Here is a 72,089-nt window from a genome sequence, read left to right as displayed (position 1 = left end):
GGAGCAGAGCAGTAGTCATTGGGGACTCCATACTTAGGTGACAGATAGAAAGTTCTGTGGGGATGGAAGAGACTCACGGTTGGTGTGTAGCCTCCCAGGTGCCAGGGTTCATAATATCTCTGATCGTGTTTTTGGGATTCTTCCGTGGGAACGGGAGCAGCCACAGGTCATGGTCCAGCGAGCACCAACGATATAGGTAGGAAGAGAGATGGGGATTTAAGGCAGAAATTCAGGGAGCTAGGATGGAAGCTTAGAGCTAGGACAAACAGAGTTGTTGTCTCTGTTTCGTTGCCCGTGCCACGTGCTAGTGAGGTGAGGAATAGGAAGAGATTGGAGTTCAACACGTGGCTACAGGGATGGTGGAGGCTGGTGGGTTTTGGATTCTTGGATAATTGGGGCTCTTTCTGGGGTAGGTGGGACCTGCACAAGCAGGATGGTCTTCGGCTGAATAAGAAGGGTACCAATATCCTGGGGAGGGGATATTCGCTAAGGCTATTGGGGGTGGGTTTAAACTAATCCCCAGCAAGGGGATGGGAACCAAAATTGTAGTTCGACTATACAAAAGGTTGAGAGTATGGAGATCCGAAATCAAGTATCAGGGATGCAAGATGGCACCAGCAAGCAAGGTGTTGGTTTGAAGTGTGTCTACTTCAACGCCAGGGGCATCCAAAATAACGTGGATGAACTTGCAGCATGGGTTGGTACCTGGGACGTCAATGTTGTGACCATTTCGGATACATGGATAGAGCAGGCACAGGAATGATTGTTGCAGGTCCCAGGATTTACATGTTTCAGTAAGAACAGTAGGCAGCACGGTAACACAGTGGTTAGCACTGCTGCCTCACAGCGCCAGACGCCCCAGGTTCAATTCCCACCTTGGGCGACTGTCTGTGTGAAGTTTGCACATTCTCCCCGTGTCTGCGTGGGTTTCCTCCAGGTGCTCCGGTTTCCTCCCACAGCCCAAAGGATGTGCAGGTTAGATGAATTGGCCATGCTAAATTGCCCCGAGTGTTAGGTGTAGGGGAATGGGTCTGGGTGGGTTGCTCTTCGGAGGGTCGGTGTGGACTTGTTGGGCATAAGGACCTGTTTCCACACTGTAAGTAATCTAATCTAATCTAAACAGAGAAGATGGTAAAAGTGGCATTATTGGTCAAGGGACAGCATTGCAGTTGCAGAGAGGATGTTTGGAGACTCATCAACTGGGGTAGTATGGGCTGAGGTTATAAACAGGAAAGGAGAGGTCACGCTGTTGGGAGTTTTCTATCGGCCTCCAAATACTACCAGCGATATTGGGGAAAGGATAGCAAAGATGATTGTCGATAGCAATGAGACAGAGAAGGTAGTTGTCACGGGGGACTTCAACTTTCCAAATATTGACTGGAAACACTATAGTACGAGTACTATAGTTGGATCCCCAGAGGATCATTAATAGAGGGATCGAGTTTCGGAACCATGAGGTTATGCGACAGCTGTATAAAACTCTGGTGCGGCCGCACTTGGAGTATCGTGTACAGTTCTGTTCACCACATTATAAGAAGGATGTGGAAACTTTGGAAAGCGTGCCGATTTCCTCGGATGTTGCCTGGTATGAAGGGACGATCTTACGAGGAAAGGCTGAGGGACTTGACGCTGTTTACATGGGCGCGAAGAAGGTTGAGAGGTGACTTAATAGAGACATATAAGATAATCATAGGGTTAGATAGGGTGGTAATTATTTCTGATGAAAAACTGTGAAGTAGTTTTCTCCAGGGCGAAGCTGTTTGAGTTTGAAATTCCACTTCTGTGTTTCTCCTTCTAGGGACATGTGGATAACAAGCAGCTGACGCAAAGGATGCTCCAGTTTGGCAGGAAGAGCAACGTGAGAGAGTAGAAGCCATAGAGTAACGGGGAAACAGTTGGGGAGGAGAAGTACGGGAAGCGGCTTAATGCTTCTCTTCCTATGTAACAACAACAAACTAGAGGAATCCAAAGTAAACAGGCAGGATGATGGGAGATTAGAGGAAGCCAGGCTGCCTCAGGAGGTATACGTTAGCGTGTATCAATTCTAAACGGCTTGGCCTGTCCTCGAATGGCAGCCTGCTGCCTGTTTACATCTTTGCTTACGTAAACAGGCTCTGGTTTTCAAGTCTAAAGTGAAGGAAGAAGTAGCCAAATGGTTAAATTCCTAATTTTCTGAAAGTCGGTCCCTACTGAGGCATTTGTCACTCTCGCAAGATGTGTCTGTGGTAATAGAAAGAACTAAAATTCCACCGAATCGTTCAAAAGAATTGACGTCTTCATTGGAAGCATCTTGCAAAGCAAGTTGTTTATCTTCTTAAACTCGGTTTTCCTAAATATCTCTCAAAAATGAGCTGTTTCTGAGTACTTTGTAGCCAGAACATTTGAAAGAATTTCATTCTGTTTGAATTATTTGTGGCACTTTTTAATATACCGATTAATGTCTCGGATCGATGAATGCAACCGAGAATATCAGAGTCAACCTCACAGCGCTGTCAGAGGAGGGGAAGATAGGAGCGTCTCGCACGCTGCTCTTGTGCACATTATCAATTTCAAACCTATCCAATACCTGCAACCCGTGGGAGTTTTAAGGAAACAATTCAAAAGAGCGCCGTTTCAACTCTGTGAATCTTTAGGGGAATGAAGGATGAACTGACCGAATGAGCAGAGACTTTGAAGGAGCAGGGACATGAACTCTGATGTTCTCGAGGCATGAACCGATCTGAGTTATTGAAGCATTCCCATCAGAGCTGCTCCACTGTCGTTGTTGTCACTCTCAGCAACAATATAACCTGATTCCCTGACCAGGCACCCAACCCTGGCCGCAGTGAACAAAACACCAACTGTTAACCAATACACCGCCAGTGCTTCCTTGCAAGCTGTTGAACTGCTTTTTAATGCCAAAGCATATGGCGTTTAATTTATCAGTACATAAGTTTGAGCAAGTCATCGACTGGTTACAGAATGGAAAGAGGCCCATCATCCAAGTTTTCAGCTCTTACCTCTCCCGTTGTGTTCTCAAATGTTTCAAGCACTCGTCGTAATGCTATCATCCAGGCACGTTTTGCAATGTATCCGACTGAAGTTTAAGATGGATAACCTGTGTTTAAACCCCCTCGGTGATCTAAACTCCATTTCACTTACAGAGGCAAACACACAGACACATTCTGGCGAAATGACTGTGGCCTCAGGAGAGATCAGCCAGAAAATAGGATTGCACTCAATTGGCTTATTTTGTCCCATTTCAAATTTCAACACCAGAGTTTGGTTGCAGCAAAGAAAGGAAGCATTCAGCCATTCCCCTGTCCGTGTTCCTCCCCAATCTAAACATTGAACTACGGAGGCAGTGTGCTCTGAGAGAAGGATCCTCACTCTTTGAAAAAAGCAACATAATAGATGATTGGATTGCCCGTGCATTAGAACCCAGTCGGAACAAAACCAAGACAGACCTGAAGGCATCATGAGCAGAAGGATGGGAGACTGTAATGCCGAATCAGACAGTTTCCATGTTGATAGAAACAGCGTCTGTCCCTGGAAATCCAGTCATTTGGATTCCGTGCTCTCACAACCATGGCCTGCGAATCGTTAGCATTTATTGTTACCAATATGAAATGCTGCCTTCCCCTTAAAAGTAGAATTATGACCTGGACATGCACAAATAAATTGCGAAATTGATATAAATTGATGTTTTTTTTTCTTCCATGTTTGGGCTAAAAGTGTAACCTGTAAATACTTAGATGATCATTAATATCCAATATTCAAGCCAGTTAGTGTTGTCACAAAACTACAAAACCAGAGGAAGAGCTGGGAGTTGCATGACTGAAGGACGTGACTGCTCCTGCTTCCGACCCACTTTTCATCCCTTTTGTCCCAAGTTCAAGTGCAGAATCCAAATACTGGCAATCTGATATATATTTTAAAAAAAAACAGAAAATGCTGGAAGTATTCAGCTTGTCTGGCAGCTTCTGAAAGTGTGGTAGAGGTTAACACCATCACAACCTGATTGTCATTACTTTGTATTCACGATAACTAATGTCCAAGTCACAACTCATTCAGACACATTTCCTCATCTTTAAAATGTATGCACGCTTTCAGTTTACCATGAGAAACGTGTTGTCAATTCAGTACTGACAGGATAACCATTTAAAGCTGTATGAAAGATGTTGCAAACGGTAATATCAGACAAGATGAGGTGCCCCGTGAAGAAATATGTGTTTCATTCAGGAAAGTTAAAATAGAATAGTTCATGGAAAATTGTGGTGAACGTTCTGTCGATTTTTTTGATGAGATAAGAAGAAGTCTTGATGATGCTAATCCAAAGCGATCAGATAAATGTAGATTGGCAAAACAAAAGACAAAAGTTCTGTGAGACCGCTGTGAATGAAACCTGGGGATGAAGGAATAGAAGGGATAGTAGCAATATTGATCATAAATTGGCTGCGTGAAAGGTTACTGATGAAGGGTGCCTGCCTGAAACTTCGATTTTCATGATCCTCGGATGCTGCGTGACCTGCTGTGCTTTCTGAGCACGACTCTAATGCTGACTCTGATCTCTAGCATTTGCAGTCCTCACTTTCGTCTGCGGGAAAGGGAACAGAGTCATCATTAACAATTGTGTTTTGAACTGGAAGAATTTTTCAAGCGAACTTTGATTGAGCATTTGTGTGTGGAAGTTCTGGTTAGATTATTTTAGACAAGCAGCATTCTCTGATTTATCAGACCGCCCAGCGAGCCCATGAGATTCTCTGATTGGTTGGAGGACCAGTGTCTCCAGCTTGGTCCTGTAGGACCGCCTCTTCTTCGCTGTTGAACATTATACGTCATCACTTGGGATGGATCCTGCAGGATGCATAGGGTTAACATGAACTGTGAGCATGCTCGCGGCGAGTGCTCAATGGAACGAAATGTTGTTGTCTCCGATCGACAATCGTTAATTAAGGCTAAAGTGGAGGGAAGCGCCAGATGCTATAGCCCAGTTAGAGGTTTCAGGTTTGGTCATGAAATGATTCTGGAACCAAACATAGTTTATCTGGGATCGCCAATTTAGCCACAGAGAGCATGAGTCTTCTTCTCAGAAACAGGCCCCCGTCAGCGACCGCTATTCCTGTTTCAGTTTTATTTTTTAAAATTTATCAGGTTACGGTGGGTAGATCTATCTTTAGTGTGAAGAGCTGAAAATAAGTGATATTGTTTGAAATGATTGCGGTAGTCCATGAGGATGTAATGTTGTTGGGAGACGCTTGGGAGTGTATTTGTGACTGGAATTGGTGGGAAAGTGTACCCCATGAACACCTCTATCACTGACCTTGCTGTAAATTTGTCAGAGACGGAAAGAATGGAGCAGGAAGTGGAGAGACAAGACTCCTGAGCAGGATAGCGGATCGCGGGAGTTTTGGAATTTGGGGTCATTCGTGGCCAATCCCTCAACAAAAACCCGACCCATTGTTTTTCTCACTGCTCCCCTTCCCCATACTTTCCTACCACTCCCTCCACCCAGCATTAGCAACATTTTAAAGACGTTTACTTATTTCATACATACTATCTCGCTTTTGTCAGAACATTCAGCAATTTGAGAACTGAATTGAAATTGAGATATAGAATAGCCAGTGTACGAATCTCAAAAGTTACTTTGCACCTCCTCAAATTGCTAAAGTTCGTATGCTAAAATTGCTCCCCGATTACTGTTTGATAAGTACTTACAGAATTATTTTTTAAATCTAGACAATATGTCACTGATATCCGTGTCAGTTAAAACAATTGGTTTTCATATCCCACCTTTAACAGAATGGAAATATGAAATATTAGAACTGGCCTGGTTTGTTGTGATGTTTGATCCTTCTCTATAATTCAGTATGATCTTACATGATCATTCCGCACAGTAACCTGCTCCTTCTTTGGGCCTACACCTTATGATCCCTCTTGCCTCAAAACTTTAGATATCTTCATCTTGTCATCATTCCACATTCTGGCTTCAATTACGTTCCGTGGCATCAAATTTCACTTAGTAACCAGTCTTTGATTAATGAAGAAACTCGTCATCTCAGTCTTAAATGGACTACCCATATTGTTAGAAATGACGCCACCTCCCAACCCTCTATGTTTTGGACGCCCTGGTCATTGAAAGCATCCTTCCTGCATTTACCTTGTACGTACCTTTTAGAATTTTACTCGTTTCGGTGACATCCTACTTCATCATTCTAAACTTGAATGATTTTCATCCAAACGAATCCTCATACGTCAGTCCTGTCATCCCATGAATTAGTCTGGTAAATGTTTATTGTGCCATCTCCGAATGCAGAACATCCTTTATTAGATAAGGATCACTAAACTGCACTGTCGGTTGTTCTGTCAACAAGACCCTGCACAATTTCAGCAAGTCTTCCCTGCTCCTGTGTTCAAATCCTCTCAGTACAAAGGCAAACACCCAGTTTGGCTTCCTCACCTGCTGCTGCTCCTGCATGCTTACGTTCAGCGATTTGTGTACAAGAAGACGAGATCGCCTTTCCTATTTTAGTTTTGTAAATTCATGCTGGCTCTGTCCAATGCAATTACTGTTTTCCAGTGTTAGGCTAACTTTTCTGTCATTCCATGTTTTCTCGCTACTTCCTTTTATAAATCGTGGCGTCATATTAACTGACCTCCAAGCCCTAGATATTGTTTCAGAGTCGATAGAATATTGAAATATGACAATTAATTTACTCTATGTAGACTCCACACTCTATTTACAGAACGCATTCACTGCATTTAGGGTGTCTTAATGTACACTGCTGTTTGATTCGCAGTTGGTGGAATTTGCTGTCTTTAATCTCATCAATTTCCACAACACTATCTCCCTGATAATACTGATTTCTTTCAGTTCCTCCCTCTCCTTTTCTTCCCAGCACTTTAGGAATATTACTTTTATCATCTGTGATGACAGAACCAATCTACATGTTTATTTGGTGTGCTATATATTTATCCCGCATTATAACATCCTCTGTTTCTCATTGTAAGGGATTTGTTTTCAATAATCGTTTTTTGTTTTCTCAATTCATATACCTTCAGGAGTTTAACAATTCATTATATGCTTACTGTTAAACGAAATTTTCGTTCTGTATTAATTCTTACTTCATCGTCTGCTGATGTCTGATGTTTGCTGCTATTTTCAGCCAATTTGTAAGGCTCCTTGAGTGCAATACTATGCCTAATATCGCTTGTTAGCCATGACATGGCCACGTTTCCCGGTTTCTTTGTGTCAGACAGGAGTAAGAAGCAGTTGCAGTTCCTGCAAATGTTTTTGAAGTGCTTCTCATCCCTTTAAGTTCTGTTCCCCAATTCGTTGTACCCTGCTCACGCTTCATATTAGTATCATTTCTTCTATTTAGATTTCGGCTCATAATCTGAGTCAGCTCTATCACTCTCCACCTTAATGAAGAGTTCTCTCACTGACTTATTCACTCTTCCTGAGGGACAGCATAGAGATAGATTGTCAATTATTCCTTGACATATATACAAATAAAGCTTTGAAATCAAAGTTGACATATTCCCAGGCCTGCTGACTCATTAGAGACAGAGAGAGAGAGAGAGAGAGATCGCGCGATTTGACTGTTGGTGCTTGAACCTGAGAGTCGTTGCGCCTCAGGCACAAGGTGAAAATGTGGGGACTTCATGAGACCAGTACGAGAAGTGTGCACGTGCTGTCATTCTTCATCGAAATCTCGACGACCAGCCAACTAAGCTAGCTCACCAATAGCCATTAAACAGTACGTAATCAAGGATGCTCTGTCCTCCATTTGTTTCCTTAATGTACCGACTCAGAAAACCATCTCATACATACACCACGTAAGTCTCCTCCATAGTATTGTTACTGATCTGACTTGCTCAGTCTATGGGCAGGTTGAAGTCACACGCAATAGCGAGAAGGCCACAAGATAAAGGAGCAGCATTCGGCCATTCAACCCACCGAGACCTCTCCAATATTTGGTCATGGTTGATATGATTCTCAACCTCATTTTTCGGCTTTCTGCCATCTCCTGTAACTGTTGATCCTCTTATCAATCATGGACCTATCTATGTCTGTCTTGAAAAATTGCAATGACGTGACCACTAAGCCCTCTACGGCAGAGTTCCAAAGGATGACTAGCCTCTTGCTGAAGACATTCCTCCGCATCTCACTACAAAATGGTCATCCTTTCTCTCTATACTGTGCAGTCGGCTCCTGGTCTCTCGTGCTAGTTAAAAAACTTCTCCACAGCCTCTTTAATTGCCCCTCTCTTTATTATTTAAGTTTCAATCAGATTCTCCTCAAACTTCTAAACTGCATCAAGTACAGCCCCCGAGTTTTCAACATTTTATGACAAGCATTTCTTCCCCCCAGGATCATTCTTTTAAACCTTCTTCGGACCCTATCCAATGTCATCATAACTTCTGGAGTATTGTGTACAGTTCTTGTTTCGTCGTTAGGAGAAGGATTTTATTATATTGGAGAGCGTTCAGAAAGTATTTACCAGAATGATGTCATGAATAGAAGTCTTCTGTTATAAAAATAAGCTGCGGTTTCTTTTTCACTGGAGCAGAGGACTTCGATGTTTGGCCTTCTAGAGATTTGTGAAATCGAGAGGAGCATAAATAAGATTACCATCAAAGGTGCAGGAGATCGCATCCAGGGGCATATGTTTAAAGTACGAGAAGGAACATTTATAAAGGACATGAGTGGCAGCTTTTGTTTTACACCCTTTGGTCACTGTGTGCAATAAACCGCTAGAGGAAGTGATGGATGCAACTATAGTTAAATTATTTAAAATTCATTTGGATAAATAACTGATTAAGAATGTTTTGGAAGTTTTTGGGTCAACGGCAGGCAGGCGGGTCTATTTTAATTTGGCAATGAGTTCTGCATGGTATATATGGAGTGAATGGTCTGCTAAACTGCTGTATGACTCTGAAATACCCTTAGATATCGAACCTAACTTCCTGCAATATTCCAAATGCAGTCTGACCACGACTATATAAATGCTCAACTGGACATCTCTGCTCTTGTATTTGAGGCCCCTTGATATAAATTATAAAATTGAATTTTCCTTCCTGAATTCCAGCTGAACCTGCCTGATCTCGGGCTCCCAAATCACATTGCGCTTCGGATTTCTAAAGTCTTTACGTGAACAGAAATTAGTCGAAGCCTGCCTTCTTCCTCTCATACTGCATAACCTGACACATCCCATTTTGTATTGCATTTGCCACTTATTTGCCCCCTCTCTGCGCCTGCCTAGCATCTTATGAAGTTTCCCAGCTTTCTTGACACGACCTGTCTCTCAAACTACGTTTGTGTCAAGTGCAACTGTAGCGAAAATGCACTCTGTTCCTTTGTCCAGATGTTTAACGTGTAACTTGAATAGTCATGCTCTCAACACCGATGGCTGTGCAAGTCTTAAAAAATCAGTAGATGCCATCCTGTAAAAATTTCCAGTCATCTGGGACCCACCCTGACGCCGATGACTCCTGACTGATCACGACCAACGCGTCCACAATCTCCTCAGCAATCTCCTTCAGAAATCAGGAATGCAGTCCATCTGGTCTCAGTGACTTAATCCCTTCAGACCTTGCAGCTTCCCTGGCATCTTCTGGTTATTGTTGGCATTTCATTCACTTCTTCCCTACGTGTCTATTAATTCACATATTTTGTTGTTGTCTTCCATTGTGAAAACTGATGCAAAGCACGTGTTCACCTGCACCATTTCGTTGTTCCCCATTACGTCTTCTCCAGTGCACCAATTTGCACTCTTCTCTCTGTTGTCTCTCCACCATTCAGGCGCTCTGCCTGTATTGCTGATGAAGGGCTTTTGCCCGAAACGTCGGATTTTCCTGCTCCTCGGAAGATGCCTGTGCTTTTCCAGCACCAATCTACTCGAAAATCTGGTTTCCAGCATCTGCAGTCATTGTTTTACCTTACTATTCTCTCTGTAACCTTTTAAATATGTGAATAAACTCTTGCACCATTCTTTATATTTCAAGTTCACAGGCTTACGTACTAAATCTTAATAACTCATCTTGCCATTTCGGTTGTTCTCTGCTCGTTATTGAACCCTTCCAAATGCTCTAAGTTTCACTAATCTAAACCAGATGGTGTTTTTCTTTTGTTTCTGTGCTCTCCCTGTCTTCTCTTGTCAGTCATGTTTGCTTTATCCTCTCTTAAGCATGTTCAGGTGGCGTGAGCAATGGATCTGGTGTTACGAGGCGCTGACGGCTTGCCATTTGGACTTGAGATAACGTCCGCCAACGTCTACAGTACAGCACAGTACATGGAACAAGACTGTGACCAGGACACAATGATTGTGAATTTCTCTCCTGGACTGGTAGAGAAGGGTATACGAAACTGCATTTACAGTGAGTTCAGAGGAGAGTATTTACACACACCAAACCCAAACCAAGGTATATTTGTGTCTTCTGAACTTCTTACCTGGATTGACAGTGATGAATTTTAGATATCCCTTTTTGTTATTTTACCATAACTCTTGCCGACTGTGTCTTTATGAGTTTTCCCACCAATTACCAACCCCAGAGCCTGTGACTGTCACAAATCTACTCCATTTTCCTTCTGCTTCTCAGATCATAAGGATGAAGAAAATCTGCTTCATTTTTATTTCCTGATGTCTGTCTGCGCACGCTAAAACATTCATCTACCTTCTTTCCCTGCACAAACCCGACCAGCTAAGTTATTACAGCATAGCCTGTTTTATTAAAATAATATTTCAGCTGCTGCAGTATTTTGCTATTATTTTCTTGCAGGTGTTTCTCACAGCACTGAGTCTAAAAGTACAGATGTTCCAACGATTAACTGCTTTCTTACTGAGTGGTGAATGCAGAAACAGATGCATGGCAGCCTGTGTGAGTCTTTTTTTCTTTAATTTTAGTCGCAATTACCGAATGATTGCAACACAAGATAATTTGGCGCATCGTGCCAATGCTGGTTCCCTGATCAGATTAGTTCACCCCACTCTCCAGCACTTCCATGAGCAAGACTGGCTGATATTGTCAATCTCCAATTGCCTGTGTAGACGTCGATAAATGATCTTCTTGAACTGCTGCAGTCCACATAGTGCACGTGGTCCCAGATTACTGGCAGGTGAGGAGTTACAGGTTAAACACCTAGAAATGATGAAGGAATTGCAATGGATATCCAAATCAACAACATAAGATTATAATTCTACCCCGTCTTCCATCTGTCAAAATGTCCAAAATGATTCACAGGAATGTGAAAAGGCAGCACTTGACACTAAGCCACATAAAGAGTTGTTTAGACACTTGACCGAGCATTTTTGAATGGGTTCTCTCTCAATTATATTCTTCAAATCAATTTTACAGGGTATTAGAAGGATTGTTTTGCACCCAGCAAATTTGGATCAAAGATCACAGCAGAGTCTGACGGAGTCACATCATTTATCCTAACCTGAATAGTATGGTGTTCTGAACAGGAAAGTTACAAACTTCGTTCAAAGTCGGGAGAAACAGAGCACGTGTGTGTGGGCGAGGCTTCAGCTGATCATCTGGCCTGGCAAGACGCAAAGCGAATCAGCACAGTGAGATACTATGCAAATGTCAAGATTGTGGAAAAGGAGAAAGTGAGGATCGCAAATGCTTGCAATCAGTGTCGAAGAATGTGGTACTGGAAAAACACAGGCCGTCAGTCAACATCCAATCAGAAGCCCTTCAGCGGGAGATTAAATGTCCCAAAAATATGAAACAAGGGGCAAAAAAATAAGAACAGGAAAGAGGTCGTACTTCAAAAGTTAACTGGACTAAAGTTTGAGTCAATTAGACCAGACAGGCTTCATCCCAAAATGTTGAAGAAAGAGGAAAACAATGAGAGAATGTGGATGCGCTGGGAGTCATCTTTCAAGTTATGTGATCTCTGCAAAGTCTCCTGTGGAGTGGAATTCACGTTGGAACCCCACTGTTTTGCTTGTTCGGGAAGCTTTTCATCCGGTCCCACACAACATCACAAAACACAATGGGGTTGGAGAAAACGTACCAGCATTCATTAAGGATTGTTTACCAGCTGGAAAGCATAGAGTAGGAATAAGCGCACTTTTCTCACGTTGGTGTTCTGTTACGGGTGGAGTAGCACAAGGATCAGTGACAGCATTGCTGCCTCACAGTGCTAGAGACCGGGGTTCAATTCCACCGTCACGCGATTGCCAACATGAAGTGTGCACATTCATAGTGTCTGCGTGGGATTCCTGCGGATGCTGTTGTTTCTGCACACAGTACAAATATTCACGGTTTAAGTGAATTGCCCATTATATCCAGGAATGTACAGGCTAGGTGGATTGGGCATGCGAAATGCAACATTATCGGGAGAGTGTAGGGCCTCATTGCAGTGACTGCATTGCAGAGATTCTATGGTTCAATGCTTGAACCAAATTGTTTCCAACCATTATACATGATTTGGACATTTGGATCTCTTGTAATTTTTCCAAACTTGTTGATGACACCAACTGGATCGGAATGTCCATTGTAAGGAGGAAGGTGGGAGCCTTCAAGTGAAGTTTGACAGCCTCAAGAATGAGTCAGTAAATGGCGGTTTATCCATAACACACGATAGCTCCACAAAAGAATATCAATAATCTGGTTAAATCTGACTGCCTTTTCGCAAAGTATCTTGAATTTTCATCATATCCTTGATTTTCTTTCTCCAAGTGCCTTGCTCAACAACTTTATTGAAAAAACATTGAGAAGCTTTCATGTGACAGATGTTAAGCTAACTACTTGTCATTTCCTCCTTGACTTCCCTTCTGTTCTGACTAAATAAAACTCACTGATCTGCATGGGTTGGAGAAATTGAGGACTGCAGATGCTGGAGATCAGACCTGAAAATGTGTTGCTGGAAAAGCGCAGCATTTCAGGCAGCATCCAGGGAACAGGAGAATCGACGTTTCGGGCATAAGCCCGAAGAAGGGCTTCCTGAAGAAGGGCTTATGCCCGAAACATCGATTCTCCTGTTCCCTGGATGCTGCCTGACCTGCTGCGCTTTTCCAGTAACACATGTTCAGATCTGCATTGGTTCCCACGATGACTCTCCACTGATTTTATAATTCTCATATTTGTTTTCAAATCCATCCATGGTCTTACGCCCCATTAATCCACCACTGCTGCCAGCCCAACATTCCTCTGTGCTCTTCCCACTCCTCTACTTCTGCTCTCTGTATTCGAAAGCTCCTTACTCCCCCACTGCCAAATATGAATTTTACACTGAATGAGAGAGTCTGAAGCAGTGTTGCATTGCACTAAACACTACAGGCTACTGCTCTCATGATATGATGTTTATTCCTGCAAAATACGTGACTATTTTCTGTGTGCTGGCAAGTACAGTATCTTTCTCTATCCCCTGTTTCACTTTGACTGTGACATGGCACATATTACTGCTGCTTTATCCACTTATAACTGTTCTTTGTTTGAGGTCTGTGTTTCTGGTTTTGTGTGCAGTGGGCCAGTGACAGCCTGATGTGCAATTCCAAATTGTTATGAAGGTGAAAATGTGTGCTGTACCTTTAAGAGAGGTAGAATGTTGTTCTGCACTGAGAGCTTACGAGAGCAGTCTCAGAGTTTACTGGAAAGTTGAAAATATATAACATTTGGCTGTGAAATCAGTACCTGAAGGTGGTTCCTGTTTTGACGACAATTCAAATTTAACCAACGGGATTCATTTACGTCTCTGTAAATTAAAGGCCAATCGATTTCGAATTTATTATTCTGCCAACATCGAACAAATGAGATAATCCGATTTGGGTGTATAAGAACGGTAGGCATTTTGATCGTCAGACAGAGTTACTGCCATCAAGGGAGAACTACAGGAGTAAAAGAAAAGCCAAAAACAAAAAGACCGATTGCGAAATGAAGGGAAATGACTCTGGCAATTTGTGCAGTTTACACCAAACAAATGTTTGCATGAAAACTGCTGGGTTGCGCTGTTGGATCTTATCATCACAACGATCACATGTGCCCCACACGCTGACAATTGATAACTCCGCCGAATCTCAGTTCATCTGCTGCTGAAACTCTCATTTGTTTGCCCCTTTGATATCATTAGAGGGGACTTTAAATGAAAAGGCTGGCAATTTTGCTCGATTGAAAAATTGCAGTTCTGAGGAATGATGTTTTAAATGAACATCAAATGCGACTGTAAAAATTCAGCGAAGGAACAAAAAATGCAGTGACACTGGTGGAAGAGTGCCACGGAGACCAGAAAAACTTAGTGGTATAGTGGAGCTAATGGCAGTTAATCTCTCAATAATGATCAAATAAAATGGTAGAAATAACAGTGGATTTTCACAACTCCAATGCAGGGTGTCATTGTAATGCGAAATGATTTTTGAAGTGATTTCAAGAGCACTGTTTTGATCAGTCATGGCAAGACAAACAAGAGAGGCACAATAGGAGGAATGGCGTCGAGAGAGCATCTTGGTGGTAGAGATCACACCCAGTCAGCTTAACGTCAGACTGAAAGCCACAGACCACAAGTATTAGAGTAGTATGGTTGACAAGGTGTGTGTTCATTTCACCATGGCAAACTGGTTAAAAGATAAACGTCTGTGGCATTAATGGAAACGTAGCAAGTAAGGTGCCATACTGGCTTAGTGGCAGGAAATCAAGACGAATTGTTAACAGGTAATCTCTGGTCCATGCCAGTAAAGGCTCCGACATGATGATTGATTTCACAACCACCGGGTTTGAAATGGATCGAATGGTTTCCTGTTCCCAATCATGGGATGGGACACGTTTACCCATCAAGACTGACAGCAGCAACACAGACAGAATGGTGCCGATGTGCACGTTAGATTATGGAATGCCTCAGTGAAATGGCAGGAGCGATGTAAAGAAGGGTTAGTGACCATGCAAGGGAGGGAAATCTCTGAAAGTGCGTGGGTTTGAATTCTGATTTATGAAATGGAGAAGTGTGATATTCCGCATAAGTAACCAGTGTTACGGAATATCATATAATCTCGTGTTCCCAGGGCTAAACTAAGAGAGACTGAGTGGCGCAGCAGTGAACATCAAACTGGAAATTGGCATGAGGATGAGCCCGCTGTGACGGTATAAAGGTGCATGAAACGCCGGGGCTGGGACTCCAACCTCACCTGTCGTACCTTCTCTTGACATGGAGCAAGGAGCATTGTGATATCAGATTGGGACCTCCAACTTATATGGAGCGGCTTCTGTTGGAATAAAACTGGGAGCATTGTGGCAGCAGGCTGGAAGTTCCAACCTCACCTGGAGCAGATTGTATTGATAAGGAGCACGGACCGATGAGAAGTAAAGTTGGAGAAAGGATACTCAGTTATTTTAATCTGAATTAAATTAGTATTTAGCAGGACCCATGTTTGTAGATTGAGTTAATATCTGTCCCAGGGAAATCTCGCAAAAAGATGGAAAAATGTGGCAAAGATTCAGCTCGTGGAGGAGAATCTGTGCAGAAAGAAACGCAGGTAATATTTTCTTTTTCTGCCTTTATCAGAAGACTGACTGCATATTTGGTGAAATTGCAGAAGTGATTTTCAGCTCGTGCCATGATATTATATTTCCTGAAAACCCATACAAGTCATTAAAGCGAACTAAACTTCCAAAAATTCACGGTTTTCTAACTAGATCAAAGGGAGAGGACCGAGTTTGGTGCTGGAGGGTTGTTTTTCAGACTGGAGTCTTGTGACCAGTGGAGTGCTACAAGGATCCGTGCTGGGTCCTCTACTTTTTGTCATTTAACTGGAGTTGTGGTGGACAGCGAAGAGAGTTACCACAGAACAGGATCTTGACCAGTTCGGCCAATCTGCTGAGAAATAGCAGATGGAGTTTAATTCAGATAAATGTGAGGTGCTGCATTTTGGGAAAGCAAATCATAACAGGACTTCAACACTTAATGGCAATGTCTGAGGGAGTGTTGCTGAACATACAGACCTTGGAGTGCAGGTTCATAGCATCCTGATGTTTGAAATTAAACTTGAAAGTGGAGTCGCAGGTAGATAGGATAGTGAAGAAGGCGTTTGGTATGCTTTCCTTTATTGTTCAGAGTATTGAGTACATGAGTTGAGATGTCATTTTGCAGCTGTACAAGACATTCGGTAGGCCACTGTTGGAATATTGCGTGCATATCTGGTCTCCTTCGTATCGGAAAGATGTTACGAAATTTGAAAGGGTTCAGAAAGAAATGAGGATTCTGTCAATGTTGGAGGATTTGCTAAAGAGGGAGTGGCTTAATTGGCTGGGACTGTTTTCCCTGGCGCGTCGGAGGCTGAGGCATGACTTGTTAGAGGTTTTCAAAATTATATGGTAAATAGAAAGAGTCTTTTCCCTGGGGTCTGTGGGTCCAAAATTAGAGGGCATAGTTTTACGGTGAAAGGGGAAGGATATACATGAGACCCACTGGGCAACGTTTTCACACAGAGAGTAATAAGTGTATGGAATGTGCTGCCAGAGGAACTGGTGGAGGCTGGTACAATTGCAACATTTAAGAGGCATTTGGATCGATATACGAATAGAAAGGTTTCGGATGGATATGGACGGGGTGATGGCATAAGGGACTTGATTAGGTTTGGATATCTAGTCAGCATGGACGAATAGGACCAAAGGGTCTGTTTCCATGCTGCGCATCTCTCTGACTCTATGACTCTATTTGATGTTGACATTATGCTCGAGTTTATCTTGATTTATGGAGGAAAAGCTGGAAAGTAATGTTGAAATTTACAGGATCAACGATGATCCCATTCAATGACTGAACAGACAAGAGGCTGAATAGAAGCTTCATCATGACAGATATGTTTTCATTATGAATCGCGCTGAAACACAACGTGGGGAGGATTGGACTGAAGCAGTGGTGGTGATTTTCTTTCCTGGTTAAATTTTTGAATATGACTGCTATTTCTCCTGTCCTTGTTAACATCAAAACTCTGAAGCATGAAAGCGTGAAGAACATATGGGGCAACCTCCGCTCTAGCTCGAGGTTAACACGGGTATTCATTACACTCACAACCTAATCTTCCTCATTGTTCTGAAGCCGAGATGAAGCTTGAGCTCCTGATATGCAGACACGAGAATCTCTTTGAGTACACATCCCGGAGAACATCACAGTCAATGTCGCAGCGTCATCACAAGTGAGGAAGACCAAATAGTCCCACACACTGCGAATCGGCACTTTTCAATTTCACAGAGCCATCGACCCAATCGCTGCGGCTCATAGTAATGACAAGGAAACAAAATATATATCTCAGTCTCATGTTGGTTCATGGAGTGCCGAGGCACCTTCTCCTTCTTTAAGAGGCTGGAACATTAACTCTGATGTTCGTGAAGACATTGATTGATTCGAAGCATTGAAAGGAATCCTATCACAGATGCCCACGCTGTTGATGCTGAACAAAACAGCCCTTACTGGGAATTGAACGAGGGCTGCAGTGGTAAAAGTGCCAATTCAGAACCACGACATGACCAGGGACGAGTATAGCGGTAAGAGGCACGTAGTGTGACAGCCCTCAAATGTGTTGGACGCGTTCTCTGCAGAAACAACCGCTTCACTATCCTCATTCCATTTTCCATCTCTTTGCCTTGTATGCCTTAACATCACAAATACAGATTGAATATCTCTGAAGGTTGTGTTGATTTCATCACAATGAGTTGCAGATTTATCCATCACCACTGGTGGATAAAGTTTTTACTGCTTATCTACTGAAAATGTTCTGCCTCGTACATTTATCGACTCCACTTGGCGTTTGTCCGAGAGGAAACATTTCTTTCAGCCGAACATGCCTTTATCTCTTATTGTTCTACACATTTCAATCATGTTTCCTCACAATCTCCTCTTCTCCATTGAAAGTAGAACAGAAATACTGATCGTTTCCAAAAAAAAATACCCTTTGCTAAATATGCATTGTGTCATTTTCCTGAGCCTGATGTTCCAGTGATCTCGGAACATGTCAGTAAAAATTGCTACATGAGCACTGATCTCACAACAGCAGTATGTAAATGGATCGATTGGTTTTAAGGTCCTAATTGTGGGATTGGGTCACGTTCGCCCAACAACATTGACTGCAGCTGCACAGACTGAACAATGTCAATGCGAGTGCTTGATAGCCAAATGCCTCAGGGAAATTGGAGAAGGAACCTAAAGCAGGGTTACTGATCGTGGGATGGGGAGAAATCTCCGAGAATTGGTGCGTTTAAATCCTGATACATAGACAGCAGAGATGTGAAAGGGCCAGGGTTTGAAGGAGTAAAATCATCACCTCGACGAATATTTTCATGTCAAAAAAGATTGATTCGCTCCTGCTTTTGTGAAGCTTGTCTTACTCTGCATAAAACGGGAACAAGTGACAATACTGGAAGTCAAATTGGAGATGATCTTTCTGCTGCCACTATGCAAAGCACTAACCACTGCACGATACCGGCACCGCATGGAATAGCATGATGCAAAAATCAGTAAAGATAGTGGCAGAGGATATGTTAAGAACAGGTCTACATGAACAGTAGGAATACTTGACAAACAGTGACTGAGAAATGCAAACTCATGGTTGGCTGAATGGTTAACTTCGGTATCTCTAGAGCCGATGGATATTTCATCACTTAGTTTGTTGAAGGCGAAGATTGATATAGTCCTCCAGAAAATGAAAGCATCAGGGAATAGCGCAGGGAATTGCTGGAAGGTATTTCTGCAAAAGAAATTTAGTTTACCATCGGTTGCTTTAGCAATTTCGTCATGCAAGGAAGAAACCATTGCTGTGGAATATCATATAGTGCCAGGTTTCAGACCTGGAATACGAGAAACTGTGTGATGCAGCAGCGAAGATCAAACTGAAAATGCGGATGGGGATGAGGCAGCGGATATGAGTTCAGAAATGAAATCATTGAGTGTGAAATATTTCACCGAAAGTACAGAGTGAATTGAAATGCCGGGGACTGGGAGTTCCAACATTGCGTGGAGCAGTTTCTATTGACGTAGTATACGTCGCATCAGGCTGGGAGCTCCAACCTGAACTGCAGCAGCTTCCATTGACACGAAGCAGGGAGCACTGGGATATCAAGCTGGAAGTTCCAACTGTATCTGGAGCAGATACTATTGACATCTGCACTGAGAGAAATGGAGGTAATGTTTTCGCTCTCTGAGCTATCTCATATGGCTAACTCTGCTCTGTGCAGAAAGGGAATTTTTTTGCTCATTTCATTTTATTGAATTTCTTGTAAACTCGCACAGGCCGTTAAAATACTCTCAGACTTCGAAAATTAGCTTGAATACGATGTTGTGATTAGGCATTAGTTGATCAAAAGTGATGGAGCAAAATCAGTACAGTGAATTTGAAATTCATCAGATGAGCGGAGATCCCATTGAATGGCTGAGTAGACACAAAGTGAATGGAAGTTTCATGATGATGAATGTCTTTTCGTTACAAAACCTCCCGCTGCACAAAGAGTGGATCATTGGAGTGAAGCAGTAACGGTGGTTATCTTTCCTGGTTATTCAACTTTGAACATGAGTACGATTGGTCATGTCCGTGTTTAGATCACAACTCTGCAGAATGCCAACCTCAAGCATGCGCGAGCACAGTGTCACAATGGATAATGCGCTTGTTTACGGTCCAGAGATTGTAGTTAAAGTTTCGACTTGGTTCAAGAGCAAGACTGGCAGGCTTCAAATTCACATACAAGTTAATTTACCGCACAATGTAGCACATACAACGGGCCAGTGGCACAATGGATAACATACCTAACTACAGATCTACTGTGTGGAGCTTCGATTCCAACCTGGCTTACGGGCAGCGCTGACTTTACTGCACTTAAAACTGACTGTTCTGAAGCCGAAATGATCATAGCAAACCCAACTCCCGGACTGAGAATCAAAGCCGGGTGACAGCGAACAAAGCGAAAAAAATGGACCTGCTAGCCCACCATGGACAGCTACACGAATACCACGTATGTGTAGAATGACAGCCCTCAAGGTCGTTGTACATGCTTTCGTCAGATGCAATCGCTTGACTATCTTTATTCATTTTCATCACTTGGCCTTGTATGTATTAACAACTCAAGTTCAGATCCGTGTATTTCTGAAGGTTATGTGGGTTCGCCTCTGCGCATCCCTTCAGACAGTGAATCCAGATTCAACCATCCGCTTACTGATGAGATCTTTCTGCATATCTTCTCAATCCTTTCCACCTCTTAACTTCAGTCTACGCCCCTGCTGATCGGTCAAGAGGAAACGTTTCTTTTAGTCTGCATTGTCCATGTTGTTCATTACTTAGTGCATATGAAACATATATCCTCACAGTTTCCTCTGCCTTAAGAAAACAACCCCAGTCAAAACAATCTGTCTTCATAACCTAAACTTTTCAACTTGGTAAATTTCTGCAAGGTTTCCAGTGCGATCACATGACTCCTGTAATGTGAATTGCAGAACTGCACGCAATATTTGGGGGGAACCGAATGAAGAAATGAAATAATTGACTGGAGAAAGCCACAGAAACTTGTCTTTTCCAATAAAACATCTTTTGCTCAATCCTGCGCTGTGCACTTATCCTGAGCCCGATGTTCCAGTAATCTATCGTCCCTGCCAATAAAAACTGATCCATGAGGATTAATTACAGAACAGCTGCATCTAAATGGATTGAATTGCTTGAAGATGCCGACCATGTGATTGAGCACTTTCACCCAAAACAGTGACCGCAGCAGTACAGAATGAACAGTGTAAATGTCAGTATTATATTGTGCAGTACCTCAGTGAAATGGGAGGGTGGGCGTTTAGGCGAGTTAGTTCTTGTGGGAGGGAGAGATTTCTCCGATAAAGGGTGGTTATGATATGTGAAACGCAAAGATGTGAGATAGCGGGTGTTTGAAAAAGGAAACTTATCACCACGTATTTTCATGTAAAACAAAGATTGATTTTCCCAGCGTTTGCTAAGCACATATTACATGGAGTAAAACGGGAAAATGCCGATTGCTGTCACTGTGATTCGAGCAGAACTTGCTGTGTTTACAATGTCAAGGAAGAACCATTTCATTATCCTGGCGCCACATGGAAAAGCACGATGCAAAAAGCAATAAGGATCGGGGCAGAGGTTATGCCAAGAACAGAAACACACGCACAAAGGAATACTTGTCAAACAGTGACTGAGATGTGGGAACTCAGATTCGGTTGCATATATATAGCTTCTATGTCCGGAGAGACTGTAGAAATTGCAACACTGAGATTGTAGGATGTTACGTTTGCGAGATATCTACAAAACTTCAAAGGCTCATGGGATACTGCAGGGTATCGCTGAAATGTATTTCTCAATAACAGTGTATTTTAACATCGGTTACTTCACCAATTTCCTCACTTATTGACGTAATCATATAATGGCATGCCATATAATCCCAGTTCAAGGGCGTGGAATCAGAGAAATTGAGTTGCAGTGCACCCAAAACTAATTGGAAATGGTAATGGCGTTCAGCGCGAGCATGTGGCTGCGAAAATGCAATTGGTGAGCGTAATGCCATTCTCTGATGATACAGAGGCGCGTGAAATATCGAGGCTAAAAGCTCCCGCCTTAACGACAGCGGCTTCAATTCCCACGCATCAAGAAGCAGTGGGACTTCAGGCTGGGAGCTCCAATTTCACCTGAAAGAACTTGTATTCACATGGAACACGGAACTTTGGGACATCAGCTGGTAGAATAGATAGTCAACTATTTTATTCTTAAGTAAGTAGTTTTCAGCAGGATACTTGTTTGTGGATTGAAAGAATATCTACAACTGGGACAGTCTAAATTACAAAGAAGAATTCTGCAAAGAGTCAATTCTTAGAGAAGCATCTGTGCAGAGAGATGCAGAGGAATGTTTACGTCATCTGCCGTTCTAATATGTTTGATTTTGCACTGGATTAATTTCCATGAAGGGATTTTTTTGCTCGGTTCACAGTTTTCACTTTCCTGCATATTCGCAAAAGTCGCTACTGTACTCGAAACCTCTGAATATTAACTGGTATATACAATGTGGTGATTAGTCTCACGTTCCCGTCAGTGATGCTGAAGAAGTGGATTCGAAATTCATCACATCACATTCCATTAAATGACTAAGCAGACAGAGTGTGAATGGAAACTTCATGAGGACATATGTGTTTTTTTTTTGGAAAATTCGTTGCTTTAAAAGGTGATGAAGATTAGACTGAAGCAGTGACAGTGATTATTTTTATTGCTTGTTCAACTGGTGAACATGACTGCTATTAACCGTGTCCGTATTAACATCACGGCTCTGGAGGCTGCGCATCGGGCCAGTAGCGCAATGGATAACGCGCCTGAGTACGAATCAGGAGACTGTAGGTTCGAATCCTACCTGGCTCGCAGGCAGGGTAGATTTTAATCCCGCTTAAAAACTGATTTTTCAAAACCCGAAATAAGGTGTGAGCTCCTCATCTGCAGGAACGAGAATGCCTTCATTAAATGTACCTGAGAACATGAGAGTCAATGTCCCAGCGTCATCACAGGAGGGAAGCCGAATAGTCGCGCAGGTGACTTATGGGCACCTTTCCATTCCATAAAGCCACCGATCGAATAACTGTTGCTCGCAGTGATTCTCTGCTTTGAGCATTTTTCGAAACTCTTTGGCCAGTGGAATCAGAGAAGAATGAAGGGTTAACTGTCCAACTGATCTTTATAGAGTGTGAGTTCTAGAGTCTCCTACCTGCTGACTGATAAAGTTTTCCTACCAGTCTTTTCAAAGCTTTCTGCATCTTATCTGAAATCTACAAACCCTGGTGATCGATCAAGAGCAAATGTTTCCTTCAATCTGTAATTCCTTGCTCCTCATTATTTCGTACACGTCAATCATGTCTCCTCACAATCAGATCTGCTCTGAGAAAAACAACATTTTGAAAGTCTTGTGTTCACTGAAATTTCTTGTCTGTTTTTAACAGTTCGGTGAATGGAATAGTCCCACTGCTAACATTCAGCACAAACTTTCAGCAAAAACCACACAATGCGGAGAACCTTAGTACTGCTCTTTTCGTCAACAATGTGTAAAAGTCCCATGTAACTTTCGATTTCGCATCCCGTGGGGCTATTTGTCCGTGTTCAACGACGTGTCCCAGGAAGGTCACTTTGGCTTTGGCAGATTCAATTTCAGCTAGGTTTACAAACCAGTTTGACTTCCGAATTCGATCAAAAAAGCCCGATAAATGCTGTTAATATTCAATCCACGAGAGTCTGAAAGTCACCAGGCACAATATACACCAATCAGTTGCGTATTCGGCAATTACCTTGTCAGTTAACCTCTGAAATGTGGCTGAAGTGTTTTTCGCACAAACGGCAATACTTTAAATTTCTGCAGGCCAGTTGGCGTTATAAAATTGCCTTTGATCTTTCTGACAAAGTTCCTTACCAGTAACCTTTGAGGAAGTTTAACTAAGAAATGCAAGTTGCTCCTCCAATCTTTTCCACACAGTCCTCCAACTGCAGATATGTATACGCATCAGTCTTTCTAACAACATTGATTTTGTGGTAGTCCACACTTAACTGTTGGGTCTTTTCTGGCTTTGGCACCATGATGATGGGTGAACTCTATTCATTGAAACTCACTTCGGTTATGCCATTTTGGTGCATACGTGATATCTCCTTATGAACTTGTACAACTTTAAAGGGTTATGCCTGCAAGGATGTTACAGAGTCAGAACAGCATCTCCTATATTTATATCATCTACAATTAGATTATTAATTTCCAGTATATTTCAGCAGTTCTCCCCATGCAAGAGTAATAACTCTTTCGATTTTCTTCTGGAAGATAACTGAATAACTTTACCAATTTTGGACAACTTTTGCATTATCCAATTTTATTTCAGGAACGTCCAATGCAGAATTCCCTGACATTGGTTCTTCCCAGTGTGTCGTAGTCAATAACGCATTCTCATCTTCCGTTCGTTCTCTGCCAAAATACCGTTAGAGCATATTCCCATCGCACATTCTGTGAGATTCTTTCATGACTGGAGTCCCTATCAAGTAACTAACCTCACTCAATTTCCTCTCAATTTGATAAGGTATTTTAAACCTTACTTTAAAGTTTCACCGACAAATGAATTTTAAATAATTGCATTATTCCCAGCGGCAAAATTGTGATTTTTTTGATTTCTCATACACTTCCTGCTTCACCATTTGCTGTGATACTTTTAAATACAGTTTCGACAACTCCCCAACATTATTTCGTTCAACTCTAAAATTTGACACATCATCCAAATGCGTGCTCTCTGTAATCTGACTTATTAGTTTTTCCTTAATAAATTTTAATGGTCCTCTTACTTTATGCCCAAAACTGGTTTCAGATGGACTTAGTTTGGTGGATTCTTTTGGTGCATCTCAGATCGCAAACAGCACTGACGCAACTCCCTTATGGAAATAATCTGCCTACTCCGAACCATAAAACCTCAATATAGTCTTTAATAATTGACGTCACCTTTCCAGTGCACTCTGTGATTCTGGATTGTACACAGTAGATTTGAATCGTTTTATTTCCAATCTATCTATACACTCCTTGAAAAGTTTTGACGTGAAGTTGGACCCTTGAGCTAATTGTATCTCTGATGGTAGTCTTAATCTAGTTCTTTTAAAAAACCGTAATTCGTCCACTATCCTTTTAGCTGTCATATTGCACGATTGAACAGCATTTGGAAATCTCGTCAAGACATCCTTTTTTTGTTAATTAATACTTATTCCCATCTTTTATTGGATGTAAGGATCCTACACAATGAATGAAGACACTTAAGAAAGATTCCTCGAACGCTGTGATAGATATTAAAGGTGCAGGCTTTATTATTTCCAATGGTTTTCCTATTAGTTGAAATGTATGACACGTCTGGCAAAATTCAAAGGCATTCCCCTGCAAGCCAGGCCGTAAAAATGTCTTTGTATTTTAGCCTCCGTTTTCATCACGCCGACGTACCCTCCAATTTGTGGCACATGCGGCACTCGCAGCACCACTTTTCTGTACCTACTGGAAAAATAAATTCTGCCCATTTCTCACTTGCTTGAATATGTGTTGCTCTCCATTTCTTCCTTAACATATCATTTGCGAAGTAATATCACACGGGGATGCATTCACTCTCCTTCCAATACATGTCTTCTGATCCAACTGCTTTAATTTTTCATCTTTCTGCTGTAACTCAGTAGCATAGCAGAGCTGAATATACTTGCATTATTAACGCTCGTCTCCTGCTGTGTCCCACGTACCTGATAAAAAAATTGTAATCATATTTCAGCTTCCTTATCCGTGCCTTTTGATTTGTTCTGCTTCAGCTTGTGACTCTGTGATCGCGTTAAGACACAATCTGGGAAAATTCCTTGATAAACGTCCTGCATTGCGACACTTGCCTGCATCTCGACTGGCTTTTCAACTGGAATGGGCAGTGATTGAGCTATATCATTTGCAAGCACAAATTGTATTCTTGGAGCTGAGAGTTTGTCCAGACCTCCCACCAGAAATTCCCCACTCTTTCTGCCCACTCTAGCCTCACTGTACATAACTGAGCAATTTTTCGTCCCACCATGAATTCCCGTATACATAGTTCTTCAGGAGTACATTTTTTCCCCTCCTTCTGAATCACAGACAGGCACGATCCTGTGTCCCTGAATATTGTTACCTCTCTATCTGCTACCCCTGGCCAAGGTAAATGAACTTTAACTTTGCAGGTATATTATTAAAGCAGATGTGGCACTTCCCCCTTACCAACCTCTGATCGGCTTGTTCACTCTGATGCAGCTTTCCACCCTCCACTGTGCTTTCTATTGCCATGCCAACAAAACATCCAGGCTTGTTTCGTTTCCCTGCATCTGACTTTCCAGTGCTTTCCCTCGTTCTCCAATATAGAATTCATGTGGCCTACTTTATTGTAATGAAATCCTCAGATCTTGTTCCCTTCAAGAGTTCCCTATTTACCCTGTGATAAGTTATCCTAATGATTTTCACAGAGATTTCACTTTCCCTTTCAACGTGAGGATTTCTCTTTGCCCCAATTTCGATCCCTCAGACTTAAAATGATTCTGGAAGCCCATCCTTGTTTTATGGACCACTTCATAACAATCAGCCATTTCAGCTACTAACCTTGTCGTTTTAACAATATGCTCTTCCAGAATAAGCTTATCTTCAGCCTTTATTTCCAGCCTTTTAAGATGAATTCCTTTAATAATTGCCAATTTCTGAAGTTCAAACCCTGTCTCCCTTTCTCTCTGCTCTGCTGCTCTCTCTTCTTCCCTATTTCTTCTTCGAATCGTATCTCAAACTGCCTCAAATCTGGTGTCCTTTCCTTATCTCTCGAGTCTAACTCAAGCTGCTTCATTTTCAAATAAATTTTAACCATCTTTACAAATTCTCATGATTTTTTCAGCTTAGTTAAATGCTGAGCTACTGCGGGAATGATCTCTCCTTTCCTCACAGAAAGAGGCAAATACAACCCCAGTATGCCTCCTAATTCCAGAAACCCGGCCTGAATTATTTTTTGTAAAACTACCAACTTGACATCGTCCATAGCAAGACAACTCTTTGTACCTAAATGAGACATTGCTTTCCCAAGCATTGCCTACCCCAGTCCAAATGAACACCGGAAATAAAGAGCTGAAAATGTGTTGCTGGAAAAGCGCAGCAGGTCAGGCAGCATCCAGGGAACAGGAGAATAGACGTTTCGGGCATTAGCCCTGCACATTTTCAGCTCTGATCTCCAGCATCTTCAGACCTCACTTTCACCCGAAATAAAGACGCAAGCACCTATCAGTTGCTCTTTTAATCCATCAACTACCTTCCAATTTGTTATGGACGAGGCTAAACCATTCCAACGTTATTAAGCAGACAACCTAGACCGTAACGTTATATTTATTTCGTTAAGCGTACAGTGAAAATTACCCGAGTAAGCTAGGTACAAAAATTATTCACAAAATGACGGATTGAAAACCAAAAAACAGAATATTGGATACCCACAGAACTTAGTCTATCCAAAGTAGACTTACTTATGCTGTTCTGAAAATATACAACAATCCTAAAAAGAACACCTTAAAAACAGTAAAAATGAAACAGAAGCTTACAGTTAAAAATTAGAAGGGCAGAAGGAGAGAGGTTATTAGTTAGTGCATACTGCTGCAGGATCTAAAAACCGGAATTTAACTTTCCAAAATGACCACTCTTTTTCCATTATACAGTTCATTTCGAAACATTAAATCTTTGGGCTTAAGCCTCAGCTGTTTACGGAGAAACGAAAGGCCTCACTTTCATCTCTGTAACACTTCATCCGATTCGGAGCCTGAACTGTTTTAAAATGCCTCTGATAAAAAAGATATCAAGAGACATTAACCTTGAGAAAAAGTACAGCTCCGTTTCTTTTTTAAAAAGAGAACATCTTTGTGAGAGCCCAGTCCCTCCAAGCCTTGTTCATAAGTGAAACTCTTCGAACAGCCAATATCCTGGTAAATCTGTTTTGCACCGTTTCCAATGCTATCACATCCCTGCTATAATGATAATTGCAGAAAGACACACAGTACTCCAGCTAGAGCCGATTGAGCAAATGAAACTAACAACTTAGAAAGCCACAGAAACTGCACGTTTCCAATAATGTGACTTTTACACAATGCTGCCCCGTGGAGACAGTCAGATGTGAGAACTCAGAGCCGACAGTGTGATGATAGAAAACACAATAGGTCAGGCAGCATGCGAGAGCGGGTGAGTTGATGATTCGGGCATAAACCCTTCAACAGGAATGAGGTTTGTGGCCGTGGGGACTGATAGATAAATGGGAGGTTCGGGGGTTTGGGGGCGTGATAGCTGTGAATGCGAGGAGTAGATAAATGTGGAGAATAAGATACTAGTTCTGACAGGAGGTGGAGCGGGTAGGTTGGAAAGGTGATGTGCAGGTCATGAAGGCAATGCTGAGTTGGAATCATGAAACTAGAATAATGTGAGGGAAGGGCGAATGAGGAAACTGGTGATCCCATGTGGCATCAAGGGCCCAAGGGGAAGATGAAGCCTTCTTCTTTCAGGCATCAGGTGTTAAGGGAATGTCAATGAAGGAGGCGCAGGACCTGCATGTGCTTGGCAGATTGAGAGGCGGAAAATTAATTTCATCAGTGATCAGCTTCTAACTGCATATCCAAACAATCATTATGAACATGTTGTTACATCTTCGGAACCGTATCTATCACTACCCCGCCTGAGGAGAAGGCGAGGATTGCAAATGCGAGAGATCAGAGTCAGGAAGGATGCCGCTAGAAAGCACAGCGGTTAGGCAACATCGGAGGGCCAGGAATGTCAATGTATCCAACATTCCTGACGAAGAACTTATGCTCGAAACATCGACTTTCCTACTCCATGGATGCTGCTTTACCAGGTGTACTTTTCCGGATCCACACTTTTAACTCGACACCACCTCAGCTCAACTGTATAGGAAAATTAAGATGCACCTGTCACCACTCAGTTGATTCTTCTGTCGCATGTGAGACAAACTGCAACATTCATTTCCCCATAAATATCAGGTCATTTAGATCACTAAAGAAAAGAAAACTGCAGAGGCTGAGTATCTGAGAGAAAAGAAATAATTGTTGTAGAATTCAGCATCCTGTCAGTTCAACTGAATGTTTGGATATTAAAATTGGTAAAGAAAAAGAGAAAGCTGCAGTTCAATAACTGCTACGGTCTGTTTCTCAAAAGATAAAAAGAATTTCATGGACTGGAATGTTTCGATCAGGCAATGCATGCTCACCTTGCCAAGTGCTGATAGGAATGGAGGAATATATATTTGCTTTGCCACTGCTGAACAGATGAAAAATATCATTTTGCCTTCCGAATCAGTTGATGCTCCTGCAGAAAAGTCAATGTGACTCATAAACCCAGCACAGCCAGTTCGATGTGCATTTCAGAGTCCTGCAACATCACATTTTATTTAAAGATCTTTATTGATTGTTCCTTATAAATATGGCATTCTCCATTTCATTATGCATTGGACAATATTGTACCCACTCACTTATTCATTGGTACATCACTCAATTTTAGTATCCCTAACGTTCCATTCACGACTTAATTACTAAACTACTTTCACGAAAAAAGTGCTTATTTTTAAAACCGAACACTGAGCTGAAGCAATGTCTGTTGGAAATCAACCATCATTCTCTCACTCTCTATACCTTATTTAGTGTGTCTCAGTGCCTGTCACCTTAAACCTGTGCCCTCCAGTTCTGAACTTCACCATCCTGCGCAAACGATTTAGTCCAGTTGCCTATCCATGCCCCTCATAATTTTATAAACCGTGAGAACCTACACGCTGTCTGGAACATTCCAGCGAAAAAGCCCCTGCCTACCCCATCTCCACGCTTAACTCAAGCCCTCAGGTCCCCACAACATCCTTGTAACTCATTTGTGCACAGTTTCAAGTTTCACAAAATCCTTCTTGTAGAAGTTGACCATCACTGCAAGCAGTATTCCGAATGTGATCTCGCCAATGCTCTATATCACCACAACATGACATTCCAACTTGGATAATCGACTTTCTGACGAATGACAAAAAGCGTGCCAAGTGCTTTCTTCACCATCTTGTCTACTTGTGACACCACTTTATCTGCTTTTATAAATATTGCCTTGACTGATAAAGTTGTGATTGTCACGATGTTCTGCTGCCTTGACGGATATGTTGTCCAACATGCAAAGTCTCTCTGGTCCTCTGGGTTTCCTCGTGTCCTGCCATTCATTGAGTAATCCGTTGGTGTGTTTCTTCCAATGTGCATCACCTCATGCTTTTCATGGTTAATTTCAACATCCCCTATCTGAATTTAAAATTTGACAAATCCATCTCTGAGCTCCTCCATCCTAAGACCTTCTTCCTCACTATTAACCATTTTGCTAATATTCGCATCATGGATAACTCTGCTTCTCATTTCCCCCGAATTTGTTCTATATTCTTTACACACATCCACAAACGACATGGGACCCAGCATTCATCCTTGTGTTACACCATTGAATACCAGTTCCAATCACACAAACTGCCTTCTATCACCATCCTTTGTCTCCTACCACCACCAAATTAAGTTTGGATCCAACTTGCCAGGGGACCTTAAATCCCTTTTCACTTTTATCCTCTTACCAGTCTCCCGTGTGATGTCGTGTTAAAGGCTATGTTGAAATCCACACAAACAGCATCAACTTTACTGCCCTCGTTAAAAAAACCCGATCACTTGCCAATGAAATATATTTAATCCAATCTGTTAGGCATGACATTCTGTAACAAAGCCGTGATGACTCTTCCTGATGAAACCTTGCCTGGACAAGTGGCAGTTAACTCTGTCCTACAGGGTTTGCTCCAAAAGGTTCCCTTTAACTGATGTGAGACTCACTGCTGTGTGATTCTCTGGTTTATCTCTCCCTTTCCTGCTGAAAAGTGGAACTGCGTTAGTCCAGTCCACTACAAACTCAAAGAGGAAAGTAAAACATTTCCTCCATTGAGACAGAGAGGAACATAAGATACAAATCCGTCCTGAATTGGGAATATGCCCACTTCAAGCCGCTCAGAACCACGAACACTTCATCAGTCCTTATATCAAACTTTTTCAGAACCTTTCCATCCCACGTCCTGCATTCTGTTCCTATATCTTAGCACAAGAGGACTGTTCGCTTGCTGAACAAGTAAAGTGATTTACTAAGTTATCCCATTTGCTGACACAACTCTACTGCCACACTGGAAGGAGAACATTCAGATATTTTAACTCGAAAATGCTGTATTAAGACTTTGTGGTTATAAAATATTTTGTGTTGATAGCCACAGTCTATTACAGTGAGAAATGGTGTGAATTTTCTCTAACTGAAAAACATTTACTTAATTCCATCTCTTGTGGAGATTCCTATCTGTTCCCATCTGACATGACCGAGATTTAGCTCTCTGTTGTTTTCCATATTCAGAACAGAACTGCGGCACAAATCCAAGCACATGATTTCTTTATTTATTGACCTACGAAGTCGATGCCAATGCCTCACGTTGTAATGGGATTCATCAACAAGAGCACTTTTCAGGATTAACACAGTTGTGTCTTATATGCAGGGGGTCATTACACAAGCACTGTATCAAGCTACCTCAGGGGCAAGACAAAAGATGCTGGAAAGAGAAATCGGAGTTAACATTTTCGGTGCAGTGACGCCGTCCTTAGCATTGATTATTTCCAGGAAAAGTTTGGTCTATATGCAGAAGATATGTGGGGGCGGGCACAGTAATTAGAAGTGAACGAGCTGTCGGGATAGAGCCGAAAGAGACAAACTAACAGTTGGACATAGGAATTGATAATGATTTGTTTGGAGCATTACTAACTGTTCACGGAGACTGTTTATGATTAACCATAAGTATTGTGTAATGGCTGCTATGCTATAACTAGGCCTGGTGGGTGTGTCGGGGGCCAGGACATGGGAGACTTCAGGTCTCTAAAATGATTGAAATTGGTATGGATGGTCGCGGGGTGCTCAAGCAGAAAATGGCCTGTTACTTTTTCAGCATGCACTGAGCTATGGTGGAACACTGTAGTAAGCCTGAGATAGAGACGTTGGCGAGGAAACTTGGTTCTTTGCTAAAGGAGCAGTCAACTGGAAGCTCAGGGACATTTTTGGCAATAGAACTTTGTATTCTGCAAAACGGTCATTCAATCCAGACTTCATTTCCCAAGGTAATGGCGACCACAATATGAGCAGTGAATCTATTAGACTGGATTGTGTGAAGAGTAGGGAAAGTGTTGCTTCACCTGGAAGGTGTATTTGAGCACTTGTGTACTAAGCAGGGAGTTCAGAAATGGACAAGTGAGGAGAAGTAAGAAGCAAGAAGAAAGGATAGCTTAGAAGATATTATTAGAGATGTTGTTAATAAATGTGTAAGAAAGCGACCATAAAGGAACTATACCTTAATGCTCGTACTTTTCGGAAAAAGGTTGGGGATATAACGGCATAAATTATCACGAACGAATACAATTTAGTAGACATTGCAGATACATGGAGACAGCAAAGTCAAGACTGGGAGGTAAATATTCACGGGCATGAGACAATTTGGAAGGACAGAAATGGTGGTAAGGAAGGTGGTGTAACTCAAACATTCAAGGACAACCTCAGACCGATGCTGACAGATGATATACGTTCTATGGAGAAGGAGTTTGAATCCATTTGAGAGGAAAGTAGAAGTTCTAAGAAGAAAATGTCATTGACTGTCGGAGTCTACCAGCTCCAAATTTTAAGATCACATTGGGGAGGGCAGGAAACAAAGACATAAACAACACCTGAAAAAATGGTATGGCAATTATCATGCGGGATTTTAATCAACATGTCAATCAGTCGAAGCAGCTCAGTCAGGGTAGCCTTGATGAGAAGAGTATTGAGTATCTGCGATAGATTCCTTAACTACTGTGTAATGGAACAGGCCAACAAGGGGAGAGGCCAAATTAGATTTGGTACCGGGTAATGAACATGGCAAGGTGATGGATTTGGCGGTAGGTGAGCACTTTGGTGATAGTTACCAAAACTAAATTATGTTTACTTGAGCTTTTCAAAGGGATACGTATACACCGGAGGGCAAGCGCTGCTGCTGGGGGAAAGAAAATTGTAATGCGATTAGATAAGATCACGCATGCAGAGGTTGGGCAAGGAAACGGCAGGGAATGGGCAGAATAGACGTGAGGAGCTTATTCAAGGAGCAGGTTCTGTGTGTATTTGATAAGTATGTAACTGTCAGAGAGGGAGGAAATTGTCAAGTGCAGGAGTCATGATTACTGAGGAAGTTCAGGAAAGACCTGAAGAGAGACAGAAGATGAGCCAGGATGGTAGTTGAGAATTTGTTGGCAGATAGGATAAGGGAAAATCCTATATCTTTCCATAGTTACGTAAGGACTAAAAGAATGAATGGAATAAAATATGGCCAATGAAGGACAGTCGTGGTAAGTAGTGCGTGGAGACAGAAGTGATGGGGGAAGCGCAAAAACAATATCTTTCGTCAGGATTCGCTCTGGAAAAACAAAATGTTGTAGAGGACAATACTAAGAAACAGTCTACCAGACGAGATAGGATTGAAGTTCCCAAGGACGAGGTGTTACAAACTCTGAAAATGTGAAAATATATAAATTCCCGTGGGCCGGGTGGGATTTATCCTAGAATTCTCTGGGAAACCAAGAATCGGATTTCCGAGCCTTCGACTTTGATCTTTATGTTGTCATTGTCCAAAGGTGGAGGACCAGAACACTGTAGGATAGTAAACGTTGTTCCCTCATTCAAGAAGTAGAGAAAACCCTGGAAATTATAGACCATTGACCCTTCCGTCGGTTGTGGGTAAAGTGTTGGAAAAAGTTCTGAGAGATAAAGTTTGTAATTATCTCGATTGGAATTAGTTTATGAGGGAAGGTCAAGCCGGTTTTGTGAATGGGAGGTCGAGACTCACAAACATTATTGAGTTCTTTGAGTAGGTCATTAAACTGGATGTCGGTTTGCTCACTGAATTGGAAAGTTCATTTCCAGACATTTCATCACTCTACGAGGTAACAATTTCAGTGGGTCTCCAGGCGAAGAACTGTTCATGATTCCTGTTTAAATTTTATATGTTTGGGGTTCTTCGGATCGGTGATGTAATTTCTGGTGGTGATGTCATTTCCTGTTATTTTTCCTCAGCGGGTAGTCGATGACGTCGAGCTCGAATTGTTTGTTGGAAGAGTTCTGGTCGGAATGCCATGCTTCGAGGAATTCTTCTGCATGTATCTGTTTGGCTTGTCCTAGTATGGATGTGTTGCCTCAGTCGACTGTAGTGTTTGTCGAATGTCGTGTTTGTTTCCAGTTCTTGCACGGTATTTTGTAAATGTCATCAGTTTTTGCATATGGACAAATAAGCAGAAAACGAGCCACCAGGATATATGAACATCAACTAGCCACAAAACGACGTGACCCTCTCTCACTGGTATCCTTACATACAGATAAGGAAAGGCACCACTTTGACTTGGACACCGCATCCATCCGAGCACAAGTGAAACAGAGACAGACACGAGTATTCCGAGAAGCATAGCATTCCAACCGGAAATCTATCAAAAAGCACATCGAGGTGGACCCCATCTACAACCCGCTGAGAAAAAGAACAGGAAATGATATCACTACAGGAAATTACATGACCAACCCAAAGAACCCCAAACATGTCAATAGAAAGCAGAAAGCCTGAACAGTACGCCGCCCGAAGGCCCACTGAAGATGTTACCCAGGAGGGTAAAGAAAAGTATGTAAGTGAGCCTTCTAGCTCAGCGAGCAAATCTTCATGTGGAAGCTAATCCTGAGCTACAAACTTGTTAAAACTCGCCAGGTGACTAAACAGATAGATGAGGATAATGCCGTTCATGTCATGCACGTTTGGATTTCAGTTAGCCGTTTGATAAATTTCGCCATGGTAGATGACTGCACAAAATACTGAGGTATGGGCTTGAGGAGGATTTCGTGCTTTGGACCAGAAATTAGCCAGCTGAAAGAGGACAGAGGGTGTTATTTGATGGGAAAACGTCATCCTGGAATTCAATTGCTTTTGGTGTACTGCAACGATCAGTTTTGGGTTCACTGCTTTTTCTAATTTTTTATAAACGACCTGGATGGGGGCGGAGAAGAATGGGTTCGTAAATTTGCGGACGACACTAAGTTTGGTTCAGTTGTGCATAGTGCTGAAGGATATTGTAGGTTACATAGGGACACAGGTATGCTGCAGTGTTGGGCTGAGAGTTGGCAAATGGAATTTAATGCAGAGAAAATGTGAGAAAGAGCATGGCATTAAAATTAGCACAGAATATAAAGATCGATAGCAGAAGTTTCTATTAAAATATAAAATGAAAAAGAGTGGCAAAAGTAAACGTTGGCACTTTCGTGGATAAGAAGGGGCATTTACTTATGGGATATGCGGATATCGCCTTGACATTGAACAGGCATTTGCGTCGGTCTTCACAGTGGAGGATATTAATTACATGCCAGTAATTGACAAAGTGATGACGGTTGGTGACGTTTTGGGAACAGTCATTATCACAAAAGAGCTTGTGTTGGATCATTGGAGCTAATTAACATCGCAGGGTGTTAAACGCGATGGTGTGTTAAAAAGAAGTTTGCTGACGGTATTTTTCCAAAATTCATTGGTCTCTGGGGCAGTCCCAGCTGATTAGAACACACAAATATGACATCACTGTTTAAAAAGGGAGGCAGACAGAATATGAGGAATTAGATCAGATTACTTACAGTGTCGAAACAGGCCCTTCGGCCCAACAAGTCCACACCGACCGCCGAAGCGCGACCCATCCAGACCCATTCCCCAACATTATAGAACTTTGTTTAACTTCTGGAGTGCAGAAATTTCTTGAGTCTATTATCGAGGAAGAAATAGCAGGGCATCTCGACAGAAACTGGACAGACGCAGCATGGGTTAAAGAAGGGCAGGTCATGCCTGAAAAATCTTTTCGAGTTCTATGATGGCATTACGAGCATGGTGTATAACGGGACCCAGTGAATTGGTGTACCGAGATTTTCAAAATGCCATCGACAATTTTTGTTCAGGGGCTGACAGCAAACGTATGCATGCTGTTAAGGGTAAAGTATGAGCGTGGATTCAAGATTATTTGTCCAACAGGAAGAGCAGAGCGGGGATAAATCAGTGCTATTCTATTGTCCATCAACGGTGTGCCTCAGGGATTGGTACTGGGACCGCAATTACTTACAACTTATATGATGATTTGGATTTTGGAGCCATGCGCATCGTGTCAAGGTCTACGGTTGACACAATGGTGAGTAGCTGAGCAAAGTGTGCGGAGGACAATGAAAATTTGCAGTGGAACATTGAAATATTGGGTTAATGGGCAATATTCTGGCGGATAGAATTCCGGATTTGAAGGTGTTCACTGATGACAAGAGACTATGTGGAATAGGATTGTATCGAAAATTCAGAAGAATGAGGCCGGATCTTATGGGAACATATAAAATTATGAAGAGCATGTGTGAGATAGAAGTAGAGAGCATGCTTCCATTGGCGGATGAAACTAGGACAAGAGGGCACATCCTCAAGATTAGGACGAGCTGAGTTAGGACTGAATTGAGAAGGAATTCCTTCAACCAGAGCAGTACTCTATGGAACTGCTTGTCCAACGGAGTAGTTGATGATACATCAATAAATGCTTTTTTTAAGCTAGGACTGATTTTTGTTTGAACAATAAAGGAATAATGATTACCTTCAGAGGTTGGTTAAGTGGATGCATATCATTGGAAAGATCAGGCATGATCTTATTGAATGGCGAAGCAGTCTCTAAGGCCCTTATGGCATAGTCTTGCTCCTCGTTCTCATGTTCTATGAATGGATGTGTCACATATTCCGCGATTTTAGGGAAACTTCCATGGGAAGGTGTTGAGAGAGAAGGCACAGTGCACGACGGTCCCGCGGAGGGAATGGTTCCTAGGGAAGGCGGACAAGGGCGGGGAGGGGAATATATGTTTGGTAATAGTATTTCGCTGGAGGTGGTGGAATTAGGAAAATATTTCGTTGATGACTTGGAGTACCATAGCGCTGAAGGTTCCAGACCATGTTCTGAAAAACATGGGATGAGAATGGAACGTTGCTTCATGACAGACATTTGAAAGATGTGTGCAAAGTCCTTCTTTGGTTCAGTGAAAGTCACAATGTCTTTGACAAGCTAACTTTAGCAGCCAAAAGCATTGTGGCCACAAGAGCAGGTCATAGTCAGAGATTTCCGTGATTCCCGAAAGCCTGTCTGGCACATAGCCTGCGACGACACGCCACCTATGATTTGTCACCGGCAGTCTCCACGAACAGCTGTTCACTCTCCGAGCGAGAGCGTTATTCACCTCATTGACCAAATGTTCTTCACTTTCTTTTGTTCTTTCCCGACCAACTGTTTACTCCTTTACAATACAGAATGAGACATGATGGGATAGTTCATGTTCGCCTGGATGATTGCAGTGTTAAAGAAACAATGCACAGGAGAAGCACAGCAGATTAGTCAGCATCTGAGTTGCAAGAGACATTTAAATCACAACCTTCTTGAGGATTCCTTAGTGCATTTGCAACAAAACTGAAAAGCTCAACACCGTCCAGAACAGAGCAGCTGAATTGAGCAGCAACACACAACTAATAAAACATCGACCAACATCCATTCCCTCCACAACCAAACACTCAGACATGCAGTCTGCACCATCCACAAGATGCGCTGCAGATATTCACCAAGGCTCCTTAAACAGTACATTACAAACTCACAACTACTTCCATCTAAAATGAAAAGGTTAGTAGATAGATAGAAAAGACCTACAACTCACTTACCATCCTGCTCTGGAAATATATTGCCGTTCCTCCAGAATCACTGGGTCAAAATTGTGGATTTCACTCCCCTATAATTTGGGTCTACCGACAGCACACGGAAACGATGGTTCAAGAAAGCAACTCATCACCACCTTGTCCAGTCAAATCAGGAATGAACAATAAATGCTGACCTGTTCTGGAATACCTACACCCGACGAAGAATGAAAATCATACGCTTTGGTGTTTTGAGGAGTTCTCTCTTCCTGAGATGTATCTGGTTTTATTTGAGGGGTATCAAAGATGAGGATTTGCATTTGGGAAACTGAAACGAAGCATCACATCAGAATTTGATGGAGTTGCTTTGTTCCATGTAGCCTTAACCTCACCGGCCTTTGAAAATGAAAGCAGAAAGCTACATTCTCAGTGGAGTGAAAGCATTCAATATCTGAACTATCGAGACATAATTGGAGGGAAACTGAGAGAAAGTGCGGAAATGTGGTGACGATTCAATTACTTGTCTGTCCTGAAAATTCATCAGTGCAACCATACCGGGGAAAAGCCATTCAACTGTTCTGAGAGTGAAAAGGGATTTACTCAGTTTTCTAACTTGCTGACTCACCACTGGGTTCACACGGAGAAGAAACCATTTAATTGTCCAGAGTATGGAAAAGGCTTCAAAAGTTCTCACGAACTGCTGTACCATCAACGTGTTCACGTTGATGAGAAACCATTCAAGTGTTCTCACAGAGGGAGTTGGTTCAGGCCGTCATTTGATCTCACTTTACATCTGCGAACCCAGTGGACAGAGGCCGTTCGCCTGTTCTAAGAATGGGAAAGCATTCAGTCAGTCATTCAATCTGCTGAGACACCAGTGAGTTCATACCATTCGTATGATACCATTCTTCCACTGCGATTTGAAGTAATTAATTGATTCCGGTAATCTGCTGAAATACAAGAGAGTTCAACTAGAAAGAGACCATTCACCTGCTCTGACGTTTCTCAAACTTACTGAAAGACGAGTGAATTGATATTGGCGAGAGACCATTCATATGTACTGAATTGGGGAAAGGATGCACTTAAGCCATCCATCCTCCTGATACACCAACGGGTTCACTGTGACAATAATTTGTTTTAATGACGCAGTGTGGGAAATGCTTTATAAGTTTCCACTAATTGAGCTCGCATAAACATGTTCACGCTGATGAGAACACAATCTTATGCTCTCACTGTAGGATTGTTGTTTCTTTGATATAAGTGAATATACTTCACAAGGTCTTCGTTTCGATGTGAAGAGCATTCATAAATGCTGAATGCATCGAAATAGTTTTTAGTACAAATCCACACTTCACAATGAAGAAAAGGATCAAGAACAGGGCAGTCAATGGATATCTACCAGTCTCCTCTAATTGTACAGAAATTCGGGGAAAAGAATCTTTGAATTTGATGTGATTGAAAACTGAAAAATTAAACACCAGATCAATTGAAGAGATTAAACACATCCAATGAAGTAAACCCCTGCTGACAGAATGAACACAGTTCAATTCTCGATGCAATAACTCCATATCGCATTCACATGTGGCCTCACTGGATTGTTTGCACTATTACCGTCTTTCCAGACCATAGAGGCTACTGCCTTCATTTGAGAAAGAAGGGGCTGTTCGGTGATTTAACCAGGTCAGAGAAGATTTAGAGATAGACAACTTTTAAATTAACCTCAAAGCAATGATAGGAATTCGAACACGTTGCGACCATCACACTGCTTTATAAGCGAACAAAGCAGCCAACTGAGCGAAACAGATTCCACCTGACTGGGCTGTCACACGTGCGAGTGAGTAATTGAATCCCTTGCTACCCACAGTGCAAATTAACTGCCTCTCCACGCACGGTGGCTCAGTGTTTAGCACTGCTGCCTCAGAGCATGAGAGGCTGGCTTCGATTCCAGTCTCGGAGGCCTGTCTGTGTGGCGTTTGCACGGTCTCCACGTGTCTGCGTGAGTTTCCTCCAGGTCCTCAAATTTCATCCCACAAGACAAACTGGTGCGCCGGTTAGTTGAATTGGTCAGGATATATTACCAATACCGTAGGTTAATAGTTGGGGTAAATATAAGGGAGGGTAATGGGTTTGAGTGCTTTTTGGAGGGTTTGTGTGAACCTGTTGGGCCGAACGGGCTGTTGCTGCACTGCAAGGATTCTCATGGGTTTTCTGGTGTTTCGTAACACCATTGCTACTCCTTAAGCTCTTTTCAAAGTCAGACCATTGAAATTTTCTCTCATTTGAGGGAACAAGTCCATATCTGCTGAGATTGGAGACCCGAGTTAATCACTTCCTGGCAAGGAGCAAGTAAATGTTTCTCGCTAGTGTAAATATACTCGTGCTCACTGAATAGAGATGACCAGGTGAATCTCTTTCCACACTCAGTGCTGGCCTCTCTACAGTGTGCCCATTCATGTTTATCTGAACCTTTGCTGATTTAATAAATTCCTTTTCATACACAGAACAGACGAATGGTGTCTCTTCAGTGTCATGTCGATCGGATGACATTAGGCGGTGTTGTGAAGATAATCGCTTACCAAACAGAGAAGACAAATCTTCTCTCCCTTTGTTGAAGTCGCTTGCGTGCCATTAGGATTGATCCCCGAGTGAATGCCTTCCCGTCATGGAACAGCTGAGTGGCTTGTCCCCATGTGAACAGGTTGATGTTGAATTAAGATTTTGAATTTACAACCTTTGCAGATCTGAAAGTTTATTTTTCAACAGTATGGGAAATGACATGCAAACCTGCCTACACACTGCATGGCCAAGAAGAACACAGAAAATCAAGCCTGTCCAAGCCATACAAGGAACACCCAAAATGCCTCAGCATTGACCAAACAGGATGACAAGGGAAACCATACATGATCAGAGTTATTCACAAACCAGGGAATACACTTCCCAAGACAATCTACCAAGAAGCTTCCTCGACCCGATAAACACAGCTGAACCAAAGGCCGAAGGGTAATCTAGTACCCCCGTGATATCAAAGCCACATGAAGCTCAGGTCAGCCAGGGATGCACCAGAATACCTTGCTCATCTCTGGAGAGCACCAATGGTATCACCTTACTGCCAAGGAAAGGCACATTCTCACATACCCACGAAGAGAGCTCGAACCCCCTGATCCCATTCTTGAACTGATTAATGCTGCTGGATGCTTGATTGTATCCAGATTGTATCAATCACGGCCAGAGTTTGTGCCATAACCCGGATCCAGCCAGGGGAAAGCCGGAAGGGCAAAGGAAGACTGGAAAAATAGAATGAGAGACTGCTGATGAAATTTTTTGCATCAATCCTAAGAGATTCCACAGCTCGAAGGAAATTGACCGGGGCTCCACCAGTTCACTTTTCTTTCTGTCTTGTGGTTTCTGTCTTGTGTCTGCTTGTTTTGCGGTTGCTGACTGCATGGATTGCCAGTTTCAGTTGTCTCGTCTCAGTGTGTTTATCCATCAGACAAGTGTTTGTTTACAGTGCGGTGCGCGATAATCCTTTATTGCTTGACCTGTCAATCACTCACTACTTGTGTGTTCTGTGAGTACTCCCTTTGTCTTTCCTCGAAAACTGAAGTGCAATGCTTAGCAGTCAGCGCAGGACGTCCAGTACGCCATGGAGGCAGGGAATTCCACCCACTGCTGGGATGTGCTAGCTGGGCAACTCCAACCATGTGGTGAGAACGGTCCAGGACCGAAGTTGTACAAGACGATATTGAGGAGACATGTAAGTTTCAATTCCCTACAGTGTAGAAACAGGCCCGTCGACCCAACCAGTCCACCCCGACCCTCGGAAGAGGAAGCAGTGCAGACCCATTTCCCTCCCACCAATGCACCTGACACTATGGGCAATTTAGCACGGCCATTTCACCTGACGTACACACCTTTGTGATTGTGTGAGGAAACCGGAGCACACGGAGGAGTCCCAGGCAGACATGGGGAGAATGTGGGCTGAAAATGTGTTGCTGGAAAAGCGCAGCAGGTCAGGCAGCATCCAGGGAACAGGAGAATCGACGTTTCAGGCATAAGCCCTTCTTCAGGGATCCCTGAAGAAGGGCTTATGCCCGAAACGTCGAATCTCCTGTTCCCTGAATGCTGCCTGACCTGCTGCGCTTTTCCAGCAACACATTTTCAGCTCTGATCTCCAGCATCTGCAGTCCTCACTTTCTCCCCATGGGGAGAATGTGCAAACTGCACACAGACAGTCGCCCAAGGTTGAAATCGAATCTGGGACTCTGGCTGTGAGGTTGCAGTGCTCACCACGCCGCCCTGTCAATACGTGAAAATCAAAATAAAGATAGGAGATTCTCTTGTTATACCTGATTCACTGGCAGACACTGTGCTGAAAGAGACAGGGGATGGCGGTTACTTTACCCACTTTACAGGAGACTTTTAAACATGTCCACAAGGAAATTGGCCAGATGGGAGGTCCTTTAAATTCGATAAGCTTGATTATTGGACCATATCCATTACGGGAGGGCACGTTGACCCCTCCTAGGACACTGTATACATGCTGCAGTGTCTTGCAAAGTTTCGGCAGGTTGCCCAGCAGTATCAGGCCGCGAAGGTGAAAGACTGCTGCAATAACAAGCGACACTGTGATCAAAATAATTCCGGATACAGCCACACCGCCCTATGCCCCACAGTACCCGAAATTTCCCATACTGGCTTCAAAGCCAGACCCGTTGGGCCTGAACGAAGTAGCTGCATTTTTTTTTTACCATGCATTACACAGCAAGCCCGCGATGGGACACATTAGCCCCCGGGCAGTAAGAATCACCACTGCTGCCCAACACAAACGATAACTCCAGACTCACAAGTAGCCCGAGTGCTTGCCGAAATTACCAGGCCACCAACTGTCAGTTTCCCCGCATCATGATTGGGTGCACTCCCTTGTATAAGACCTGGACCCACGCAGAGATCCGGGCCATGCTACAAGATGCCCCAGGCCCGTTGAAGTGATTGCTCCCCTTCTACAATTGGGTCCTCGAAATTTCCTGTATTTTCAACTGTCGGTCCCAAGATGTGCAGACCGTATTACAGCTTGTGCATATGACCCACGTGGTGACCATTAGCCCTGTTATTGACATCCCCCTGTGACACCGCTTCAGACTGGGAAAAAGTGGCTGGACAGCACCGTGAAGGATGCAATAAAGGCCAGTTTGGCACGCCGAGTTTGGGCTGTTATCCAGTGTCTGCAGAGCAGCCAAGCATTAGCTCGATGTCATTGTCCGCTTTAGGGAGATCTGTGACTCCTCGTCCGAAATTCCATTAGCAGAGAACGAAAAGCTTGCCGTGCAGACCTGACATATGCTTACGTTTTCACGTTGCACAATCGAACGACGAGCAGGACGGACAATTTAATTGTACTTAATAACTTGGACGGGAATGGGCGGTTCACTACACCAAAACGGACGTGGGCATTCGACTGGCTCGCACAACCCGACAACCACAGGGACACCACCAGGCCAGTACAGCAAACTAGGGCAATTCAAAGAAGGCAGTGCTGGAACAGTGTGAAATTGGAACACTGAGTGACACAGTGCTGGTCCAGGCAATGTCGCCCAGGGACATCTACCCTCTCCCTCTCCCCTCAGGCACGACAGCAGTCCACCACACAACAGAGGCAGCTTCAGCAAGCTGCCTACACTGTGGCTGATCCCTTCCCCGTGCTCCAGAAACTAACTAGGGCTATCGTGAGAGTGAGTTTTCACAGGCGATCTCAATATGTCTCTCACACGCCCCCTCTGAAATTCCGATGATGGATGTGGAGGTGGTGGGGAGCTGGTCATTTCTTTTGTGTTGGATACTGTGTCTGTCCAACCGTCTGCGGCTTCCGACTCGGAAAATTACCTGAGTTGGAAGACACTCTGCACTATACGGTTTATGAGAATACCCATAACAGATCCACTCTCCTAACCCATTAACTCCAGTATTGGCCCTGCCACTGCGACTGGTGGTGCCATTATTTCAGACTCTTGCCCAGTCGCCCTCCTGAGCCGGCAGACCTTATATAAATTGAATGCCAGTATCCACTGTTCCTCTGAGGATCTCACATTAGAGAACCTGGACGTCCATTATTCCATGCTGCGAGCAGTAATTTCACAGAGCCCTGAACCCTCTGACCAGGTAAGCTCCTGATGCTCTTGGTCATGCTCCAATTCACCTATCTGCGCTCTTCTCGACCCCCACTTGCCCTGTTGTCAATGGCCCCTTTCTGTAGACAGTTCCCTGACTCCCTGCTCCCAGTGGGGTGCGCAATTGACGGTATTGACCTGTCATGCATCCCACCAGAATTAATTGAAAATAGCGACACACAACGGTGATATGTAATTACAAAATAGATACTTGTGAAATCTAAGGACTTCAAGGTGACCTTCTTAGCAAATGCGGGTACTATGATGTTGCTGTACCTCTGCACTGACAGCTGAAGTGATGTCAAGCTGCTATCTGTTTTCTCCATTGGTTTTGATCATTCTGGCTCTCGTCTAATTGCCTGAAGACGAGAGGTGCCGACAACCTAGGAGCTTGCTGCGTGGTTTCTGGTGTAATTTTCAGAGGGGATGAGGAGCTGCTGTTGGTCACGGGAGGTGACTGTGAGGCCCCCAACCCCCACTCCCCCGAAACCCCACAACTCTCCATAATCCAGTTACTGCAGTCAGCAGCTGATCTACCCTGTCAGGGCAAACTGGATCCTCCTTACCCTGACCTTTTGGAAGGACAGTCTGCTGCCATGAATTTGGCAATGGCTGGATATGATGTGTTTTGCTTTCAATTTCACTTTCATCTCTGGCCACATGTAAGTTCTTCAGTTTAACCATGTAACCCTTCCAGAAAATGTCCGTTCGCTGATCCCTTTTTGTCAACTTAACCAGGTTCCCCACACGTACTCACCACCTCAGCAATGTCTACTTGAACTTGCCCACATTGACTTATTGATCTTCTCCGGCCTTGATGCAACAGGGACTGTTCCTGTGCCCAAGCACCCTGCAGGAACTTTAATGAATCAGGGAGCAACCTGAATCTAATTGATGTTAAATTGTTGTTAGTAGCCAATATCTCTCCAGAGCTGTTGTTTGAAAGTATAGGTAACAGCCTTTAAATATGATTGCTGCATTCTCTGAACCGGAACATCCTCTGCCCACATTGATTGAACGACGCCCCCTGCTGACCGACCGTTAATTGACCAGTTCTGACAATGTTGCATTCAAGACTTTTCCTACCCTGCCCACGTGGCCACACCTCCTGATTCCAATCCTAATCCCAGCATTTCATAGCTTCCAGTAATATTTTGGCACTTATGCTCAATTCCACCACAAACCCCATTCCCGACCTATTACTTTGTGTTTCCAAGCAACTTTGGGCAAGAAAGTTGGGATGCAGAGGTTCTGTTTTGCACCCTTATCATTTTGTTATCTCATCATTCCTGCACTTCCATTTTGTTTTCGTTCCCTCCGGTTTCCCTCTTTGTTCTTTGTCACTAAATCCTTTTAATTGCTGCATTTTTAATTTTTGACGAAAGCGAATGGAACTCAGACAAAGTAAGTGTCTACAGCAGATTGTGAGCATTTGTTAATTTACAATATAATAAGTAACGTATGATTAGGATTAATTAAAAATTACGCTGAACACTTATTGATGTTGGAATATAAAGTCCACTTTCCCCCTTATTGACACAAAGTATGTTCCTCGATTTAATTTTCATATTTCAGAATCATTTCAGTTCAAATGGCAAAAGACAGCGAGAGTCGCTGAAGTCACTGCATTCCAACCTGATTTTGGACACGTGAGAACTTCAGTTTCTCTCCCAACTACTCTCTCTACCCGAGCAACTTTCTCTGATTTCCTTTCCTTCACATTTAAGCGGCCGTGCTCCAGGGGGAAATACTATTGGATGTTGTTGAATCTCCAGCTCGAGCTGAGAGAGGGTTATCTCCCATTGTGAGGTCAAGAGACCCAGCCGCAGGTTGATGGGACTCAGGGATCAGGCCCCACTGCGCAGCCTCTGTAGAATCTCCATGTCTCAGTGTTCCCCAAGGGGAAAGGCACATCCAGGAAGGAGTCACTGCGGGCCTAACTATAGGCTGCACAGAGGGACACTGAGAATTACACACGGAGCTTGGACAGCCAGTTCCAAGGGAACCGATGTGACACCTGTGCCCTGTGACTTTGCTTGGGAATTGAACCTGCGTGTTTTTAGGACAGGGACTCTTCCACTGGGTTAAATCCAGCCATTCAAAAGGGTCGAATATCTACTGTACGAATACCTGATATACTTCCGAACACCTCATGGAGACTATCATTTACAGCAGATTCTAGTCGATTGTACAACCAGAGAATTACACTGAAAAGTATAAATATTTCTCTCATTCATAAACGAATCACTCCATTGGTCAGGTATTTGTTGGAGAAGCACAGGCTGGCGTTGCATGTCAGGCCCCGGCAAAAATCTGGACATAGACTCTGTTCTAATCAACTGGGGACCTGAAAACTCTGATGGGGAGACCCTCCTAAAGAATGTGACCTTCACTGTCTGTACTGTCACTTATTCCTCCCGAGAAGGTGGTGGAGAGTGAGCTCACTTGCTTAATCACTACAGATTACTGGAATATTGCGTGCATCTGTTCCTGGGTCCGCACCTTCAATCTTGGGGATGGATTGGAAAGAATGGAAATGTTCAGATTGGGAATCTGATGGGACTTTCAAAAATCATGAGACCTCTGGGAGTAACTGTTCCCCGAATATAAGGTTCAAGAATGAGACAACACAGGCTGAAATTATCTGCAAAAGTAACAGATGTATAGTAAGAGATGTTTTTGTTGACACAACGCTTGGTGTTTGTGTGGAGGGCCCTGCTGGCGTTCTAATGGAGGCGGCTCCAACTGACGCTTTTAACAGGGAACTAGGTCATTATTTGAATTTCACTGAGGGGTGGAGAGTCAATGGACAGAACAGAGTGTCACAGTTATTTAATTTCTGAATCTCAAACTCCCACTTTTTCAATGAGGACTTGGTCACTGACATCAAGAGATGTCAGCATGCTGACGCTTGGCTTGGGAGTCTTTGTTGTGGACATGGAGCTTTACTCACTGTCAACCTCCAGACAACAGGACATGTCTTCAGAATTTGCAAATGACACAAATTGAAAATGCAGGAAACAGGGAAGAGAAGAGTAGCAGAATTTAGGAGGACACACGCAGAAGTTATTTCTAGTCGGTCTGAGGATGAACGTGGTCCACAGGATTCCTGCTATCCTCACAATGAACTAATCAGAGCCAGACTTCCTTATTGTTCGCGGCCAATTAATATGAAGCACAGAAATCCTGTGAAACAGACACGAGAGAGGCGAAAGCTTTCTGTTTGTCATAAAGAGCAAAACAATCACGCAATGACCGTGGGGAAAGTGACATTTCCTGGATTTAATCAAAATCACACCCTGTCAAGGCGAACCCTCCAACTACCTGAGGGACTGTGATTTGTAAAGCATATTCCACGTGAAGCTTCTTCAGAATCAGTCACAGATTTTTTTAAATCTGCAATCTGACGAGATTGATCCTGAAGGCAGAAGTTTTAGAGACGCTGCAGAAAAGATTTACCACCATGCTTCCTGGACTGGAGGGCACTTCTTATGCAGTAAGATTGAGGGGCTGGGGGCTTTTCTCATTCGAGTGAAGAAGGATGTGGGGTGAATTGATTAGGGTGTATATGATGATAAGAACTACAGATAGAATGAATATCCAGATACTTCTTCCAAGTACAGAAATGTCTTCATAAGGGGGCATAATTTAAAAGTGATTGGAGGAAGGTTATTGGGGAGATGAGAGGTAAGTTCTTTCTATGCACCCACCAGACTCTGTGGCGGTGGTAGTTCAATCAGATGCATTATGGATGTTTCCGCAACTCTTGGATAGGCACATGGAAGATAGGTTATGCAGATTAGTTTGACCTTAAAGTAGATTAACCGATCAGCACATCATCGAGGGCTGAAGGGCCTGCACTGTACTCTTCTGTATGAATTGTCCTCCACATTATTGACTCCACTGTCAGTTAAAGTTCTGATGCCATATATCCCCCTGAACGATAATGTTTAAGAACGTCTCACCATTTTCAACGGGATCATTCAGTTTCTGTTCGAATCCTCCGACAAATTTGAACCAATTGTTTTAATTGTACCATTCTCTACCACGACCTCTGGAGAGCAAGTGGGAATATAGCGTTGAAATAGGGAATCCGGCATGATCACATTGAATGGAGAGGAGGCAGTAGGGGCTGAAAGGCTTCGTCCTGCTCCTGGTTTCATTCAGCTAAGTGTCCTCCTGAAAATCTCATCCTAAAAATTATCAGTGATTACATTGGGGAAGCACATCAGCAGTTGTTTTCGTTGAGATTTTCCTGCATCTTGAAAATTTGATTTTTCTTTGCAATGACCATGAACAGTCAGTCTGAGACTTCTGATGGCGTCTCAGTGAAAAAAAATTCATAGGAACGCTTCCTTACTGTTAATGACCAATCGCATGCAACGTGGCCTGAGATTTGAAAGGGTTCCAGTCTATTGTTAGATTACTCGACACTGAACCTATTTATAGATTCCAGAAGCAGCAACGATATTTTCTCCCTATCTAATCCTGCAGTTCCTCTCATTGACTCTCAAACTCTCATCATTTTAGACTATTCAAAATTCCAGGGAGACAGTCCTGGGCTTCTGTCATTTCCCTGGCCATTGAACCCGTGCCGTCCAACTATAGTTCTATGAATCTACGCTGCATTCATTTGCACATGGATTCCCAAGTCCCCAACCCGTTCTTGCCTTTCCCTTATTATAAAGTCGCTGTCAGCGCTATGCTGACATGAAATGGCTACCTGAAACAAACCTATAATGGCTACTGACACTTTTGGAATCATTTGTCCTGGTTTGGCAGATTAAAACACATCGTACACTTTATACATTTTCATCTCTCGGCCTCCTGCAGATGAAATAAACTGGGATGTGAATCGATGGCATTTCGATGTAAGAGGAAGGATAATCTAAACCAAATGGTACAATGGTAAACTGGATGCAGGAGCAGAGAAGCTTCAGTTTGAGTCTGAATTCTGTCAGCACAGGTGAGGGGTTTTTTTTCCATTCATGCATTCCTACATTGTAGAAATGTTAATTTACAAATGAAACTGTAAAAACAGGATATAGAGAACTCTGTTACTAAGTTTCCATTGATTAAGATGCAGATTCCAGAATCCTTTTAACGTCCGTGCCCTGAGATTTTTAAAAATCTGTCTAACTTTCCAAACTTCAAGACATAAATACGATAGTAATATGACAGGTCTGCTACTGAATTGTAGGTGCGTGGTCTTGTTCAGAATCTGTCAGAGATTTAGCCCGGAGTAAGATGTATTTTATCCAGATAACAGGCATTTATCAAGGACCAGCCTGACGTAATTTGTCTTCAAATTTTGTGTTCTCTACAAATAAAGAAATTGACTTACCATTAAGCAAGCCTCTCGGATTGTGCATCATTAGTATACATTTGTGAAAGAGTAACTGTGTATGTGAATGAGCGAGTGTGGCTTTGAGGTGTCTGTGACTGATTGACTGAGAGTTGATGGCTGAGATTGGCTGAGTGAGAGGTTGTGTTCGAGTGTGAGATTCTGAGATCGGGAGTTTGCAATGCTCTACTGTGCGTGTGACTGAACATGTGTGACTGCATGACAGTGTGTCTGTGCGTATGAGCTATGTAAGAGTTTGGGATAGACACTGTAGAGGCAGCTTTACTCTGTAATCTAACACACAGCTTCCATGACACGGGAGTGTTTGTGGACATATCTGTCCTTTGTATGTAACCCTATTTTTCCCGGTACCTCGGAGGTTTCGTTGGAGAAAGTGTACAGGGAAATGTACTCTGCCTATAAACCAATGATATAACTATGCTAAGTGCATTTGATAGGGACAGTGTGGGGATAGGGGTTGACTTCGTCATTATCTAATTCCACAGTGAACATGGTCTGGGAGTTAGAAAAGCTGAAGTGCAGAAAAAACTTTACTCTGAACTTAACCCCATTCACTACCTAAATACAATCTGAAGGAACTGCAGATTCTGTCAATCAGAAACAAAACCAAAAGTTACTGAAAAACCTCAGCAGGTCTGGCAGCATCTTTGAAGAGAAATCAACGTTAAAGTTTCAGATCTGGCTCAGATAAACGGTGACCGAAAACGACGTGGTAACTCTGGTTTCTCTGTTCAGATGTTGCCAAAACTGCTGAGCTTTTATCAGCAATTTGTTTTTCCCTATTCTCTCCCTGTTCTACGAATTGCTCCCCTCAATTAGCTTAGACACTCTGTTCTGTTGTACATCAGCTTGCTGACAACACATGGAATTCCAGTCTCTCACTCAGACTAGAGTAAATGAATATATAATCCCAGCGGTGTGAAATTCCCCTGCCCTATCACTGTACATTTCCCTGACTAATGCACCTAACCTTCACATGTCTGATCACTATGGGCAATTTAGCATGGCCAATATTACTGAACCCGCACATGTCGAAGCAAACCAGACCATCCGAAAGAACCCCACGCAAACACGGGGAGAACTTACAAACTCCATTTACAGTCGCACGATACTGGAATCAAACACGAGTCCCTGGAACTCTGAGGCAGCAATGCTAACCACTGAGTCACTGTGCCACCCAAACAGTTAAGTTTAAAAGCTGCAGTTTAATTTCTGCGACATTCAGTTTCTCCAAAAATAATGTTTTATGGAGTACATCAGTTCAATAAGGTAGTTCACTACCATCTTCTCAAGGGCTGATGGGAATGAGGGATAAATGCTGAGCCCAGCCAGTGATACTCACGTCCGATGAACAAACGAAAACTTCATCCCTTTGCCTTGCTAATACCTTGCTGCCCCTGCAGATTAACTCAATGTGTTTTAATATCCCAGGACACACAGATCCCTCTCTACGTCAGAGTCCTAGAACATCTCCCCATTTAAACTAAAGTCTCTGTCGATTCTCCCTGACACTCTCCACTTTGTATTGTAAAAGACAAGGCTTTGCTCATTCACTTACCATCGCTACATCGATCTGTTTGACAGCAGCTTACTTCCACTTCAGAGTTTACTTCTAAACGAGTTTCACCAATAATATACTCAGTTTTTAGATCAAGACTGACTTGAGCAGATGACTTTTGGAAATCTCAAAATCCTTCTGTCACTCTCTGTTCCTTATTCAGTGTGTCTGCCTGTTTCGCTCTGCTCGCCCAGAATATCTGTGAATTGACACATTCATCCGTTATCATTTTGGAGATGCTTCATGGTGTCCATATCTCCTGAACGATCATAGTAAAATGTCTTCACCTCCCTGGGCCCAAGTCCTGGTCATAATTGCCAAACTGTCCAAATATTTGGTGACGCCATCACTTTAACTCTCCCGATTTGTGTCCAAGGTTGTGGACAATGATGTTGAATCAATTAATAGGATCCAGAATAAAGGTGTACTTGACTGAAAGTAAATACAGTTCTCCTAAGGGACTGTAAAAAAATTAACATCAGGATTTCCAAACATCAAAGCTTCATTAAACAATCCTGGATGTCAGATAAACAGGACATTCACACACCTGGGTCGGACTCAAGACTCAATCCCCCCGACACCGAAAGGTTCCTGTATCAAAAAACATACGGTATTGGAATCAAATGCAATTTTTCTGAGCAGGACATAGCACATGGGTTGAGGAAAATTGTCCATGTGGATGTTCCGAATCAGGAATCTAATTTAGAATCCAAACTGAACAGAAACATTCCAGTAAATAACTCTGTGATGAAGTTCTGGAATACATCTATTTTTTGTTTGAAAATGGGAACCCTCTTGGATAACAATCGAGAATTACTGCTTGTGTGTGTGTGTGTGCGCGCCCGCGCGCACGTATGCGCATGTGTTTCTGTGGTGATAGTTGAGAGTGAGTTAAATTTCTATCACTTCTCAGATTATACATATCTTCCAAATGTTTGGTTAGGCATCATCGATGGAACTTTATTTTGTATTTAACCCTGTGTTGTCAATTGATCTCACAGCTTCCAATGCACTGTTTTCAAGGCTCCAACCGTTGCCACATCTTATATTTGCTCGTATCCTTTTCAGACTGTCCTTCAGCCACTCAGTGACATCCCAGACTCTGCAACCAGGGAGGCAGTGTGCTACCTGGTGTCGCATCTACACTGTCACAAATATCTGCCTGATGCCCGAACAATGCAATCCCCTTATCACTATTGCTCTCCACTTCTTTTGTTTTCCTTCATTAAATTCAGAGAAGGATCATTTAAACTCGGAAGCAACAAATGTAACTTTTCGATTTGAAAATGGAGGGAGGCAGAAAACAGGGCCACTGCTGAAATTCTGTCCAAGCAACAATGTTAAACCTTTTCATCGTTCTGTGTTTCCTAACATTTATACATTTCCTGTACTATAGTATTGAAGTATTTCAGGGGGTGGGTGCTGCCTTGTTACAGAATGATGAAATGAGAATAAACAACCTAGTTCTCCAAAAATATCGAGTTCCTTTCATTCAGAAAGTGGTTGCTGGTTCCTCTCGTGGCGGCCAGAGGGGATCGCTCTACCTCACGTCACGGCCCTGGCACGAGTCACCTGTTGCCTCCTCTCACTTCCTCGGTGTCAGACTTTCCCCGCTGGTTGTGGCCATCCTTTTTGTGACGTCACTGCGCAGCCGTTTGCGCCTTTGCGTCATTCCGCGCATTGTGAGACTGTCAGAAATAAAAGAATGAACAGGGACAGGAGCAAAGAGAGAAAAAAAAAATCTGCTGCTTGTACAGTGACACTGGGAGGCCAGCAGAGGGCGGTATTTTATCACTTTTTAAAAAAGAGGGACAGAGAGAGTCAGATATATTTCTTCAACAAATTTTAATTAATTCATTGATTGATCAACTCACGTTATCACTTCTGGTAATATTGGATCGACACCCTCACTCCCAGGCCCCCCTCCTCTGTCTTGGGTAGTTCTTGTCCAGGATGCCCTATTCCGAACAACTTTTGCAGCTCTTGGACTGCTTGTGCTCCTTTATCTGATACCCTCCTCTTTGCAGTTCCTGCTGAGGTTCATTTTACAGTCGGCTACCATACACCCAGAAGAACGTAAAGTCTCACACACTCTCATTTCTAGGATGAATGTTTGAATCATAAGCATTCATATTACCTGTGTGGTATTTCAACAATCCCATGCATTGCTGAAATCTTCAGGACAATGGGCTTATAGCCGAGAAATGGGATTTGTGTATGTGGATCTTCATTGTCTGCCAGGACCATTCGTTAACATGTTTCCCTCTGAGCTATAAAGAACAAATGAACACAAGAAATAGGAGCATGAGTCTGGAATTCGGCTCCTCGAACCTGCTCCGATTTTTAATGCAATCATGGCCGTTCTCATTTATGAAGTGCTTTAAGAGGTTAGGAATGGCAAACATTAACTCCCAGATTGCTCAGGTCCTCGATAATTCGCCACGATCGTAATAGATCCATGCAGACCCCATCTCTCTGGCACTTCACTCATCTCTGGAACATCTGGACAACATGGACACCTACATCAGACTTCTGTATATTAGCTTTAGCTCTGCCTTGAAGACCCTAATGCCAACAAGACTCATCGACATTTCTGAGTCCTAGGAGTTTCCTCACATCGAGAACTGGATCTTTAACTTTCTGACCTGCAGATCACAATGAATGAGGAGAGTTGGAAACTCCTCCTCTTCAATAATACGCAATACTGGTGTCCTTCAAGGCTGTGCACTCAGCCCCCTTCAATATTTCTTACCACCTTATGAGTGTACCGCCAAATTCAGCTCTAACTCCATTTACAGATTTACTAATGACACCACGATAGTGGATAGGTCTCAAAACCGACCTAGATTACACCTCCTCCCACCATGCCCTCTGTAAAAACGCCATCCCATATTCTCAATTCCTTCACTTCCTCCGCATCTACTCCCAGGTGGACCAATTCCAATACCGAACAACCCAGATGGCCTCCTTCTTCAAAGACCCCTCAGACGTGGTTGACGATGCTCTCCACCACATCTCCTCCACTTCCCGCTCCTCCGCCCTTGAACCCCGCCCCTCCAATCGCCACGAGGACCGAACCCCACTGGTCCTCACCTATCACCCACCAACCTCCAGATATCGTATCATCCTTCGTCATTTCTGCCACCTCCAAACAGACCCCACCACCAAGGATATGTTTCCCTCCCCTCCCCTACCAGCGTTCTGGAAAGACTCCCTCCACGACTCCCTTGTCAGTTTCACAACCCCCACGAACTCAACCTCCACTCCCAGCACCTTCCCCTGCAACCGCAAGAAATGCAAAACTTGCGCCCACACCTCCCCCTCACTTCACTCCACGGCCCCAAGGGATCCTCCCATATCCGTCACAAATTCACCTGCACCTCAACACACAACATTTACTGCATCCACTGCACCCGATGTGGCCTTCTCTACATTGGGGAGACAGGCCGCTTACTGGCGGAACATTTCAGAGAACAACTCTGGGACACCCGCACCAAACAACCCAGCCACCCTTTGGCTGAACACTTTAACTCCCCCTCCCATTCCGCCAAGGACATGCAGGTCCTTGGCCTTCTCCATCGCCAGACCATGGCAAGAGACGCCTGAAGGAAGAGCACCTCATCTTCCGCCTAGGAACCCTCCAACCACAAGAGATGAATGCAGATATCTCCAGCTTCTTCATTTCCCCTCCCCCCACATTATCTCAGTGCCAACCCTCCGACTCAGCACCGCCTTCTTGACCTGCAATCTTCTACCTGACCTCTCCCCGCCCACCCTCTCTCTGACCTATCACCCTCACCTTAATCTCTCTCCACCTACGCATTCCCAACGCCACTCCCTCATGTTCCTCCTCCCTACCTTTTATCTTAGCCTGCTTGGCACACCTTCCTCATTCATGAAGAAGGGCTTATGCTCGAAACGTCGATTCTTCTGCTCCCTGGATGCTGCCTGACCTGCTGCGCTTTTCCAGCAACATATTTTTCAGCTCTGATCTCCAGCATCTGCAGTCCTCACTTTCTCCTACAGGAAATAGAGCTGCGTGACATGGTGAAAAGACAACAATCTTTCCCTCAATGTCAGCAAAACAAGGGAACTGGCCATTGACTTCAGGAATTGGACTAAAGGACACACACTGGTCTCTGACATTGGTGCTGATTTGGAGGTGACGGACAGCTTCAAGTTCCGAGTAATATCACAAACAATCAGTCTATCCATGTCAACTCTACAGCCAAGAAAGCACATCAATGCATCTAACACCTCAGACGGGGAAGGAAATTTAGCATTTTGGTAATGACTCTGATCAATTTTAATATTGCACTGCAGAAAACATTCTATCCAGACGCTTCGTATGGTAACTGCTCTGAACGTACTGCAAGAAATTGCAGAGATGCATGTACCTAACACAATCCATCACTCAAATCATATTTCCTTCCATTGACTCAGTCTTGAATTCCCACTGCTTCAGGAATGCAGCCAGCACAATCAAAGGCCCCTCCCACCACCGCAATGCTCTTTCCCAACCTCTTCCATCGGACAGAAGATGCAAATGTTTGAAAATACGCACCAATGGATTCAGGAACAATTTCTTCCGTGTTGTTATCAAACTTGTTAATGGACCTGTCATATATAGATTTGATCCTTTTCTGCACCTGTTCAAAAGCTGTGAAACTATATTAAACTGATGACCTTATGTAAGGTATGATTTGTACTGGAGAGAATGCAACACAATATTCTTCACTGTTTCTCAGAATGTATGACTATCATAAAACAAGCAAATTCAATCTGCATACCATACATCTGGGTCTGGTATGCTCGATAACACTTTAAACCTATGTCTCCTGTGGTCTGTGTAAAAGGCTTCCATTATCCATTACTTCCATGCCTGTCATAATTTCGAAAGGATCTATTTCGTATCCCTCAGCCTCGTCGTTCATGTGAAAGAAATGATTTATTATATTGTCCCGCATCATTTATGATGGGAACTGGCAGGACTGCAGATATTATGTCTGATCCGTGAGTGATAAAGTCAATTAGCCTTGTCTATCCGTTGCTTCTTATGGTTTCTGGCATGCAACTATTTCTGAGTCGTAGCTTCACCAGGTTGACACCTTACGTTTAGATATACCAAGTGTACACACTCATAGAACATAGAACATAGAAAAGTACAACACAGAACAGGCCGTTTGGCCCACGAGATTTAATTCTAATGTCAAATACAGTAACTTAACCTACGCACCCCTCAACTCACTGCTATCCATGTGCATGTCCAGGAGTCGCACCATGTCCCCCATGACTCTGCTTCCACGACCACAGCTGGCAACCGATTCCATGCATTCACCACCCTCTGCGTAAAGAACCTACCTCTGACATCTCCTTTTTACCTTCCTCCTAATATCTTCAAACAATGACTTCTCATAACAGTCACTCCTGGCCGTGGGAAAAGTCTCTTCCTATTGATTGTATCCTTTCCGCACATTATTTTCTATACCTCGATCAGGTCTCCTCTCTTCCTCCTTCTCTCCAGAGAGAAAAGTCCGAGCTTATTCCAACTTTCTTCATAAGGCAAGCCCTCCAGTCCAGGCAGCATCCTGGTAAACCTTCTTTGCGCTTTCTCCGAAGCCTCGGCATTTTCCTATAGTAGGGCAACCAGAAGTAGACACAATATTCAAAGAGTGGTTTCACCAGGGACTTGTAGAGCTGCAGCAAAACCTCGCAGCTCTTAACCTCAATCCCCCTTATTGAAAGCGAATACTCCATATACTTTCTTAATAACCCTATCCACTTGGGTGGCAACTTTGAGGGATCTATGTACTTGCATACCCAGATCCCTCTGCTCATCCACACTACCAAGGATCCTGTCTTTAATCTTATATTCAGCATTCGTGTTCCTCCTTCCAAAATGCATCACTTCGCTTTTATCCAGGTTGAACTCCATCTGCCATGCCCAGATCTGCATCCTATCTATGTCGCGCTGCAGCCTGACGTAGCCGTTTATACCGTCGACAATACCTGCAACCTTAGTGCCATCTGCAAACTTACTAACCCACTCTTCAACCTCCTCATCCAAGTCATTTATAAGAACTACAAAGAGCAGAGGCCCAAGAACAGAGCCCTGCGGGACCCCAATCACCATTTTCCTCCAGACAGAATATTTTCCATCTACAAGCACATTCTGCCTTCTGTCAGCCAGCCAATTCTGAATCCAGATCGCCAAATCTCACTGTATCCCATACTTCCTGACGTTATCTACTCTACTCTTCATTTCTCTTCGTCTACTCTTCATTTAACCAAGTTTGATCACTGGCTCCAAGTCCTAAGCCTCCCATTCATCTGCTTCCCCTGCCCTTCCATTTCTTCGTTGTCATGTCTTTAGAGCCTTGGTAAATTTGTACAGTGCATCTTGGAGGCTGTCGTTGAGTTACACCATGCAGAAGGACTGGCTCATACTTACAAACAGTCTCTAACACACTCATTAAAAGGCAGAATGCATAGGAACAGCTGAAACAAAAATAAACCAGGCTTCGTCAGGATTAAAGCACCTATCACTGCCGCGAACAGAGAGAGCTCCTGAGCAGTTGAAGACTTTCCTGTATCTTGTTCAGAGTCCCAAGCTGTTTAGTTGCCTGAGAACCAATCACATCGTTGCTGGTAGCTGACAGCTTTTGTCAGTGGTGAACTCGTGGCCAATAATCAATGAGCACCTTGTCACAAACAAAGGCTGCATCTGTGTATAACTCCGCTCATCTCCAATCACATTTCAATTATTGTGTCACTATCAGGTAAATTGCTGTCAAACCTTGCAGCTATCCTCCACTTTCGATCTGTTTGTAAAGTCGCTCTTTTCACATTTTAGTCCACAAGCACACTCAATTCTTTTTTAAAATATATTTTTATATGTATTCGCCCTGAGAAAACTAAAATGCCATTTCAAAAACGCATGTACTTGCAAAATACATGATGCACATTTTTTTATAACAAGTACAGTCTATTTATTAATTCTCCCTTCTTGCAATGTTATGCAACCTTCGCATTTCTTAAAGCCTTTACGTATTTCACCATTTGTATTTTAGGACAATATATCTGAATTCACATTCGGTTTTCTGGTGATGTGTATAATAAAATGGTTACAACAAACGACACCATCAAAATATGTTGCATTGTTAATTTGAAACATTTAAAGAAGGCCAGTGGATTACAATCTGTGTAATTTTGTATTTCATTGTTCTTTGTTTGGTGGTCTTCAAAGTACTGAAGATCTAACAGCAACCCCAAAATCCCCTTTCCTATGGAAGAGTACTTTTCCAATGTTCGGTATTGATTCTAATAGAACTATCCTCCAGGTTCTCAATTCCTAATTTATCATCCTGGAACAAGAAAGCACTTAGACCCAATTCAGAAGCATCAGCGGCCATTTTGAAAAGACTGGAAAACGCAAGTATGGTAAAATAGGTTCATCAATTCAAATTGCTTTCATCCTTTCTACATTAACCTCGCACTCTACTAACTAAACCACCTTTTTCTTATTTCATTCAAAAACATGTTAAAGGCGCAGCTGTCCGGACAAAAGTATGGACAAATTTCCTGTAAAGTCAAACAATCCAAAAATCTATTAATTTCTCATTTAGGTTTAGGAAACAAATTCTAATAGTATCACTTTTGCTGTCTCCATCAACATCTGTGCGCTTGTGTGTGTATGTCTGTGTGACTGTATGTGCACGTGTGTCTCTTTAAGTCGATATGTGTGCTTCTGTCTGTATGTGTCTTTGCACATCTCTCTGCATATGTGATTGTGTCTGAGTCTCTGTACGTATTTCCGTCTGTCACACACACAAAGACACAGGCACAAAACACACACACGCGCACACACACACACACACACACACACACACACACACACACACACACACACACACACACACACACACACACACACACACACACACACACACACACATATACACACACACGATATCTGGAGGTTCCAGAGGCGGAAGGTCAGGCGTTTTTCCTCAAGGCGTTGGGTGGTGAGTGAGTGGTTATAGAGAAACTCCCGGTCCTGCATGTCCTCGGCAGATTCGGAAGGGGAATTCAATTCTCCTTCCGACAGTTGTTATTTTGTATGTTGCTCCTGACCCATCACAACACAGATCTGTGTGAATGCGCAAACCACCTCTCTCTGTACATTTCACTCAAAATAATGTCAATAACAGGACGGATTAAAACAAAATGCAAACTGTGTTGAATGCTGGATTAGGGAATCATGTTACTGTAGAGCCTTTACAGCACTGACATCAGACTTTCGGCCCATCATTCACAAACCAGTCTGCACTCCCTCTTGAAACCTCTCCAATTACCCAGATCCCTGTCTTATTGAAGACTGTCTGTGTGGAGTTTGCACATTCTCCCCGTGTCTGCGTGAGTTTCCTCCGGGTGCTCCAGTTTCCTCGCACAGTCCAAAGATGCGCAGGTTAGGGTGGATTTGCAATGCTCAATAGTCAATAGTGTCCAGGTGAGTGTTGGTTATATGGTTAGCCATGAGAAATGTGGGGTTACAGGATAGCGTAGAGGGTGAGACTTGGTGGGATGCATGATGAGCCAAACAGCCTGTTTCTACACTGTAAGAATTTTATGATCCTATACTCCATCGCATCCATATCTGTGTATGAAGAAGACAATCACCTGATCAAATACCCCTTCAATGGGTCAACGTTTGTTTTATATCTGACTAAGAACTGCAGATGTTGCAGATCTGAGAGACAGCACAAAAATTGCTGGGAAACTCAGCAGGTCCGGCAGCATTTGTGAGGACTGAACCTTTTGGATCCAGTGATTGTTCTTAAGGGCTGAAAGCTTCTGATTCTGGTGTTTTCAGACCTGTTGACGTTTGACAAGCAATTTCTTGTTTTGCTTTCAGCCCCAGTTCAGTTGGTGACTATCACGGCCTTGTTATGTGTGTTTCGGAAAAGGGAGAGATTAGCTGCGAGCGCGGTGGTGGTGTAGGGGTGAGCATAACTGTCTTCCAAGCAGTTGACCTGGGTTCGATTCCCGGCCATCGCAGTGTTGTGGCTTTTTCTGTGGTTTCACAAGGAAAAGTCTTGAGCACCAACGTTGCATTCTTTGGCGAAACGGATTTGTCAGGTTGCTTTAGGGTTTTCATGGCGATGGTTCCTGTAAATTGCCATGACAATCCGGGCAGCGTTGCTCGAAAGCTTTCTTCTCTGCTTCCCATTGCTGATTTGAATATTGTTCGCAACATAAGGTTCGTTTTGTTTTGTACGAAAAGTGAGAGATTGCTGTCGTCAGAAACCTTAAATAATTACAGAAGCCCCTGGAAATTCGGACCGGATTCAACAGCTTCTATCGTGGACAGGAAGGAGGTTTAAATACATCAAATTTCTTCAAGGTTAAAATACATTCGCACCTCAAAACCATTGGGAAGCTTAAGAATTACAAACATCACATTATACCTTTTTCTCATCTGTTCAAGTTTCACAATATCATTCCGGTAGCAGGAAGGCCAGATTTGTGTAGTCTATGCAATGTTATGATATTCGAACATTGGCTGGTTCGTAGTTAAATGATATTTCATTTTGTTAAGTTTTCTAATAGAGTTGGGTTAGTCCACATTTTGTTTTTTGTTTGTGTTACAACGATAGTGCGAAGTAAATTGTGTTTTTGGTTCAAGCCTGGAAGTTTCACCAATTGAATTGCATTGCCGTACATTTGCCTTCAGGGGAAAAGAAAAAAGGATCTAGACCATCTTCTTAACTCATAGGAGTTTGATCTGGTTCAAAACCTCCTCAATTTCGGTCAATAAATGTTCCTACAGTCCGCAACAATGATTTTCCCAGATTAGAGGAGGATGCACAGACATCGTTATTAATTGTTATTACCTCGGACACGAGACGTTTGGGAATGATATTCCTCAGACCATCGACTGTCTGCTCAGCCAAGCTTAAAGGCCTGGAATCCGGCAAAATTGGGAACAATGCAATTCCCAGGAGACTGAGAGGTTACTAACAGAGCGGGAGGTGGAGAGTCGGGAGCAGAACTACAGGGACAGTCCTCTCTGATCACTGACAATTCAACGTTAGTAAATCCAGTGCCAGGAATGACTGCCTTTGGTCAGAATGACAAAATGTTATTATGGAAAATAAAGAGCATGAAAGCAAGGGAAGGTTTAAAGCATGAAAGCAAGGGAAGGGTTAAAACATGAACCCCACTGGCGATCTATTGCAAGGGGAGTGTAGAATGCAGGATGAGATAAGAATAGTGGAATTCTCTTACACCAATTAGCAAAGAAAGGTTGACGCTGAAAGGTTTCGATGGTGAGATTATATTACAGTTAGTAAAGTTAGTCTTCCTGTTAAGTATCATTATGACACGATTGGGAACATAAATATTTGGGACATGACATTAAATATCTAATTAATAGTTAATAGAGTCAGCCTGATTGAGATTATTGACAATAAATGATTAATTATGACATCGGGAAAATGTGAAGTAGTGTCTGGAATGAAAGCCCATTGTTGCGAAAGGTGAGATTAAATATCTAACCGTCACATGAGAATAACGTTAAGTAGAAAGAACAATTAAAGAGATGTTGGAACTAACATCACTGGTTTATTGTGTTGCGAGTGTGAGGTACTTTGATTAAAATATTTAGACATGCTGATAAGCAAACAAAGTATGGGAAAAATGTATAGAAAACCATGGACAATGAAGTTCGAGAGTATTCGAGAATCTGCTTTCTCGGTGTCACGGTTTTTCGTTTGCAAATAATAGACCGACTTCTTGAAGAACACTCTACATCTCCTGGTGATTCTCTATACTTTTTCCACGACAAAATTCAGCAGTTCTGGCAGCATCGTGACAATAGAGAATCGTGGACAATATTTAACAACTTCATCAGAACTCAATAATCTCCCACAGGTACTGCCAAATCAGATAGTTTTGTCAGCAGTTTCTGATTTTGTTTCAGATTCCCAGAGCCCACAGTTCATTACATTAACCTTTAAACCATTGCAGAAAGTTCTTTGTGGTTCTTCACACGGAAATTTTCCGTTTGAGGAACATTTACCTGCCCACATTTGAAACAAGAAACCCTGCAGCAGAGAAAACAGATGCTTTAACAACAACGATCGCTGTCGCCTTTGGAGGTCTTGAACCACCAGCCTTTCATTTAACAGTCTAATACGCTGAAACTTCCAACCTAAAACCTTGCCCGAACATCTAAAGCAGGCTGTGACAGACTTCAGTCGGTCCTTCTCAGGCCGAGACGTGCCCTCTTATCAGTTTTATCAGTTCCCATGCCTCCATAACATTCATTATGGAGGCATGGGAACAGTCTTATCCCATCCACGACAGACACACCCATGTCACTGAGCACCAGCTTTCCTCCAACTGGGACCAACTCCCTTCAAGCCTTCTTGTCCCTTGTGTGATCGTGAGTTTTTTCATTGTCCTGGAGTCGAGATGAGGTTCGTATTTGTCATGGAGGGGAACGAGAATTATTTCAATGTCTCAGATCAGTTCATGTCCCGAGAACATCAAAGTTAATGGTCTGTCCTCTTAAAGATGGGGAAGCTCTCTTGACTGTCTCTGCTCATTCGGGCAGTTCACCCTTCTTCATTCTTCTTGGATTTCACTTCTCACAAAGTTTCTGAAGATTCGTAATGTTGGAGACTGGGTTATAAGGTTTGCCTCTTTAACATTTTTTCCACCTGCCAATTGATAATATTTTCCCAAAATCTCTTTAACACTCCTCTGTCTTTCACCATATCCATGGTCGAGATTTCCTGGCATTTGGAGAGTTTCCAGAGGTTTTCTTTGGAGCCAAGAGACTTAACTGAAGATGTTCTGCAGCTGTTTATCTTGATGGGGGAGGGTGCGGTGGGGATTGGCACATTGACGATCAGGAGAAAGTATTGTCACTGAACAGGGTCAGTGTCCAGAGGACTGTGATTGAAGGAACTTAGTGAAATGCAGCACTTGTGCACAGTAAATTCACAGAATACTGCAGAAAACCGACGGATCGTGCGGTACTTGTGGAAAGAGAAACAGAGATAATATTTTGAGAGTGATATATTTATGATCAAGCACTCGACTTTCTAGCGCACTACACGGCCAGCGAAATTACAGACAATGAAGCGTTTTTGAAGAAAATTCAGGTCTATTTGTTCATTCAAAAGTCAAAAAAGACAATCCTGCAAATACTCAGAGCTGGCACTGGACAGGGCAGACCGATCTTGAGGGTTTTTTTTCTGCTATGATATACACCTGGGATAATGTGGCACCAGAAGGACTCCTCACAGCGGAAGGGACCAATTATGTAAGACTTAGGTGTGGGGGATATTTTCTCTTTCAGAGGGTAGCAAATCTGTGACGTTGTTTGCAACAGAGGGTTGTCAAGGCTGCATACATGCAAGGCTGAGAAAGATAGACATTTGGCCACTTCGGGAATCTAGGGCCACAGAGATGAGGCCGAAAGGTAAGTTGAAGATTAACCAAATTAACTGTGATCTCATTGAAACTTGTCGCTGACTTGATGGGTTAAATTGCTTCCATCTACTCTAATGTCTTTGTTGTCATTTCGAAAATGTGAACCACCATTGCAAATTAAGAAAAGCAGAAAGTTTAGAAGAGATGATTACAGTCAAACTGAGTCAACATCATTTTTGAAAGGAAAAACACACGATGACAATCTGACAGATTTCTTTGGTAGCATGACCTGCAGACTTGGTGAAGGATGATGCTCAGTAAAGTTCATTTGAATTTTAGCAAGCAATCAATAAGGGGCTATATAAAAGTCCGTTGCACAATAAAGGATTTCTAGGTTTTGGGTCATAAAGCAGCATTGTCTGTCCATTGTCTATTTAACAGAAATCATCGAATCGACATTAATGAGCATTTTTCAAGTTGGAAAGATATATTTCGTGAAATCCAGACTGGTCAGTCATCGGATTTAATGTTTTATCTGACCGAATGACTTAGAGGAAGTGGCAGAGTGAAATCCTGCGATACACAATAGGTGGGTGAGCCGTCAGTAACAGGGGTGGGGTGGGGCAGGTTAGTGAGGTTTTCGCGTGGCTGAGATGTGATCTGGTCGAACGAGGAATTCAAACGACCACAGAACAGAGAGCTGGTGGATCCAGGAACTCACTCCCATCTTCTGTTTCAGTACCAACAAAAGAAATTGCGGGAAAATCTCAGCAGGTCTGGTAGAATCTTGGAAAAGAAAATAGAGTTAAGACTTCAAGACCAGTGACACTTCTTTCTCCATGTCCATCTCCCTCTGCCTTACACACCCTTCCTTTTTATTGAATATCTCCTGACTTCCAACTTTATACTCAGATCCTCTTTTATTACTTCGTCTCCAAACATTTTCCCAGTCTCTAAACTTACATCAGACGTGCTCCACCTCTCACCTCACCCAGTTATGACCGGAGGACTTCGAACTGAAAAAAAAAACTCTGTTTCTATTTCCTTAGATTCCGGATGGCCAGGGACCAGAAGGCATCGGTGGACAGTTAGAGCATTCAGCCAATCTAGTCTGCCCGACCATTCGATCACGGCTGATATCTTTCCCAACCCAATTCTCCAGCCTTCTTTCTGTGACACTAAGCTCCCTTGAATTCTGGATCCAGTCTATTTCCCAGAATGGGTCTGAATCCGCCCCAACCTTCTCCACATCTGCTGGCAGCTGTTACACCGTGTGTGTGTGTGTGATCGAACACAGTTTCAGTCCCACACAGCAAACCCGGTCTGTTCGGAGCAAAGCAATACCCGCTGTGGGACAGATATATGGGTCTCTTGCCCCAGTTGTTTTTCTGCGAGGTAGTAGTTAGCTCCTTCACCACTCACGGCAAGGACTGGTGCTACAAAATATGGGGAGATAGAAAATAGGTACAAAAGTTTGGACAGGTTAGGTCAAGGGTTATTGTCAGCATCAGTGGAGTCCCTGCTTCAGAGTCTGAGTTTGAATCGCACAGATCTGGATCCAATTCGCATTCAGGAAATAAAGATTTATTTCTCTTCTTTTGGTTTATCTGAATGAAAACTATTTCCTGCTTCCACACAGAGCACAAACGCGGATCTGCCAGAATCAATCCAGTGATTGATTGCCTCCAACTAGAAGGATCATTGCGGCAGATACACGAGACACCTCTCACCGCAAATCGCCTCTAAGAATCTCGCCCTTCTCAGCTGAAACTATCTCACTGTTCCTTCAATGTCCTTTGTTTTAATTCTTGGAACTCCCTCCCTAGCAACATCATGGATGCATCTCTGTGCTGAGTATTTCCACGGTTCTGTGAAGTAACTTACTATCGCAAGCTCTGGAGTAATTATGGCTCGGCAGGGCAGCTGATCCCAAAGAGTGACGTGCATACACTAGAAATTCATTTCAAACGGCTGCAATTTCGAAGTGGAAATCCGAAAGTGTTCGGGAACAAGTGAGAAGTTTCGAAGGGGGAGTCGGATAAAGTAAAAGTCAATGATGACTGGGAGACGTGAGGCAAGAATTGAGTGAGATGCTGTTGGTGCAAGGCTCAATGTCAGTGCTAATGGGTTAGCCCTTACTTCCCACTGTTAACACCGACTCACACACCACTCCTGGTAAATTCACCACAATTACCCTGATCTTTCGGTATGAGATTCCCTCTGTGCATATTCACGCGTTTTATCGGCCCCGAGAGGATGAACGCATCCTCTTTATCCTGTCAGATTATAGAGGGGAAGGCAATAGTTTGAAAGCAAACAAGAAGAGATTGCCTCTTTCGGTGCATTTTCAGTGAAGGAAGACTAGCTGTGAACTGTTCTTTCCTGCACAAGCGCAGGTTGATATATTTTCTCATCGAACAGCTTTATTACTGCAAGGAAGTCCGAGTTACTGTGATCAAATAGTTAATTAAATGCACATATGGATTTGAAGAACACCATATGTAGCTTCGTCAGTTAAAGCATCTGGTAATAACCTGGCGAGTATGGTGTCAAATGCTCTGAAATGTTCCGTACATTGAAAGTTCATTACATAAAGTTATTGTAAAAGCCATGTTGTTGATCCAATATCGCGACAGTGACGGCTCAGCATGCTTCTTGTGTTTGAGCTCAGCCCGTTGTTATTTGGTGATACCAAGCCCTGCCGCCTGCTGTGGACCCATTAGTCAATGTTCTATCCTGCTCATCAACGCCGAGATTCTGTACTCTGTTCACCAATGATCTCTCCATCTCTTCTACTTTTAGTCTCTCGCTGTCACAGCAAGTCTTTTTTTAAATAATGAAGTGAGGCAGGAGACACTGCAGACTTGCCAGGAAATGTTGTGGTAATAACGCATCCATTGCGAGATGATAGCTCTCATTGTCTGCTGTCACCATTCATTAATTTTAGGCAAACTGCAATGACATCATTGAAATCCTAAATTGGAGAGAAACTGCTTTTCTTCTGGTCGGTTATGAATTCTAATTACAATTGTAAATGATCATATTTTGAGTGAAGAAATGTCACCTGACCTCAGAGCTAAGTGACAGAGATATTACCTGGAGACTGTGAGCCCAGTTCTACACACTCTGGCCGGGGCGGGTTGGGGGTGGGGCAGGTTGGGGTGGAGGCGGAGAAAGACACGAAACAGGTATACTCTCAAACTGTCACCGGATTTCAGACTTTTCAAAGAGAAGGAATAGAAATTGAGGGATATTGACAGACAGAGAGTGGGAGAATGTAGAAGAGAGTGAGGTGGTACAGAGAGACAAAGGGAGACACATACATAAGCATACGAAGGTAGACATTGAAAACAGAAGCTCTCCATTCAACGTTGTTGCTCATGGACACAAAGGACAAGATAAAGGCAATGAGTAAGGCCAGACTTCAACGAACTCAGGAGAACCGCAACAGCATTACAGCCGATATGACATTTTTCATTTTACAGATGACGTATGTCAGCTAATGAGAGATTCTGATATGTATGCTGATTCGTGAATTGAAACTGGCAATTACACTGGAATTAAAACAATAAAATGCACAAGTAACCTGATTCTGTCGATATGAAACATTAAATCTTTTTGTCTCCACGGGTGCTGTCAGGCCGGCTGAATTTGTATGTCAATTCCTGTTGTTGATTCAGATTTCCAGGATTCGCACTTATTTGTTTTACGCTAGTCTGAATCGTGTTTGTGACAAATCTCCATCAATTGCCAGCACCATACAACATTCCCTGCTTTGGGAAGCCTGTCAACAAGATAACCGGTCAGAGGAAATCTCCCATTGCCACAGCAGTCAGAGTACTGAATCCTTACCACTAGACTTCCAGGGAAATTGAAATATGGTGCTGTATGTTTCCATAACGAATCCCCTTTTATTTTTTCATTTATGATCATTTTAGCTGCACATCAATATCGTTCTTTCTTCCATTTCTTTCAGCGTGGAAAAGGCCTTTCCGCCTATCTGCAGTGCGGGAGACCGGATATTCATCTACTCTGGTCCCAGTTTCCAGCATGAGGCACTTAACCTTGCATGTTCTGATGTTTCCAGGGTAAATGTTAATGAGATACTCCCCGTGCTCTTAAATGACACAATCATAGGACTGAACTTTGACGTGGTCACACTGTATGGTAATTCCCTCTGAGGAAATCATCCTCATTTTCATCCACACAGGTGGACAGACAGACAAATCCCCCGAGAGCAGGAGAGATGTCAGGATGAGACCAGTTTAACGTGCTTCACATCTGCCAGGTTCTCCGACCACTTAACCGCGGCATGTCAAAGATTTCTGCAGCACAGAAAATGCACTTCAGCTGAACAAGTTTGCACCAGTCGAACACAAGTCCCTGACTGTTCTCGTCTCATTTTCCAACAGTTGGCTAACAGCTTCAAACGCAGTTGGTGGTAGAAGTGTACACATCAATGCGTCTCAAATTTCTCTGGAAATTTCTGCTTGCTGCACCCTGACAGGCAGTGGGTTGCAGATTTGCCCGTTTTTGTTTTTAAGCTGACTCTTCCAGTCAAAGTTAGGGAGAAATTTCCCTTCGCAATTATTGGCAGTTCTCCATCGCCATCAGTAGGATTCGAGGTTGCATGGTTAAAGTCATATGAATTTCAATTCCATTGCCTTAACCACTCATCCAGGACGACAGGACGACACTGTGCAGTTCACTTCCCAGGTCTCCTTCCTTGTGGAGCTGAGGAAGAGTAAATCATTATTGGGTTTGTTTGAATCCAATCATTTCGCAGCTTCCAAACGTGTAAAATTTCGGTGCGTGGTGAGGCTGGCTGCATCATCCTGATGGATGAAATGGGCATTCAGTTAAAATAAAAACAGAACTTGCAAGAGAACCTCAGCAGGTCTAGCAGCATGTCTGGAGAAACAATAAGAGGCAATGTTTCAGAACGTCATCAGCGCTGTGTTTTCTCCCACAGGTACTCCCAAATTGGCTTGTTTCTGCAGCAGTTTCTTTTTGGTTTCAGATTCCCACAAGTCACAGTTCTTGACATTAATCTTGACAGCAATGCGGAAATGTCATTGTGGTTAGTCACATGATAGTGTTTACATTTGGAGAATATCTTTTGACCTCATTAGAAATTGAAACAGTGCAGCAAAACAAACAGATGCATTAAGGGCAGCAATCGCTGTCGCCCGCGGGGCTCTTGAATCAGCTATCTTTCATTCAGCAGACTAATGTGCTGACACGTGCAATCCAGCACATCACACGATCCTCCAAAGTAGGCGGTTACTGAATCTCAACTTCAGTCTGCCCTTCCCAGAATGACAACTGTCCTCTATCAGATGTATTTTTTTTTTTCAAAATAAACCCTGGGACTCTCAATATGGAGACCTAGGAACAGTCTGATCTCACTCACTGCAGGCGAACCATGTCACTGGGAAGCCTCTCTCCCACAATCGGGACAGTCTGGGTTCCAGCCTCTCAGTTTTTGTCTGGCCCGAGCTTTTTCAATGTCCTGGAGTCCTCATATACAAAAACGAGAAATCTTTCAATGTCTCAGATCAGTTCGTGTCCTGAGAACATCAGAGTTAATGCCCCGTCCCCTTAAAGAGGGGGGAGCTGTCTTGACTGTTTCTGCTCAGTCCGACAGTTCACCCTTGCTCATTCCCCTCCGATTCCACTTCCCAAAAAGTTTCTGAAGATCGACAAAGCTGGAGACTGGTTTCCATGTTTTGCCTCCTTAACATTGTTCCGCTTTCAAATGTCAATATTTCCCCAAAATTTCTTCACTATCCTCTGTCTCGCACCATGTCCGGAGATGAGATATCCCTTTATGAGGAGAAAGTCCAGAGGCTGGTAAGTTTCACTTTGGAGCAAAGAAGGTGAACCAGAGATTTCCTGCGGCTGTTTATAATGATGTGGGAGGAAGCGTGGGGATGGGCCCTTTGACGAACAGGAAGAAAACTTGCCACCGTCCAGGGTCAGGACATAGAGGACTGTGATTCACGGAATCGAATGTAAAGTTGCACTTTGGCACAGTACATTCAGAGGATACTGCAGAAAGTCGATGCTTCCAGCAGTATCCGTGCAAAGAGAAACGGTCAAGGTTTTGATAGTGGTACAGTTCTGATTAAGAACTCGAGGTTACAAAATCAAATCGAACAACTGGCATGGTTTGTTGAGATTGTTCTTTTTTCAAGTTTGAGCGTGAAATCGTCCTTTCGGAAATCATTGAAAACGTAATCGGCAGAATTCGAAACTGCGTGGGGAAGTCCCAATGGATTCTAACCCATCACCTTTCCCACTCGGACCCGACTACACATTTAACTCCTGTGCTTAATACATCTCATGAAATGAATGTTTCCAACCTGAAACACCAGTATTTGGCTTGCCCTGTCCGCAGCCTGACCCCAGTATTCGTTGTCCCCCTCTCTTGGTTCAGAACAGAGTAGGATGCTGGGCGATCCAGTTGAATTACTCGCGTTGATGAGAGACAAATGTAGCTCAGCAGTTAGCACTGCTGCCTCGCATCACCATGGTCCCAGGTTTGCTTCTAACGTCGGGCCACTGTCTGTGTGCTGTTTGCACATTCTCCCCCCGTCTGCCTGGGTTTCTTTTCACAGTCCAAGCATGTGTTCGTCAGGTGAATTTGCCGTGGTAAATTGTCCATAGTGTTTGGTGCATTTCTCACAGGAAAATGAGTCTGGGTGGGTTAATCTTCAGAGGGTCAGTGTGGACTGGTAGTGCCGAAGGGCCACACTGGAGGGAATTTAATCCATTAAAGTGGATGGGAAGGATCCATTTTCATGTGCAGAGAGATTAGTAAACATCGCAATGGATCGAGAAAATAAAAACGTTGTTGTATTGGTCCAGTGCTTTCATCGACAGCTGAGTTACTGAGGGTTACCTTAGATTACAACAGGATCTGTACCAGATGGGTCAATGGGCTGAGAAGTGGCAGCAGGAATTTAATTGAGATAAATGCGAGGTGCTGTATTTTGGGAAAGCCAATCTTAGCAGGACTTATGCCATTCATGGTAAGATCCCAGGGAGTGTTGCTGAACAAGGAGACCTTCGAATGCAGGTTCGTAGCTTTTTGAAAGTGGAATCACAGGTAGGTAGAATAGTGAACAAGGCGTCTGGTATGCTTTGCTTTATTGGTCAGAGTACTGAGTACAGGAGTTGGGAGGTCATGTTGAGGCTATAAAGGACATTGTATATCCAATGTACGAATATTGCGTGCCATTTTGTTCACCTTCCTATCGGAAAGATGTTGTGAACATTGAAAGGGTTCAGAATAGATTTACAAGGATGTTACCAGGGTTGGAGGATCTGAGCTGCAGGGAGAGGCTGATCAGGCTGGGGATATTTTCTCTGGTGCGTCGGAGGCTGAGGGGTGACTTTGTCGAGGTTTACAAAATTATGAGGGGCATGGATAGGATTAATCTACAAAGTCTTTTTCCTCGGGTCGGGGAGTCCAGAACTAGAGGGCATAGGTTTAGGGTTAGAGGTGAAAGATATAAAAGAGACCTATGGAGCAATGTTTCCACGCAGAGGATGGTACGTGTATGGAATGAGCTACTGGCAAAGGGGACTCCATTAATTTATGATTCCTGGTGGGCATGCACGAGTTGGACCGTCGGGTCTGTTTCTGTGCTGTATATCTCTATGAACCTAACAAATTAAAACTGCGATAGGTTTCTCTTCTTTGGAGAGGAAATACAATCTCCTTAGAGCTGAAAATGTTAAAGAGTGATTTTGTGCAGGAGCAGATAGTTTCCAGGAATAATTATTTTACAGAGAGACAGAGAGAAATTATAAACTTTGTCACAATTTTTAGCAACTACTTTCAGGTAATTGACAAACAATGCATAGTGAATATATGAACATTATTTTACTCAGTAAGTTTTGATCATCGGGAACTGCCTGAAAGGAAGGTAGATGATAATTCGGCAGTTATTCTGAAAAAGATTTGGAACAACTTTTTGTGTCTTAGAGTCATAGAGATGTAAAGGATGGAAACAGACCCTTCGGTCCAATCCGTCCATGCCGACCAGATATCCCAACCCAATCTAGTCCCACCTGCCAGCACCTGGCCCATATCCCTCCAAACCCTTCCTATTCATATAGCCTTCCAAATGCCTCTTAAATGTTGCATTTGTACCCGAGTCCAGGGAAAAAAGCCTCAGCCTGTTCAGCCTCTCCTCATAGCTCAAGTCTCCAACCATGGAAACATCCTTGTACATCTTTTCTGAACTCTTTCAAAGTTTACAGCATCTTTCCGATAGGAAGGAGACCAGAATTACGCGCAACATTCCAACAGTGGCCTAACCAATGTCCTGTGCAGCCGCAACATGGAAACATTTGCAGAGCTCTGGACAATTGGGAGGGGAGTTGGGACAGATTTTCAGTATCTCCAGAGGGAGAGATACAGCCCCAATGGGCTGACAAGCACCCAGCCCCTGGGCTCTGTGATACTGCCCCATTGACTGTAAATGATTAAGGTCATTACAGGGCAGAGAAAGGGAGAATCCCACGACTCACCTCACAATGGGGTCCGGTTGAATGACGGCAGCTCCAGACCAAGAAGAGTGTGATGCTGCAGCAAATGGGAGAGAACGGTGGCCGGGCCAGTAGGGTGACCCGTGACCATGCGCTGCTGGCTCCAGGTTTTCACCAATAAGAGGAGAGATGGTGTGGTTCTTCAGCCAATGAGACTGAAGAATGGGAGTCGCCCGCAAGGTGACACGTGACCATGAGATGTGCAGACGTAGTGTGGCTGGGAGTGTGCGGGGGGAGGGAGGGGTCTCAGTGAGAGTGAAGGGAGTGGGAGACACAGCAGAGACTGGGGGAAAAATGGTGTTAGTCTGTACTGGGAGGGTTTATAACCACACAGTGTAGGCTGCTCGACCTGAATTAGAAACTCCAGGTGAAGTAAAATCAAAAGAACTGGGAATGATGTAAATCAGAAACAACAACCATAAGTTGCTGGAAATGTTCAGCAGGTCTGGCAAAATTTGTGAAGTAAAATCAGAGTTAACATTTTGGATCCGGTGTCCCTTCCTCAGAATTGAGAGTCGGAAAATGGTGGTTTATATGCAGAAGGTAGGGTTGGGGCAGGATGTATGGAGTAAAGGATAGGTGGGGATAGATAGAGAAGAAAGATTGGATAAAGGAGTGGATAACGATCTGGCTGGGAGGGTGAATTGCTGTTAATGGAGACTGTTAGTGGCTAACCATAAGTAGTATGTAATGACAGGCTATGTCAAAACAAGGCCTGATGTGTGGGGG

The 72,089-nt window shown here is 43.2% G+C and overlaps 2 non-coding genes across 2 annotated transcripts; both read left to right on the top strand.

The window, feature by feature from the left end:
- Nucleotides 1–22,252: 22,252 nt before the first annotated feature.
- On the top strand, nt 22,253–22,325 carry trnar-acg (transfer RNA arginine (anticodon ACG)). Its single transcript has one exon. It is a non-coding gene; the product is annotated as a tRNA-Arg (tRNA).
- A 37,020-nt stretch (nt 22,326–59,345) lies between these two features.
- trnag-ucc (transfer RNA glycine (anticodon UCC)) lies at nt 59,346–59,417 on the top strand. Its single transcript has one exon. It is a non-coding gene; the product is annotated as a tRNA-Gly (tRNA).
- The last annotated feature ends 12,672 nt before the right edge of the window (nt 59,418–72,089 follow it).

This window comes from Chiloscyllium plagiosum, unplaced genomic scaffold (genome assembly GCF_037043375.1).
Source record: "Chiloscyllium plagiosum isolate Xiang-an unplaced genomic scaffold, Cpla_swu_hap1 HiC_scaffold_39, whole genome shotgun sequence".
In the NCBI taxonomy this organism is placed as follows: Eukaryota; Metazoa; Chordata; class Chondrichthyes; order Orectolobiformes; family Hemiscylliidae; genus Chiloscyllium; species Chiloscyllium plagiosum.
Note: the sequence above shows the minus strand (reverse complement) of the source record. Positions and strands in the feature narration are given on the sequence as shown.